Source organism: Calonectris borealis, chromosome 4 (assembly GCF_964195595.1).
Source record: "Calonectris borealis chromosome 4, bCalBor7.hap1.2, whole genome shotgun sequence".
In the NCBI taxonomy this organism is placed as follows: domain Eukaryota; kingdom Metazoa; phylum Chordata; class Aves; order Procellariiformes; family Procellariidae; genus Calonectris; species Calonectris borealis.
In genome coordinates this window covers 61,964,105-62,036,193 of record NC_134315.1, presented here as the reverse complement: position 1 = coordinate 62,036,193, position 72,089 = coordinate 61,964,105, and positions in this window count along the sequence as shown.

The window sequence follows — 72,089 nt, the reverse complement described above, 5'->3', positions numbered from 1 at the left end:
ACTGCATGTAATGTCTAGTAATTATACACATTTCCTTATGGTCATGGCGTATCTCCACTGTCTGTGTTAGGAATCCACTTGAGGTGTGATTCCGGCTTTCTACAGATGTGGGATGGTCTTTGCGTCCTGGCTAACTGTGGGATCTCCAGAGGCCAGTGAGCTGAAGGATACATGCAGTGTATTGCCTCCTGTCCCTTCCCAGTGTCATGGAGCAGATGAAAACCATACAGTAAACATAATTGTGTAGAAAGGCTGGCCAGTGCATCATGGGACAAGCCCAGTAGCGGGGAGGAGTATGGAGGATGAAGAGCAGGGAGAGCTGAGGACACATGAACAGGACCAAGAGCAGGTTTCCTGGGGCAGCGGTGAGGGATTTCCAGCAGAGACACTGTATGGGCAGGATGGTACATTGTGGAGCAGGTTTGGAGTTGGAAGGATCCAGTGCTGCTCAGCGGCTGTGTCAAGGCTGCAGTGAACTTTGTGCCTTTCTTGGCAAGTCAGAGAGTCCATTGGCAGGGTAAGGGGGCCTGTAATAAATATTGAATGGGTAGCAACCAGTGTAAGAGAGGCTAACAACATTATCTCCTGCAAGGAAACTTGAAGGGATTACTTCCTAAGGAGCAAAGGCAGGCAAGTTTCACATTCTTGCTCCTAGCTGTGTTTTCTTCTAAAGAGCTACAGACCTTAAGCAGGGGGCTAGCAGGGGTTAAGGTGTTCAGCAGGGATGTGCAGTGTGCTGATCAGAGCAGAAACATCCCTTTGGCATGCTTGGTTCAATGGCTAGGCTGAAAACATTGGAAAGACATTTAGAGATGAGGTCTGCAACCAGTCATGTTGCCTGGGTTTCTTCCCCCACTAAGACAAGCTTTTTTATTATTGCTAATTTTACAAAGGGTGCTAGCATCTGTATAAGCATCTGTATTTCCCCATCTATATAAGCAGAGAGCGTGGAAGAGTCAGGTCTGTGTCTGAAAGAGCATGCAGTCAGTACCTACCCAGAAAAAGACTGCTGGCTCTCAGAGTGGTTGAAAATTGAGAAGGTGCTTTGCTAAATGTTTCAGATGGAGGAGTTGAACCTTAGTCTGCTGAGGCCTCAGTTTTCCACAAGCAGCATCTCTCCTCTCTGCTATTTTTTTAAGTTATTTTTGAGCTGTTTTGTTAGCTGCAATTTTAAACTCATGACACAGAACTTTTCTGAGAAGGAAGCCTTGGAAGCTGTTTGAAGATGGGTATCGCAAACCTATAGGACCAATAATTGAAGTGGTTTCTTGAAAGTGGTGAAATCAAATTAGCAACCCAATTTGCCTAGGATTTTCAAGTGGGGGAAAAAAAAGCACTCCTATTTTTGTCTGTGATCACTGCCTTGAAGATAAATGACTTCGCTCCTTGCTGCAAGCCAGTGTACATAGTCTTAGACACTATACAACATTTTTTTGTTTTGTAATTGATTTTTTTATTAGAAATTTTCAGAACAATTTCAAACCCAAATATTTTCCCTCTGCCCTTTTATTTCGTACTTGCTCTCTGGCTGATTTGGCTGTCAGTATAGTGCACTGACAAATAAATCATTGTCAGGGCTCAGTTCCCCAGTGCACAAGAGTCATGTGTCCCAAACTATCCCTGCAGTCATGCAAAGGTCCTTACTTCATAGCTTTATCAAAGCTTGCTGACTTTGTAGCATCCCATAGTGAAGGCAAACGCATGACATGGAAGTCAGTATCTTCTGTACCCAAAAAAAGACTAGAAACAAAGGTGCCATACAAATACAATATTTAACACAGGCAACGTGACCTCTTTTGCAAGGCACATGGCCTGGTTAAGCACTTCAGAATGAGCTGGGTGACCAACATGTTAGGATGTTCTGTGTGACCTTGAGCGAGCAGATTCCTGTAATCCTAGCTCAGTTTCCATTCCTGTTTCATGACACAGTTGCTACATACTTGGAGTGAAGAGCAGGATCTTAGTATTGGGCTTTCCTACCTATCCGATTTCTTGCATAAAGTGCAAATAGTGCTAATAAGCCTCTCTTCCTGACAGTCTTGGGGCCAATTTCTGTGGCTCAGTGCTTGCCCTCAGAGCAATGGAAGGATACAGTATGTATTGCAACTCATAACTCTACTGACAGTCTTTGAGGGTTTTGCTAGAACCTCAGAAGATACTAGTTTATTGCTAAGTATTTTGCCTTTGCTCCTTTTCATAAACATTAACATTTCAGACCTCACACCCTGCAGAGGAAAGCTTAAAAATACAAACATGTTTGGTGAAAAGTAGACTAAAACCAGCAAAGCCTAAACTTCCACTTTAACTGATCATACGGTACAAAAGCAAATGACTATTTGGGAATTTTGTGTTATGCTATTTCAGCTTAAGCATGCTAGTGCTGATTTTATGGAGTTTGTGGGTTCCTGTGTGCTGTAATCATTTAACGTTTTTAACTTCTTGCTGTACTGCAGATATTTGTAGTGAGCAGAAGGCATCAGATGTAGGATAGTGAACTTTTGAACTGCTGCTAAAGCAAAATGTGCTAAACTGTAGAGTGAAAGGTGATGCCACAAGCAGCTTTGGAAATTCTCTTCATTTAGTTTTTCAAGCATAAGAAACAGGTGAGAGAGAACCTCTTTTTTTCAAGTTACTTTCCTCACTGAGGAAAATAGTAAATTCACTTTTCAAGACAAATTAGAAATCAGTCCTAGCCACTTACTCAAGGAAGGCCAAAGAACAAATACATGAGCATTAAAAGTGTAGAAAAGTATGATAATATGACTGTACGTTTGCAGAAAGTTAATAAAAATAAAGAGGGGACAGAGAGACACCAAAGACGTGAAGAGACAAGCAACCTTCAGAAAGTCCTTCTAACAGATACCATGTTTACATTGTTAAAAATGGGGAAACCAATCTTTGTCCACATGTTATCAGTAAATGAGAGTTTTAATAATAAATTATCTATGTGATTGCTATTTTCTTTCTCTTTGCAAGGAGAGCAGCTCTAAAAAGAAAAGAAATATTGCTGTAAGGAAGGTGTTTTACTAGTGGAAAGCAAATAGAAACAAGTCTGGATTTATTATTTTGGGGTTTTTTTGTGGGATGTTGGGGTTTTATGGTTGGTTTTTTTGGTTTGGGGTTTTTTTTGTAAGGGTAGGGAGAATTGTTGTCTCATGATGGAGTAGTCTGCATTTGGCATGCATCATGCAGCATCACAGTTACTGTGGCATTAGCAGATCAGGTAGCAGTGTGAGTTAGAGTAAAACTATAATCTCCTAATCCGAATCATTGATTGGGTTGCAATCAGTGGAGTCACAACTGATGTAAAACTGAGTGTGATCAGCAAAAAGGGAGTCAGTGGTGTACAACGTGATCATGTTTCTGTATCTTCTGTGACTGAACGCAGTATTCCAAAAAACAGATGGCTGATGAATGGTTGTGTCTCTACTGCAAGGTGCCTTTCATTGCCCTTCTCCTGATCATCCATGCTTGGGAATCTATGAGTATCTTGGCTTCCTTGCTGCCTGTTACCCAGGTCTCTCTTTGAGGGTGGTTCAGGATATATTCCTTAGAAGTAGAGCTCACATGCTACCTGTGAAAATTATTAGGAGAGCCATGGAAAGAATTGGGGTGGTAGCATGACTGGAAGATGACAACACTCATGTCAAACTTGGTTAAAGAAAAATGCCGCAAACTCAGAACAGAAGGATGTGGTTTAGGAGCACAAATCCCATTTTGCTGGTAGTGCTGCTTCTGTCCTACATTTTGGAAGTTTTGCTTAGAGGTACATAATTAGTTGCCTGAAAAGAGGTTTTAGGTGTCTGACCTGAGGTCCCGTAATTGACATTTTATGCTTAAGGGCACTTAAGAAAGGAAGTATGCGTTGAGATGTATTTCTTTTTAGGATGACTACCTGTGCCTGTTTGCCATCTTACTTCTGATTCTCATCCCCTTCCGATATTGAGCATGAGTCCCTTGCTTTCCTGTAGGGAGAGATAGATAAGCAGACATGTAAATGAACCTTCTGTAACTCTTGCACAGGATTTCATAGTCTGTCACAGAGGAGCAATCGTCTGTCACATTAATATGGTTCTTATTACAGTATTTATGTCAAAACCCCTGTCTTTCATCATTTTCATTAGCATGAAAAGTAAGGTTTTAACAACTATGGTAATAGGTAATAATGTAGCATTAGAACATAAATCTAGTGACGATACAGATACCCATGAAGTGACAGGGAGATGTTATAATTTGCTTCCAGCACTTATTTTGGGGACAGATTTGTGTAGGTGGCTTAATTTTTAGTAAGTATTCACTATAATTATCAGAACTAATAGGAATGTTCAGCAAAGAGGAAAAAGAAATCTTTGGATTGTAATTAAAGATGAGAACTGCAGTTACAGTTACAAATGACCAGCTTTCCAGTGGTGCTCGGCACACATTCCCTTCCTAATTCTGACTGACCTGTGTCTAAATGTTATAGTTACAGGAGGGTTCATTGCCAGAATCTATGACTTAGGTAAAGGAAGGATGCTTTAGAACCAGTGTGTGTTTACAGGCACAGGTGGGTTAAACTTTAACTAAAGTAAACCAGCTCCTTAAGTTAAATACTTCAGTTGTTAGAATATGCGTTATTACTGTCAGAACTGTGAAGCACTTTGCAAAGTCAGTGAAGCCCTCGCCTTAAATAACCGGAGGAGAAGTTCATCAGTCATGAAAATTTAGCTAAACAGCTGAGGTGAAGGCAACCATGATTGGACAGCATAGGACCATTCGGTGGAACTGTATAAGGTAGGGAAAATACAGAAAGGGACAATTTCCCTGTACAGTAAGGAAAGCAAAAGGACTTTAGTTATCCAAACTAGCACTTGAACACAATGTTACAGTTAATTTGCGATGTAATGGAGTGTTTAATGGCTTTCAGTGGTCAGGAAGTTGGTTTTAGAAAGAGTGCGGGTAACAGTTTTAAAGGCATCCGAGTGATTTACAGCATTTGTAGACTGCACACTATGTTGTAGTGCTGAGAAGCCCCACGCTAGCATCGTCTGCTTTGGTGCCAGAGCTGAATGCAAAGCTGAGGTCTCTTGGCAGTGCTGCTGCAGATCTAGAGAGCCCCGCGCCCCTCCACCCTGTGCACATATATTAGCAGGCTCAGGGCTATCTCGAGGACTGTACGCAGCCCTGCATTGCTTTCCACAAGAATAGCCCATTTGCTTTGGGCATGGTGATCGTTTTTACCCTGTAGCAGTGTCTCTCTGACTGAGCTCTGCGATCAAACACTGCATACTTGCACATCGAGTCATGCCACATGCCAGCAACCAACTTGTGCGTGATCAGGCAATGCTTCTTTCTGGGACTCGTCCTAGTTTTTGGATCCATCCAGTATAGGTGATGATAGGATTTTGCTTTCACTGCTGACCTAATGCTTTCAGAGGTCCGTTGCGACTTCCCACGTGGCTTGGGAGCACGCTCCATCACTGTTTTCTGCATCAGTTAGATTTTCCTGGTCATGGCTTCCACATACTAAAATATGTTGTGCCTCCTTGGGAAAGAAGCTGGCAGCATGAGGTCTGTCTGCATGAAGATGGTGAGACTCCATGAAGTGGGATGTGAATTTACCATGTGTGCACTTATGCACTCTCTTTCCCTGTGCAAATCCCTGCACCCGGCAGAAGGAGACTGCCTACCACCACGAGCATTTGGCCAGGAAGTTCAACTGTCCCGGGAGCTTAGGATCCATCTCAGTGCACTGAATTGTTCAAGCAGACCTCTAGTTAGTGACAAGGTGTATTTGTCAACTGCAGCCCTTTTTTCCTGCTCGTGAGTTAATCAGTCATTGTCACTTGCGTAACTGAGCCGATTGTTACCAGTGTTGATTTGTGATACAGAACTTTCTGTCTGGTAGAGATCAGAACAATCTGCAGATGAAGGTGAGTGCTCTCATCCCCATTCAACTATGGGAAAACAGCAATGAAAAACAATTTCTGAAAAGCAGCAGAGCTGATAGTTAGCCATTGGGAATAAAATCCTATCTCTTACCATCCATACGGATGCTTCATAAATTTCAAGTGTGCATAATGTGTAGTTTGAGATATGTTTTGATATATATCTTTTTGACAGACAAATCATAGCCTATCTTTTCCAGATAGGGTGAGCCTGATTCTTAAAATAAGATTTCCAGTGTGAATATTCATGTTCACAAAACCAAATTCTACTTATTTAAGTATTCTGCAGTAGCCGTAGGTTTAAGCACATACTCTTGCCTGGTAGCTTGCTCACTACAGCATTCACAAAAAGTTTGCAACCTGGAATTGGATACAGTCAAAGTAAATTCATGTGAAGTAGACAAATAATTGTCTGTGCAGTAGTTACCATCACTTTACCTCATTTTCAAAATCAGAGTTCAGTTCCACATGAATAACGAAGCATCTTTTGTTATCTCTATCATCTTCGTTTCAATGCAGTAGATAATTCATGAACATGGGAAGCACGCGGAGTCCAGGCTGTCAGCTGGTGCCAGTTGTTTGTGCCTGGGAAGAATCCGGCTCAGAGCCTGTCTCCCCCAAGAGTCTCTTCCCTTTGAAGCACACACAGAGCAAAACAAATGGCTGCATTATGTGACTAGAGGGGTCAAGAAGATTGCTGGTTATGCTGTCAAGCATTCAAAATATTGTTGTAGAGGCAATGACTTCTCCAAAGTCAATTCTGAAATGAACTGGCAGTTTCAAGTTACTCTGATTGATAGATTGAAGTTAAATACCTTTAGATTTGCAATGGGTTGATGCAGCCCCTACTCTCTAATTATGCTAGACCTTCCAGTAACCATGACTGGTTTCCTGGGTTAGAAAACTTCTTGCATCCGTTAACTCCTGCCCTTCTCCACATTCAGGAGACTCATACTTGGCAGTAAAACAGTAACCTTTGGGCAGTGTATGCCTGCATACACAAGTGTGCCAATCTGCTGAGATTTATACTTCCATTCCCCAGATGCATCTGCAGGGTGACACCTGCCTACTGATGGTGAAAGACAAGCAGGAATAAATGCTGCAGGCATTTTTATAAAAATGCTGGTGCCTCTGTATTTATGTAGCAGTGTGGCCTGATTATTCAGGAGCTCTGAGGCTTATCCCAAGATGATGATTTTTACATCAAAAGTAGATTAATGGAAGTCGACAGCCTCGTGTCCATCCAAACAGTGTGAAGTGATAATAAGTATAGAATTGCTAGTCAGTAGGGTCCCATGTCACATACTCAGACTAGATAAATGATGAATATGTAATGAAATTACATAGAATTGAGACAGATGGTTCTAGCTTTTGATAAATGCATATATCTTCACAATCAGATAATAATGCCAATGTGTGGAAGATCAATTGGGATATAACAACTTTGAAAACGAAAATCATTTCTCTGCTTTCACTTTAAGATGCGCATTTAAATCAGAATCAAGCTTAATTTAATTATAAATTTTTTTTCATCATGAAATTAAACAAGAAGAAGAAAAGAAACCCCAGGAAAAAATACAGGGACATTTTCATCTTACTTTGCTTTGAACTGTAGTTATTTATCCTACTGCATATAATGAAATACCATCACCAAAAAGAAAAGACAATTGTTTTCTCTCTAATAAACGTTAAAATAGATTGATGGTCCCCACTATAAAAAGGACTGAATGAAATTCTTGACACCTTTTCAGGAAGATGTCATTTTGTTCCTAAGAACTCCAGTTATGAGGAAGCTTATAATACGGTCCACCTGTTATTGATAGGAATGTTTAATATTTTACTGACTATTTAAGGTGCAAAGTCCTTGAGATAAATCAACCTCTCCTTCTCTCTCTTGATTTTACTATTTTACGTTAGGAACATCTTTCAGAGAATTGACATGATTGACTAGGGACATGGTGTAAACATTATCATTTAAAATAATGTCATTACCAAAAAGTAAAGAATTTTGAGAACAAAATAATTATGAAGCTCATTAAATTCGCAGTTCCTGCATATTGCAGATTAGTGAAAGAGTAATGGCAGCAACTCAGCACATAATTTTGCACAGTGGTTGTGTATTATGTGAATTACTGTCACTTCCTTAGAATTTAAAGTCCTTGCTTGTGTAGATAAATATATCTGTCCCTCATTTGCATGGGATTTAGGATATCTTCAGGTGAAGTGTAAGTAGCTTGTGGTTTTCTGCAGTCGATCAGCCAAACTTTAGGTACTACTTACAATGAAAAAAATACCAGCTGAGATCTGATGTGTTAGGTGCCGTACCAATACACAAAAAGGGTATTACAGGTATGGAGAGTTTATAATCTCTTGTCTTCAGATGAGATTCTTGAGTTGAGAGGGAGGAAATGGGGCACACAATGGAGAAGCAGCTTTCCTAAAATTGGTAAAAGTAGTTCTAGGTGGGAGTACTAGGGGTAGTCCTCTGTGCTTCATGGCTGTCTGCGATGCTCCTGTAGGAAAAGCTTCAGGCGAGGCGGTACCTTGTGTGGCTGCAGAGATACTGAATCAGCAGCTGGCTCAAGAGAAGGTAAATCAAGTTCAGCTGCAGTTTGGGGCTCAGCGCATAAATTGCCTTGATGTCTTCTAGAGAGAAGAGAGGATGACGCATGAGTTAATGCAGTGACCTTGCATGAGGGGTATGCAATTTATACTGCACTGAGGAACAAACAAATGAGGTTCAGAGCAGCAGACACTGAGTCTTTTTGCATATTCACTGGAAGAAAAAGTATGACATCCCTTTTGCAGTTAGCACTATCTAGGCTCAAGAGACAGGTGTTTCCTCAACTTTGTGTGTTTTTCCAAAGCCTCCCAAATGCAGCGGGAACCCTTCTTTTAATTTCAGCAGTCTTTGCGGGCAGTCTGAGCACTGCTGTGTATTGGCTCGCAGTGGAAGTGTGGTGAAAGCCCTGCCCCTCTCAAGCAGGAGGGCACTGATACTCCCAAGGAAAACCTTTGTTGGTGTAGTAAGAATTTCTGCCTCGCAGGCTGCTGGTTGCAGAGCCATCACAACAGGAGCGCATCTCCTCCCACAGTTTGCCACCTCCTCAGTCCTTCCAAAAATCACTTATGGCTTTCTCAAGCCGAGCTACCTAAAGCTGGAGGCTCCCTAATAACACTTAAACACCTTAGCACTCTCTGAGCGGGAATTCTTTGCATTTATCTTTCAAGTGGAAGGATCAGTAACTGTCTAAAGCATTTCTAGCGGTATCAGTAGTTGCCTTCAGTCTGCATTCATATGGAGTCATGGAGAATCTGGGATGAGATCTTAAAAGAGCCTATCCCTTTGTGATACTGCCCCAGGAGACCATTTTTCTGTGCATCATAACTGTGATAGTTTATTGATCAGAATGAGCCAACTTTCAAAGGAGAAGATAATACCATACATTTTACTTACGATATTTGTGCAGCTGCTAAACAACTGCACCACAGTGAGCAAACTCTTCGGCAGTGGCAGGTTGAGAGCGCTCTGTTCTCAAAGATGTCAGATCTCTCACTTTCTATTGATGTGTTTTAGAAACAAAACAGCATTTTCCATTAGAGCAAGTCCTCATCTGCCTTACAAGCCAGCAAGGATGGAGAATTCATGGTCCTTGGCCCAAGCGTGGCCTGCAATCCAATTTCATGTGGCTTGTAATGATTTAGTTTTCTACACTGCAGCAGATTAACACTATCAGGGGCATTAAAATGTGGTTGGCCAAAGGTGTTAGAAGGAACTCTTGGCTCTCAGTAAGCAAAAGGTTTGCCATTTCTGTGGTGTAACAAGGAGGAAAAATAAAAGGGAAAATCCTTAATTTGGTACTTCCACTAAAGTATAGAAAAGCATGAAGAGAAGTTGCTCTTCTGACCACGGATTATGGGTGCTATTAAAGATAGGCTATCCTATAGGTGGAATTCCCAGTAAACAGATCTTACGATTTATGTCTGTGTAGTGAGAGAGAACATCTGCAGGCGTTAACAGAAGGTCTCAAAGCACATCAGTGCTTACCACCTGTCTTTCGATGGCACACACATTGTCTCTGGCATTTCTCATGCTTCTGCACAACTAAGACAGATCCTTCCTCTCCCGCCACCCCCAATCACTGATACTACAATCATTTAGAGGAGGCAACAGGTCATGGAGCTGGGCAGACTTCTGTGGAAGCTGCTGCTGTGAGAATCCCAGAACTATGGGACTTACAGAGCCTGACCAAAAAAAAACCCCAAACTAACAAATGCCCAGGTTTACTTGGCTCATTTGAAAGTTAGGGAGAAGGGGAAAGGGCAGAACTCATTCTGGTCTGGAAAAGGTAGATAAGATGAGTTCAGGAGAACCATTAATGTGACGGTAAGTATCTGTCCAGGGCTTTGCTTTCCTTTGATACCATGAACATCTGTTAGCAAAGGCTAGCACTAGCAAACACTCATTAGCAGAAGGCAGACTGTTATCATTCTCTTTTTTTGTACCTACTTTCTAATATATGCATGCATGTCTGCAAGTATATATTGGCGTTAGTGAAGCTGCATTGTTTCATGGGTTTCTGCATCTCTTGGCAATGGAAAATGTGGTTTTTTCCTTTTCTTTCTCCATTCTGCCCCCCACTCCCCCCCGCCCCGCCTTAGCTCCAGCTTTAAAGCTGTTTAAATAAAATTCAAATAAAGGAATATACTAGAATTGGAAAGATAATTATAAGGCCAAAATCCCTCACACACCACTGGATTCTTTCCCTCCTGATGCGGACTCTGGATTTGTCTGTGAAAGCAAAGAAAAAGCTTTCTTTGGTGCATTGTCATTAAAACAGTTAGAGTCTGCAAATCCTGTGCAGTCAAGACAACAGCAGGATTATGTTTGAATCCTAAGAATGAGCAATGTGTTCTGCTTAATTACAGAAGTTACAGAGGAAAAGGATTTATAGACCGCCCCGTCCATCTCCCCTCCAGTGCAGGATTGTTCTCTCCAGAGTGCTTCTTAAGTCTTTTTCTGTGCAGTGTTACATGTGTTACATGTGTCACATGATGGATCATCCACTGCTTTACTGGGGGTCTTGCAGCAGTTCTTAACGTGTAAGGGTGTAGTAGAGCCTGCTAGTTTTAAAACAGCATTGGTTGCCAGCAGATCATGTTCTCAGTGTGGACTTTGGGAAATTGCTTTATCTTAGCATGTGCTCATCTGGGGCTATCAAAGCTGGATAAAAAGATGCGCAGGTGCCTTATCTCACTATCAAGGTGTTTTCCCTGAACTTAGTTTTCACCTTGGTTTTCTCAATTTCATTGGTGAGCTCATCCTCATTATTTTCTTCTGAGAATGCAAAAATAGTTGCCCTCATCACTCATGTTCATAACCTCTGGTTTCTTAGTCTTTCCCTACGGTTTTGTTAATGTGGTCTTTATCTGTAAAACAGTGTTTCTCTTTGATCACACTTCATCTGGTAGGAAATTGCCTGTTGAAATACTGTGTTTTGAGAAAGCACATTGCAGGAAGTTTTGGAATTCTTAAAAAAAACCAACACCAAAACCAAAACCCAAACTTTCCCCACCCCCTGCACCCCCCCCCGAAAACTGAAAACTTTTTCTCTTATTTAGAGTTGTGGGGTATTATGGGTAGTGTTTGGTGTTTTCTTTTTTCCCGAAGGTTTTTTTATAGATAAGAAGACTTTTTTCTCTGTCTGTATCTAATAGCTTGCACAGATTTTTGGGCCGTTGAATGCCTTCTCCCAGGTGTCAGCAGGACCCTTATTAACACATCCTAACTCCGTCTCCTCCTAGATGTGTCACTGCGAAGCACATGAGAAATTCTGGCCAATACTTTGTCCTGCAAACCCACTGTTATGTCTTTATCTAGGCTCTTGTTATTGTCCATCCAAGGTATGTTTCAGTATTGTTTCTTTCAAGTTTTTATTCTTTCACTAAGGATATGAGTGTTTGATTACTTTTCCCCAAGCACTCACCTCATGAAGTTGCTCAACATATTTCTGACAGTGGTGTTTTAGTGGCTTTCCCATCCCCAACCAAAAATTTTAATGAAACGCTATCAAGCTGTGGAAGTGTTTTTCTCGCAAGTCTTTTGGGTTTCCAGTTTTCAAAAACTGCAAACTCTTTCAGTTTTTTTATAATCCAGAAGGAAGAAAACTCCTAATTTAAGGAAAGCAAAACCAACCCCTCTCCCTAAAACGACCAACCTCCCCATGAGTAAAAAAAGTCTACACGCTTAATATATCACAAGAAAAATAGTTGACATTTTCTGAACAATTTCTGCGTCATTCCAACTGACTCAGATTTTGATCTTGTGTCTCTCCACTCCCTTCTCTCCCTGTAAAGATGAATATATTACATTTTTGCTGCCTGACATTCACATTGAATACTGTTTGTAAAATGTTATTAGCAAAATGCTTATTCTACTTTAAAATTGCTCCAAATGTATGAATAGCAACATCTACAATTTTGCTCCTTAAAAGCAAGCTTCTTATAAACTGAAGACTAAAACAGCAGAGGGTAGAAATTGTTATCCGTATATTACCGATGAAGCTAAAGGACTGAAGGCCAGTTACAGCTAACATACTGTTAATATATCCCTCCAGAAAGGAGCCTACTGAAAGAAGAAGCTCCATTGCCGTAATGGCACACTAGCAACACTACTAGCATCTCCCAGTGCTTCAGAGGGTGCAACAGAGAGCTCAGGGTTTGGCAACTAAGCAGATGCCATGTTAGCATGTAGTCTGTCAGAGAAGTGTGTTTCTCAACCTCTAAGATGCGGACCAGATCTACTAAGTTATTTAGTATTTCAAAAGCAGACTGGCCTTACCAGGCATTAAGAGATGCATCTCCTGCAAGTTGGGTGTGTTAATCATCTCAATTTTTAATAGGCTTCATGTGCCTATGCTTTTGGAAACACCCATGGCCTCTTTACACATTTAAAGGGCCCTTGCTGCTCTGGTTCATGCTGCTCACCTTTGCTTCCATCTTCTCAGGAATGCTGTTTCTTGGCCAAGCCAAGCATTGGCTCTAAAAATTAGCTGAATTGTAAGATGAAGATCCACATAACTTAAGATTAGCTCTCTGAAGTATGTGTTTTGTCTAACCCTGTGTGTCCTCTGTGGGACAAAAAAGAAAAAAAAAAAAGAAAGAGAGGCTCTTCCAGAAGGCAGTTCATCACAAGCTAGGACTGGATGAGATGTCTGTGTCTCCACTCTCTATTGAAGGAACCTAAGACAACTAATTTATACAAGAGCTAAACCTACCTCAGTCATTTTGTCCTGTGTACAGCTTCTGAATTGATCCCCAGGAATTCCCCGCGCTCAGTCCTGTGCTTGTAGCACTCTGGAATGATTTCAGGTAAGTGATGAAAACAAGAAAAGCCATAGACATCCTAAGAGAAATATGCTATTTTTCTGGAACCCTTATGTAAAATAGTGCTGCTTTGGTTACTGTGGAAGGTTGAACAGATACCCAGTTTAGGGTCTCTCTCTTTACGGTGGTACTTCATGCTATCTAGGAAGAGAGAAGACGTAATCATCCCTCTACATTGTATTTTCACGTCCCAGTAGAACAAAATCCTGGGACAATTCTTTATGACACCATTTGCCATGACAGGGGGAGTCTTTAAAATGATTAGAGAGACATTTGCTGCAGTGATCGGTCAATAAGCAGGGGGAGAAGCTAACTTTATCAGTAGCCTGAAGTATAATTCTAGAGTTGCACTCTGCCAGAGTGGAAGAAAATAAAGTGCTAGTATAACAATCCATGGAAGTAGTTGGGATCACAAAGCACGCCATCTTTTCTATAAACTGGATTAGCCAGAGGCAAAATGCTTTCATCAGTCGCTGATTGCCAGACCTTCATTTTTTTTTCTGTATTCAGAAAGCTTTAGGAAGTGGATAAAGAGAAACGTTCTGCTTTAAAGTGTTCAAATATCAGTTCCTGTGGGAACTCTCTGGGGATTAGAGTATTGTTTAGCAACTCCCTGATTAGGGGATTTGGAAACCTGAACTGCAGGACTGCAGTCATGCTAAAAAATAGTTACTGTTGACAAAGCAGTAGCAGTAGCTCTTGGGCCATGTTTCTTTGACTTTGTAAGAAGTCCAAGGCACCTTTAGAGAAATAGTATCTTGGATTTGGGACATAGGCAGGATCAGTGTTGAAAAGTTCATAGGGCTTTGTTCCCTTGCTGGAGCAAAGTGGTAAGTCTCTTCCCTGATCTTCTTATTACGTGCTTTCATCTTAGTGGAAACTTCTATCATAGTGGCTGTGCTAAGGCAGGAGTTGTTCCCCCAGCTGTGGTGTGCAGAGTCCTGTGGCGAGACAAAGTTACTGAGACCTTCCTTGACACATTTCAGTAATTTTCTCTGGAGCTCTTATTCTCTATCAATATATGTCAGCAAATAAGAGCCCAGAGAACTTGTTCCTTTGTGGCATCCACCCAAACCAAGGCAAAACTTGGTGGTAGTAGCTGAGCATCACTTTGTTGTTAAGGCATAGCACTACAGAAACTTGTAGGAGTTATGTTTTCAACACATAGGACTGGGAACCCTCAAGCTTTGCAACCTGAATGTGGTACCCCTCAGTATTGGGCTCTGATCGGCTTCCTTGATGCATGGGGGTGACAGCGCTTTCTGTAGCAGTTAGATCAAGATGAAACACGTCTTATCTCAGCAGCATAGATTCTGTATCTTATACAGCCACTTGCTGTATTTGGTATTGTAGGAAGGATATTTATTACAAGGTAAAGTCACAGGCTCTATTTTGGTATCCTCCTGAAGAGAATTCCTTTGCCAGTGCTTCCTTTGGCTCACCCAATATGCTCATCTTCACATGGGAAACTATTTGAAAAGTAGTGTTTTAATATGAGCGTAAAGCATTCCTCAGCCAGCTGATGCTCTTGGTACTGTGTCCTGGAGATATCAAGAAGGTATATGGAGACTGAAGATTGAGTTACTGCTAGTGATGGGAAGTGGTTTTAAATAAGTTTATTTAGTTAATGTAAAAACTACACCTTTGAAAATAACCTGTATATTGTGTCATGCCACACAGCAAAGCAGACACTCCCTTTTTTTTGTAATGTGTCACACATTTTTATGGTTTCTGTCACCTGTTTGCAAGCTTGGGAGATTGAAAAATAGGACAGCAAACATATTAGATGGGACTATGTTTCCTGAGAGCACCCCCTGTCTTTAATCTCATTTCAAATGTGGGCACTTCCACTACTTTATGAATGGTAGCTGCTTATATACATGGTAAATAGTGAGCGTTCTCACTGGTGTAAGTTGATCCAGCGCCACTGAAGAGGTTTAGTCCCATTGTGCGTAAGTTACAGGCGGTATGGTCATTCTGAGTAGAAGACATTCATCCAAATTGGTGACAACTCACAGCTTAAATTCCCTTGTAATTCCAGTCTGACCCAAGGAACTACTGACAACTTTTAAAAACTCGTTCTAACATTTTACATCTTTGAGTAGCTTAAATCATTGTTTGTTTTGTTTTAATGGTTTTCTTCTTTGTAGTTAAAACCCCTGAAAATAATGAACCCCTATCAGCTTGGCAGAAAAGCACCTTCTTTCTTCATCAAAACTCACAATAGTCAGAGCCTTGGGTCTTCTGTGAAGAGCACAATTTTTTTAAATCCTAGGCTGGATTCAGTAAGGCAAGTACAACTCCGTTCTTTAAAAACAAAACAAAGCAAAAAAAACCCCAACCCATAAACTGTCATGAATTTTCAAGTCTGGTATGTGACAGGTCTGCAGTTTCAGAATTGGGAGTTTTACACGTCTGGGAAGCCATGATCCCGTAGTGGCAGCCTTCCCAGCATGAAGTATTCCTGTCTTGTCAAAGAAGCTTTGAAAGGAACAAATGCTATTTCATCAGTATCTTGAAAAGCTCTGTGTTAGTTGCATTTTGTGTATACTTTAAATAACATACAGAAAGTGTGTTACATGATGGCCTAGCAATTAAAGGGCACAGTTGGCTGTCATCTCTGTAATATCGCCTTGCTGGTATCTGTCTAGCTGCCAGAAGTTTTTTGTGTTGCTGAGCACAGAATTTCCCCACAGGCAAAATCCCGTCCATCTTTTATTCCGTACCATGGACAGGACAAAGAGTTTGTTCCAAGTTGTGCTGTCCCTTTTTTAGGCGTCTTCCAAAAATTAGGCCAGAAGAGATGAGCTTCCTGCAGATGGTGCATGCGTTTATTCTGAAGACTGACGGCCAGTTTGCTGCCATTCAGCAATCTATGCTGTGGTGACATGGATTTTTGCCTCATGCAGATTTTTCTGGTGTTTCACTATATTTCCAAAGAAAAATAGTTTAGGAAAAAGAAAGCAAACTCAACACTGTTATGAGTTTGGATGTGTATAAAACCTTCATCTCTGTTACATGGTTGTATTTTGGTCTTATAGCTAGTCAAGAAACTGTATAGCTGTGTCCCAACTAACTGTTACCTGGTGTCTTAAAATGTCCAGGCAGATTGATTCTGTAAGTTGCAATTTCCATTCAACATGCCTTCCTCTTCTCATCTAGATTCAAATATGAGACAGAAAACTGCAGTCTTATATTACTTATTTCCTGAAAAGAAAACCCTCTGTTATTGGATAAGTAGTGTCTTGAGGTCCCATTCATTATTTGATGGATCTATGTACAGTTACTGTATGCCACTGGTTCTCAGTTCTATCTATTTTCTGATATTTGTTATTTTTGCATGTAAAGAGCTCAATAGAGAAGGCCTGCCTTGGATAAATGCAACAACAGTGGCTGTTATTAGACTCTCGCTCTTTCTCTCCTCCGTATTAATATTCAGCCCTTTTCAGGTAGCAGTATACTCTCTATATAGCTACAATTAATTGTGCACAAGAAATAACAACAAGAGGAAATATTGAGATGGTTGCTTCTTCATCATTGGGGAACCCTAGCCTTAAGGAAGCGCCTCAGTAGCATTTTTTAAGGTGTTATTTAGAACCTATTTATGAGTTTTCTCTCCTTTCAGAGGCCATGTACAGAGTATGAGCTCAAAGCAGGGGAGTATGCTACTAATGAACTATGAGAAGAGCCGTGGTGGAGCTTACAGGAACATCCCTGCCAGTGTGCGATGCTGTAGCATTGGGGACTAGGAGGTCTAAGCGAGTGCCACAGGGTGACTCCAGAACCCCTGGAATTTCACACTGCCAAGTAGATGTACCTGTCAATATTGACGCAACAGGAGAAATACATGTTGGCTTTTCTAAACCACCAGGCTAGGACTTGTCTTTACTTAGTGTTAATCTGAGGTCACTTATCCATCTCTTGCATGCAAAAATATCTGTGAGTGTCAATGACAGTCAGACCGCAGCTGGATGACCTGGAGAGATGTGGATGGAGCTTCAGAGCTGCTCAAGCTGCTTACTACCTTACCTCAAGTGATGGAAGGTTTCCCATTCCTAATGCTAGCCCCACTTTTGTTCCAAAACGCTACGTCCTTCAACTTCTCTGCACCTCACAGTGTTGGTTTTCAAACATTATGGAACTTGTACCTTTATGTAGGTGATTCATTCCTTCCCTATCACTTCTCTCCTGACATTTGAAATTGGATTTTGCAGAGGTACCACTTGCCTCTGATAAGAAATGTTTGTTTCTGGCAAGATGGATTTTCTGTCTTGCTCCTCTCTTGCTTTATCTGCCCCCCTTTGCATTGTTCTTGCTGTTCTTTGTCTTCATTTTTGTCTTCTTCCCTCTCCCCCTCCTTTTCTTGTCTACTTTTTCTCTACTTTTTCCTCCGTTCTTCATGTGTCCCTTCAGCCTCCTTTCACAGACGTTTCTGCTGATCAGCCCACTTGTCTGAATCCCTCAGCCTGGAGCTGATGCAGTGGCTATACAGATTGCAGAAAAGAAAGTCCAGCTCCCTCCTGCCAGCTCTGGCCTGTGTGTCACAGTCAGCTCTGGGCCTCTTTTCCAGAAGCATGTTGGTTTCATTGGCTTTTTCAGTAGGAATTCTTTTTTTCAGTCAAAAATTGGTTTGATTGGTTGGGACCAGCACACGTGGTTTAAGAGATACTGGTTCAAGTTGTTGCCTTCCGATTTCCAGAGGGGATTTATGTCCTGGTCATTATTTCTTGTTACAGTTTCATTTTGCATAAATAATTGAAGGCTAGTTGAAGGCGAACAAACTCTAGGCCAAACAAATTGTAGGTCAGGCATTCACCTGGAACAAGGAGACCACAGGGGCATTAATGAATTAGCTCTGGGCTAGCTGCCACTCTGTAGTCTTCCATTGTTCTATTTTCCAAATGAAATCTGTTTTCTATTGTACTCTTTCTTCTTTTCCTAAACTGCAGGAGAAATAAATGCCATGTTTGGGAATGGAGTGTTCCTTTCACCTATCCTCTGGGTGTAGGCATGAGTTTCTTGGGAAGGACCAGATATGGATTAGCCCAAGCTCCGGGGAACACTATGATCTTTGCTCTGTCCTATGTGAGTCTAGGGGAGTTACGCTTTTTCAGTGGAAATTCGAGGGTGTTAGGAGGGGGATTTCTACTGAAAGTGGAGTAAACCAGAGCTGGAGTCTGAAAAACCTGGATCGGTCTCACTTGAAGAAGGCATTAGAACAGAGTGGAGTAAAGCAGAGCTGGAGTCTGAAAAACCTGGATCGGTCTCACTTGAAGAAGGCATTAGAACAGCAGCCCAGATCATGAAACTGGGTAGGGCAGAGAGGAACGAAGAAATGGAGAAATGGAGCTGAAAGATGAGTGATGGGGAAAAGAGGGAGGGAGGGAGGGAGGGAGGGAGAGTAGTTGGGTATGCTGGCATAGCTACCGTGGCCAGCTGAGGAGACCCAGCAACGGAGCAGGCAAGACTCAGTATCAGGGAAGATGGAGATACTGAAGTGTGTAGGGGCTGGATCAGAGCACTGGAAGTGGAAATACATTGCTGTGGCACATGGGGCAGCAAAGAAGTGGGCCCGGGAAGGGCTGGAACTTGAAGTTGCATGCAGAGGCTGCTTGGCAACGCTTCAGGCTCTGCCTCAGTGGGACTGGGAATGATTTTCTATCCTGTGCACTTCAGGGCTTACAGGACGGGCTAAAGGAGGAGGAGAAAGACGGCCCGCTGAGATCCTGCAGCCCTTCTCACAGTGGGCTGCGTTGCTGCTCCAGCATCGTTGGCAGCCTGCCTTTGTTAGTTGAGTTTGTCAGGCTCACATCAGCACCTTTCAGAGCTGAAAGATATCTGAACTGTATGGCTCCTTTGTTTAGTAGGAATCACAAAGGCAAAACCAAGAGCAGCACTACTGATAAGCAACCCCCCGTTACCTTCCTCTTTAATATCATCTTTTCTTTTGTGTGTGTGCTTGACTGTGACTCTCAAAGGACAATTCATTAAAAAACTTTCTTAGAAAATGTAGCCACATGAAGTGACTTGTAATCTCACTACTGTCACTGTACTGTTCATTCAGGATGAGACACTTTTATCGAGTCTTTAATTTATCTCAAAGTTTTATTCCATCATTGCTCTATTTCCAATTCCATTTTTATAATAACAAGACTGTCTTTTATTTACATTGGAGAAGCCTTGAATTCATAAACTGTCAGAGTGATTTTAATGTAGAATAAGGCTTTATCACTGCACGTAAATATATTTAGCCTGAGATTCATTCTGAGTAACCTTTTGTGGGCTCAGAATAAATGTAATACTTTTTATGTGTACATACCACTAGATTTAAAATGAGATTTATGACATTCATTGCCGGTGTTAGAGAATGGGGGGAAATATGGGGAATATTTTCCCAGTGTTTAAGGCCGCACCACTTTGAAATAATAAATCATTCTCTCCTACCTCAAAGTAATTTTATAGATATGTTTAAAGAACACTGCGAGTTTGTCTATTGCATTTGTAAGTTTTATACTCAGCCAGAAAAAGACACTTTGGAAAATGTTTTTTATTCATTAATGTTTGTATTAAAATACAGTCTGTGGACCATGACCAGCATCAAAGCCTCGCCGTGTGCTCTGTGCTGAGCATTGCTAGGTAAGGGATAGTTCATAGCACATAGTTCCGGGCAGAAAACATTTTCTCATTCTTCTTCCCTGTTTTGCAAGCAGGATATTGTCTCATACAGACATTCAGCGTCCTATTTCAGTGTCTCATTACCAACTGAGAAGACAGGTTTCTGGGGGAGCTTAGCCAAGGTCACAAAGGAAGTTTACAGCAGAGCCAGGAACTAGACCCAGATTCCCACCAGGTCCAGCATGCACATTTACTTGGCTAAAACTTCCTTCAGCCTCTTGCCTGCTGCTGGATTTTTCCTTCAGTTTGTTCAGTTTTATTGGCAAAATTGTTTGGTCCCCTCCTCGAGCAAATATTGCTGATGCTACCCTTTCTCTTGGAAAAGTTTGGAGAAGTTGTGTCTGGCACTATTAGCTCTGCAGGAAACGTTCCAATCAATTTATCAATTGTGCTGTAAAATGAACTGTGCAACTGCTGTATTTTTATTAGAGAAGTGACACAGACAAATTTTGTCACAAGATTCGCTCGATAGCTGTTTCACCAGGAGCTAGGAGTGCCTTTCAAGCAAGAGCGCCTCTCAGTTATGGATATCCTGTCTTCTTTTTAGTTTTCTTGTCAGAAAAAATAGATGGTAACTACCAGTTTACGTGAAATTGTTAGTGGCTGAGACTTTCTGACCTGCATGGAAGAAGTACAGAAAGAGCTGAGAGAACAGTTAGCAAGCCTGTGCCTCCAAGTTGCTTTGGTACTTGTTTAAGGAAAAGGTGAGTTCTGGTGGAAAGTAACACTGCTAGGATGATATTGTGGGTACAGGAGTGAAAATAGCTGGTCACACCCGTTTTCTTTATATGAAGCATTGACAGCGTTCAGCCTGTGGTGTCCATCTCCTTGGGGATCTGTACCCAGTGTCTAAAGGTCTGCAAAAAGCAACAAAGAAGCAAATATTATGTGGTTAGGCTTAAAGTGAATGCACAGGTACTTACAGCTTCTGTGGAGAATGCCCGGTGGTGCACAGATTGGAGAATATTGGAAACTGCTGCACATGTACGCATCTGTCACTTTTGCACGCAAAATACAAAGGTGAGAGTTGCATCTCCTATATGCATTACATGCGCATGAGTGGATGTTTTGTATTTAGTACATCTGCATGAGCCAGTGCTTTCTGTGCACACTGCATGTGGCTGATGGGGTGGGTGGTTTCATGTGTGCTCCGTGTACTTGAACACACATTTTCTATAGACAATATCTGATCTTTTTCATTATTATGGAGTCAGGATTCCTGGGGAGACTATTACTGAGCTTTTCTGGGTCAGAACCCATCATGGTAAATATCAGTGGTGTTCCTCCAAAGTCAATGTACTGGCACTGATGTAAGGTTTGACCTCTTCTTACCTATATTATTTTGTGAATGTGTTTCTGTCACTAATGTACTCCACTAACTGCCTGCTAGATGTATTGGAATATGTTACCAATGAACTTATTTCATGGCTGCTTTTAGAAAATGCGTTTATCAGACTATTTTTGATTACCTTTGTTCTCTCCTTTCTGGCAGATTGTGCTTTTGATGTGTTTGTAATCATATATTATTCCTTCAAGGAAGGGTTTGGAATCTCCTTTCACTTCTAAGGCAAGCTGTCAGCTCTAGGGCTGTTACCAGTTTTGCACTCTTGCTTTGCATAGTTTCAATTTAAAGGGCAATTGCTTTCTTCTTTCTTTTTTTTTTTTTTTTTTTGGCTGTGGGGTTTTTTGGTTGTTTTTCCTTTTTTGGGTTTCCTTCCTTCCCAATAGCAGCAGGAGCTTTGTTCTATGATTAGTATCCTGATTGGCACATAATGGAATTGAGCCACAGTCCCTTAAGTGCAAGAGCTTGCTCATTACCCATTACATCTGGCTGTATTTCATAGTATTAAAAAGAGATTTTATTTTGCCTGGGTAAAAAGAGCCAGTAATGGAATTCATGCTAAAATATTTATTTTCTTACTCATCCTATCCAACATTAGCAGATGGCTGATAGGCACACAGTGCTTAAAACTTTGAATGAGATTTGTAATGTTATAAAAAAAAATCAAAATCTGGATAGCTTTTGATTCAGCCTTGATACAAAGTGGAAGATTTCTGGGTATTTTCTAGTTTGAATTCAAAGTGTAACTGGGACAAGCCCTAGGGACAACAAAGAACTGGAAAGGTTTTCTCTTTTTTTCCTGTATGCTGAAGCCAGTTGGGAGTGTAATGGTAATCTCGTCAGATCACTTGAATGTCACAGAATTTCATCCAGAGATTCCTCTCTTGCAGCATCTTTTGGGTTTGATTTGGCATAACTGGGAGTTCAGCTGTAGGCCACCGAGAGAGTTTCTTGACACTTGGGCACATATAGGCAGTGTATTTCAGTGGATTCTTGACATTAATAACTAAAAACACCAGTGTGAAAATGGTTTGCAAAGGAGTAGGGCCAGTTACTTCCCTAGAGCAGATTCAGAAACATTTTTACTATGAGAGACACTTAAGGCATGTGTAAGGACATCAGATGCATATCTTGGTTTATGCCCCAGCCCCAGCAGACTGCTTGGAGCACATTCAGAGCACAACAAAGCGTAAAAGTTGAAGCAGCTGCAGGAATAGGGGCATGCGACGACCTCTGCATGCTATCTCACTTGGTGACTAAACATTTTCCTCCTCTGGTGCCCGTGGTGGAATATTTTATGTAGTGTCGCCTCTCCCATTACCAAGCAGCTTTCGGAAAGGCTTTCTCTGAAGCTGTACACAGTAAGAGCCAGGCAATCTTGCTGTGGAGATGCAAGCAGAGAGAGCGGGACACTGTCCTCATCACTGTTACTCAGTGAGGTGTCCTGGCGCCACACAAAATAGTAAAACTCAAAAAAAACCCAAAACCCCCCCAAAAAAAAGAATCTCGCCAAAGTCTAAGCGTATCCTCCTCCGTGTGAATTCAGCCTAATTGTCCTGTTAATTCTGCCAGGAGATTGATTTTTATGCCCTAATTTTACTCTAAAGTACGGAGCTGGCATTTTTTCGACTTCTGACAGGTCCCAAATGGTGGTTACGCCGAACGGGAGGACAGTGGTGGAACCAGCTCCGGAGCAGAGTTTTTGCAGGCAGCTAAGGACATAACATAGGAGTAGAGAGTGGCTGTGTCAGATCAGTCCAAAAGCCTCTGTCACCCAGTACTGTCCCCACAGCAAGGGCCCTTTGCAGATGTTCAGGGAGGGAGTTTAGCAAACGTAACGTGTTTTGAGTGACCCGTCCCTTGGATAGATTCCCAGCTTCTGGCAGTCACTGGCTAAGGGGCTGCCTAGATCAGGGGTTGCAACCAGGCCGCTGTATTTAGTAGTACCTGGGAGACCTGGACTCCAGGAATTTGGCTAATCCATTATTTGATCCGCTTATTTTTCAGCTTGTGTAATATCCCATTGTGCTGTATGTTTCTTTTGAACTTGCTGCATCATCGTTTCCCTGGATGCCTTCATCTCACTGATGGGAAAATCAGCAAACAATAGTTTCATATTCATCTTCCCCCACTCATGATCTTATAGACGTCTGTTAAAATACCCCTCTGCCATCTTCTCTCCAAGCTCAGCTGTGTGTATGTGTAGAGGCTCTTCTTAAACAAAGCAGTCTTGATTATTTTTTATGTCCCTCTTTTCTAGTCTGTATCCTTCTTGAGATGGGGTGGTCAGAACAGTGCTTGAAGCCTTGATGCCGGTGCACCAGGAACGTAGATGGAGATATAATGAGAGCACGACCAGTGAGCACATCCCTAAATATTTTTCCATAGAAGGAACACAGACATCAGCAATAATCATCCCTGTTTTAAAAATAAATCCTCCCCGTGGTTACTTGCAGAGCTGATAGGTCATCTTGAGAGATTTACAATGATATGATTTTCTTATACCGTAGGTAAAGAAATCTTACATGTATGAAATGAAAGATACTCTGAACTTCCTTTAAATTCCCTGTACTCAGAATAAGAAGCCCAAAAAATATTAAATACTTGAGTGACTTATTAGGGACAGCATTTTTATCTGCCGTATCTTGATTTAAATTTAAAGTGTCATGTGGCGTTAAGCAAAATCTGAGTTGTATCTTGAAAGACAGCATAACTCACAAATAGTGTAGCCATAAGCCAGTTGATGGCTTACTTATAACCAGGCAAATCTAATATCCTGCTTAGCTGTAGGGTATTTGATTTTCTGTATATACTCCATACTCCTGTAATTGTTTGTTGTAGAGGATGGTGAATATGCTAGTTGCCATGAGCTCATTTCTTGCCTTAATGCAGTTAATATAGATGAATATATTTTTAAGGATTCTTTGAAATGTCGCTTATATTTTAACAGTTTTCTGAATATAATCTTCCCATGGCAGAGAGAATCTGTGGAGAAAATTACTACAGGCCAAAATATTTATTGAATTACAGACTATTTATCACTGAGTTTATTTTAAAAGATCCATATGAGGCTTCAGATTTTTTGGCAAGTCTCAGAAGGATATACAACTAGATATGAAATTTCTTGCAAAGTAAACTACCTCATAGCAAATGGCTTTATTGAAATTTGCTCAGAAAGATTTAAAGGTGAATGCCAGGAAAAATTATATTGTAACCATAGTCTGGCTTCTCTGTCAGGAGAGGAGACAAAAAGTGTATTTCAGAAGCAGTTGCAAGGATTAATACGGAAATTAACGTTACATCCATGTATATATATTTGAACTGAGTATGAAATGCTCACTCAATCAAGAAATAAAAAATTAACTGTGGAATTTTCAGTTATTTGACACGTATTTAAACAAAACACTGGATATTGTAGAAATAATTCCATGAAATAAAAATAATAGTAATTTTATAGTTTTAATACTTCTGAATAAAAAATCTGAAAATATTCTGATCAGTTCATGGACCTTTCATAAGTACCAGCATTTGCTGATATTAGAAACTAACTGTTTTGTGGTTTATTACCAGGGCAGGTTTTATAAATACCTTGAGGAATAAATCACCAAAACCATTTACTCATCTTCAAAGCAGCAGAACGAAATAATTGACAACAAAATAGAAAGGTGTACTTTAGACAACTTAATGATATAAAGTAAGTTGCAGAGAATGACTTTACCATTAAAATGCCTTGGGATTCTCAAAGTTCTGATATAAACTATCACTGTTTTGTTTTTAAATTATTTTTAAAAGAAAAGTGCTTGCAATTAAATGTAGTGTAAAGTCACATGCACGCACATGCACAAATAGGAAGCATTTAAAAAATTGAAGAGAATTTTGCCTTTCAGAGATTGCTTAACTTCCAGCTTTGCTTTTGAATGCACCGTAGTCCCTTATGTCAGGAGGACCATGTAGAAGGACCTTCCAGGTGAGTGTAAATCACTGTCTGCCTGTACCCTTAATCAGATGTAACACCTACTGGTTAATGATGTATATCAGTGGTGGAAAAAGTCCTACTGTATGCTTCATTTCTGTGCTAGAGAGAGAAAACTAGGAAAGCCTGGGGTTGGGAATTAGAAGAGGAACCCATGGCAGGTTTCTCCTTTCACTTTCCCTCTTTACGATAAAGCAGCTCCAAATAAAACAAGAGGCCACTCTACCCGTGAATGCCTATTCCTCGTGTAGAACATCCTTGCTGCTTGATTAATGGCACATTTCCCTGTGATTTATAACCATGCCTGCATTCAGGTGGCATCAGAATAGCAAGGAAAAAAAATGTGAGTCAGGTTTATTGGTAAGGAAACTATATAGCTGCTTGTTGGGTTTTGCTCAGATTCCCATAACCACTATTGGCATGAGAAGCAATATATGTCCAAAACACAAAAGGCCAAATGAAGGTTCAGCACTGGCCGGTATGAGCTACACTGCATGTCTGGCTTGAGTGTGAGTCCATGGCTTTCAGTCACCGGCACTCCGGCACTGCCCTTGCTGTGTCCTGCCGGTACAGCCTGGGCTTTGTGTCTTGTCTGGTGGGACTTGCGTCTTGTCCTTCTGCTCAGCACAGGTATTTTTAATTGGAAGCTAATGGGCCATAAAAGAGAGCATGGCAAAAGAGGAGAAAACAGCAGTGGGAAGTAAAGGAAAGAGGTAGATTTTGCTTTAGAAGGAAGGAACAGTTTTAAGTAGTATTTTGATCCCATTTTCGCCAAGGCTCATGGCAGAAGGACTGTAGCTGTGTCTGATCTCTCTCAAACCGCCTGATGATGGTTACTTTATTAAGGAGGCCCCACTTTTTTTTGAATGTCTGAGAAATCTTTCATATATTTATTTCTCCTGTGAGTGTAACTAGTTACCTAGAACACATTTTAAATCTGATAAAATGCCGAAAGCAGTTACCTTTATGCAGTTGCACTATCTGTCTTCCTAAAGGTGTCGCAGCCAGCATGGCAGAGGGCACGAGAAGCAGTCAAGGCTGACAGTGCCAGCTGCAACTGGAAATGTTGCCTGTGCTGCTCTGCAGCTGATTTCCAGTGGAGATTGGTATCAGCAATTGTGTATGGACGTGACTGACAGTTACAATGGCAGCTTTAACCTTTTGCTTTGTTTGGAGTTAGCTGTGTCCCCGCCAGCTCTCCATCATTTAGCAGACCTGAAGAGGTGTTTCAGGGGGTTTTCAAACGTGGCCTTAACAGGGCATTGATATTCTCCTACTGGATGCTCGCTGACATTTAGACACAAGAAAGAGGGATTTTACCAAGTGCTTGGGTGACCTGAGTCATGGCAGCCTCCATTGCTGCAGGGTGTCTGGGTGCACAGTCCCACTTGCCTGATTACCTACTCTGAAGAGGTCTGGCTTGCTGGGAAAAGAAAAATTGACATCCAGCTTCAAATAGGAGCTGGGGACTGAAATTGTGTTAAATCCAGTGAGGTGCCTAGTAACACCTGTAAGTGAACAGACACCTTTGAAATGTGCTCCATTGTACCTGTCCTTCAAGCCATCTGTCCTTAGTTTCATTCACCCATGGGACCATATCCTCTGTGAGGCATCTCCTGTTGTGTGCCTGAGCTCATTGTACAAGTAGTGGATTGGGGTATAAGGGCGCCCTCAGGATATCCCTTAAATGACTTTCTGTGACGTTTCCCTGCTACAGGAAGCAGGTTCTGTACTTATCACTGGTGTCCTCACTATCTGTAGAAAAAAGCTTGGAAACAGGTATGGGGAGCCCCTGTGCTTTGTCATCCACAGGCAGGTCCAACGGGGATTCAGGCGGCCTTAATGTGGCATTAGGTTTGGTATGCAACGTAGGACAGCTATTTGCACTGGCACTGGGAGTCCACAGCTTTCCAGAGATTTTGCAGGTGTAGAATTAGGTGCTTGTGTGGGAATTTCAGACTTGGAAAATCTAGAACTAATATTTTTGGGAACAGCTTTGGTTATGGTGTCTTTTAGTCAGAAGGAACTGAGCTGCTCATAATTTTCGTGGCTGAATTAAATGGAAGTTACGCCAGAATAAGAGAGGAGAGCAGGATTTGTTGTTTACTATTGCCAATGTTGTCATTGCTGGCCTCAATCATACTGGGCCATAAAATGTTTTGATGCTCCAGAGGTAAATGCAATACAGTAACCATTCTGACCTGTGTTTCTTCCTGTTTGAACATTACTCAGACCCTCAAAATTATTTTAACATCAAGTAAGTCTTCTTCACCTGTGAATTTATTGTATGAGAGAAGTTTGTTTATACAGAACTTTGTTTCTGATCTTCACATTTCAGTCTAGTTTGTTTATATTAATTTTCTTAAGAAGATACTTGAAATCTGCAAAGGAACAAAGAAGGACACATGCCAAAAGTTTGCCTTCAACCCTTTTTTTAGTTGGTATTAATTTTTGAGCCATTATTCAAGCAGCTGTCCAGGTCAGGAGAGTTCAAGCATGCTGCTTCTGTGCCACTTGCACTCCGAGACTGCAGTGAAGGAAGAGAAGTCTGCAAATTATTAAGCATTTGGCAGTGCTTTCTAGTTGTATTAGGTTATGACTGCATCAGTCGCATGATTAAGAGGAAGTGACAGGTAAGCAAAATGAGAACAAAAGGCTCATGCTGTTAGAAGCAAATGTCACCGTGTCATACATACTGTACACGTATACCAATGCTCTCTCTAAACATACATGCAAGAGACAGAAGACATGAGAGAGAATCTGTGTATTTGTCGCTACGTGTTCATGTGTACATTTGGACAGTTTGTGTTGTATACATTGATGCTTACCTCATGTATATGTGCCTGTTTCTGCATGTGGAAACCAATATACCTGTGGAATTGCGGCACAGGTAGTAACAGTATGCTGGAGATGGAGCATAGTGATGCCTTAGTACAGCCCACTGGTCTGTTTACTGGCTTGAAGTTTGCCGTACAGGCTTTTTTTTTTCCCCCCAATTAAATGGTTTTTGGAAAGGTATTTATCAAACTTCTAAAGGTTTTGCTTCTCGGTTTTCTTATAAGCTCCAAATGAATCCAAGTAAAATAGGAAGGTTAAATACTGAGAGTAGAAATTACTATATTTATAGCTTTGCTTTCTAAATGAGTATTCTTTATGTATGTTGTATCATTTTAGAACAACATTTTTTAAAGTTACAAGTTCTACAACTAAGTAAGAGAGCTTTCACAAATACACAGTGAGTGTGACAGTTTGATAGATGTTGGTCTATAAGACATGCAAAGGGATGGAAATACCTCAAGTTGGCAAGGCCACCTGTCACTCCTAAGAGTCAAGGAGTTATCTGGAGTAAGTTGGAGAGGCAGAAGCCTGACCATCCATTTTGGGGTGTGTGAAAGACGGTGAGATTGTATGAGGATCTGACCAAAGTAAGTGTCTCTTCCTTGTGCCAATCCGTGGCTGGGGAGAGCAGAGTGCTGCTCATCTGTTGTTTCAGAATCAGTCATGCCAAGCCTTCAGGCTGCTTTCAAAAAATCTCCACTTGGCTGAGAGCCACAGGGCATACTGCATATTTCAGAGACATGAGAGAGTGGTACAGAGGCAGAAGATGATGAGGTTTCTTGGAGACCCCACCATTACATTGCCAGGTGAGACCTAAGCTGAGTGTACAACAGGACAAGCTGGTGCTGTTGGTTTCCTGCTTGTGTCCTTCCTCCCATATCTTGGGATTTTAATTAACCAGCAGAAACTGAGGAGGACTTCCATACTGCCAGTCACTGAGCAGGGACATGACACTTGAAATCTTTGAGTATCACCTGCAGGTTTGGCTATTGCACGTTATTCTCTTGGCTCACATGGCAGTTCGTGTTCCAGCCCTCCAGTTATCCGTATCACTGTCAGTGTGATCCTGTGTTTGGGATTGGGAGGAGAGTTCACGTTATATTTTTAAAATATCAGAACTTACATATATATATGCACACATATACACCATATGTGAATGAAAGTGAAAACATGAAAAAGCAGAGATTGCAAGTTGAGCATTGAAAGTAAAACAATGTTCAGGAGATAAGATCACCTAAGTAACATTAATTCCCCTGTCTGTTTCCAACTAGTACTGTCATACACTGTTAATGGTTGCATTCACAGAGGAAGAAGGAGTGGGCTTTCATACTGGGGATTCACACAAGATGCTCTCATAAATCCTGAAGAAGAGTGGAATTTTGCATCCTTGAGATGCCCAAGTTAAGTACATTTAGAAAATATATAGGCTAGCTTGAGCCTGTCTCGTTGTATTTCCACAGGTATAAAATGAAAGTGCCATTCCGCTTTCCTGCTACCATATATAAAGGTTAAATCTATGTATATCATTCACTCGTAGGCCCTTTGGAAGGATGTTTCTTGTGCCGGTAACAGCAGTCAAAAGCTTTATGCTGCTGCTGCTGGATAGGGTATTTTCATTTCTGTATATTTATAGTAATAAAACCACAAAAAGACAGAGCCAGCACCTCCCATTTTGTGAGTACTTAATATGTGTGCAAACACACAAGAAAGAGCTGTTGCTTTTATCTCACTTCCAAAAAATTATCTTCTTAAAAGTGTTTTTTTTTTAATTTTCTAATCGTGTGGCCAGAAAATCAAGACTGATGAAGACTCAAGTGGCCAAGGAGAAAAATCTTCACTAATTTCCTTACCCTAAAAAGACACCATGGATGTCATGGATGTATTGGCATACTGCTTACAGATGGTTTGAAGCTGGCTTGAGTGCCTGACACCAAGGCACCAGAGCTGGTCAGCCGGGCTGTCAGGGATACGTTTCTGATTGCAATTGAAGTTAGTGGCTGAACTTCTCTTTATTTCGCTGGAGCCAGAATTCCGCACAGGTGTCTGACTCTGCAACTTCATACCTTGGGATGCTGTATTGATTAATATTGTACAAGGGATGCGTATCTTTTTTTCTAGCAAACATACCTGTACAAGTCAAATATTAATGCCTAGGGTATTCTGTAAATAGCATTCATAATCCTGGTCTGAAGCAACTTTCTGTGAAGCCATTTTCCACTCTGTTTCTTAGAGAAAAACAAATATGTAACAGAACTCTAAAACTCCTTTCCAATATTTCATTTGCCGGCTTTCGAGTGTCATCCTGGGAGCAATGAGACAAGAAAAGAGTCTTTTCTTCCTTCAAGGTCTGCAATGAACAGTGTAAAGCCACGCACAATGGATTTGGAAGAAGCTTTATATATTATGACAAGCGAGTGTATCTCCAGGGTGCTCTGCTGATGTGGAATGTAGTTCTAAGCCAAATCATCCATTAAGTCACTGAATGTGGTAAAATTTCTCAGGTTCCTAGAGATGAAAAGCAGATGAAGAGACACCCATGACTCAGTTCGTACGAATGCAATGAAGTAAGATTATCAGCCTAAATTGTCCCTATTAATCAACAGTGTAATCTTGCAATGATAGCCTCTGTGAATCTGCAGAGCTTTGTGACTGTGCTGGGTGGAAGGAGTCTGACTGACAGTTTTAGGGTCATGTACTCAATCTGGGTCTCAAACTGTTCCAGCTGAAAAAAGAAAAGTACTCCATGCTCTGGGGAGGTGTTCACAGGGTTAGGAAATGCATGATTATGGTGCTGTTTCTACACAGAGAGAGATTTTTTTTTTTCCCTCTCATTTTTCATCCTCTGCTATCTCACAGTGTCTCTTTTCTTACTAAGCCCTGAAACTCAGCCTCTCAAACTTTGCCATGCCACCCAAAGGAGGCGGTGGCTCTGTGGCTATATTATTTCTGTCACGTTGAAAATTATTTAGCATTGGCATACCTGCACTGATGTACGTCCATACATTCATACATCCATACTTTCACCTTGCCTTCCAATATTGATTAAAGAATAGCCTGATAAAGATTTTTAAAATGAGGAGAATGAACTGCCTTCTCACTGATAATCAGAGGCCAGTACTGCTGTCGGTACTTTACTTGCAATGCCTGCCATCCAAGGAATAGTAAATACCTTCTTTAATCTTTTTTTAATTTGCTGTCAGTTTGTGTGTACTTGTCTGGGTACTTTTCATACCTGTGATCTACTGCTTAGATTATGTCTTTGACTTCAGAGGTTGTATTTTGTTAATCAGCTTTCATAGGAGAGGGACACATTTCATAAAAAAAAGATTGCCAAGTTAATTAAGGATGAGAAACAAAATAAAAAGAAAGTGCAACAGCCTGACTAGGAGACAGAAAGCGTAGAGCAAAACCAGTATCAAATACTAGGAGAATATCTTAGCAAAAAATGCACTGCAGTAATCAGAATGGCTCATCATTAAAGCATGTCTATGGAAATTTTTAAAATAGCCAGTGCACTTAATAATTAAATAGATTTTCTACTGGGGAAAGGAATCTTTTCAGTGTGCATTTAGGTACGGTGCCTTCCAAGGAGGAGTCAGTAATTCCTGTGCTGGCAAAATTTGCTGTCTGGTTTTGGATAGTCTTAGAGAGAGGTGAAAGAGTGAAAAACAATAGAGTCTTTTTCAGTTAATAACGCCAGAAAATGGGAGACTGCTAAGCCCTGTGCCCAGACCTTAATCTTGGTAGAGAGGGAATACTTAGAGAGCTGAACCTCCAAAGATTGCAAGGTCACTTAGGCTTACGAATATACTAAAGAGTCCACGGTAGGAGCTGTAGAAAGGGGTAGCTGAAAAGCATGCGAGGGGAGGACTGGCGGTAATTCCAGTGTGTCTTATGTCACATTGCTGCAAGACACAATCTCCAGTAGTTAAATGCCCTGCAGATGCCATAACTTGCTTCAGCATATGACATCCAATTTTGCAAGGTCTGATGACAGGCACAGAATTAACTTGGGCTGCTGCTGTAGGCATGCCTGGGAGCTGCTTACCAGTTCCAGCTGCATGTCTAGATATTTGCCCCATCTTTTTTGAAAGAGAAATAGCTGACAGCATTGGCATTTGAAAGAGCACCGATAAATTCAGGTAGAAACTGAACAGCCATTTCAGTAGTTTCCCTTGTATCTGAAGTTAAATGTTACTATAGGTTTTTTTATTAAACTCAAGTCCCTGAAGACAGGGAAGAAATACATAAGATTTTTATGACATTCGTTAAGGTGTTCTTTAAAATAATACAAAACCAACAGAGTTAATTATGGGTGGACAATTGCGTGTTTCTGTGGTGGGATGTTTCTGTTGTGTGTAAAATTCTATAGGTGAATTTAGTTCTTTTGAAGTCTGTGATGTGACTGAGAAGTCCTGTGAAGTTACTTTGTTTTTGGTTTTACAGGGCTGTGCTGTAAAGGGTTATATCTAAGAGATACATGCTTTGGAGAAGATCCTATCCTCTGGTAGCTGTTCCTGTAAGTGCAATTACTTTTTTCTGTATATCACGCATATATAATTTGCTCTTACGATCTGATTTTTTAAAACAAAAAAGTCAAGCCTCTTATCCTAAAGAATAGTGCAAAGTAATCCAAAAGAAGACCTCGTAATACTTTTTGCATCCACTGTAATGAATCCTGATTAGGAACCTGTGTAGTGATGTTATCCTGATTGGCGGGAAATTGGTGAAGGAAATAACCAATTTTCAATCAACATAATTGGTTGCTGAGGAGGTCTGAAATCTAGAGAAATGGCATTGCATCTTCTGCAGCTGTGTTAAAAGATTTTTCTGGAACAGCAAATAAATTTTTGGTAAGAATTGCACGTTTCCAAAAATATTTACACTTAAGAGTAATTGTTTGTAGAAAAGTCACATGACAAGTGTTTTAAAAATCATTGATGTTGTACTCTTTTCAGTCATTATTAAAGCTCAGTAAGTCCAAGTTCTATAAAAGACATTTTAAAAAACCAGCAAGTTCAATCCCCCCACCCAACAAATAAGTTTCTTGATTGCCTTCCGTAGGTTTTGAGTATATTTTTTGTTTGTTTAATGGGGATTCAGTTCTGTAGTACAAATTCACAGTGGAGTGGTACCCAGAACCTTGTTCACCCCATCTTCATCTCAGTGTTAAGACATGCTATTTACATTACACCACCATTACACAGTCCCACGTATGGTTGACAATGGTGATGAGCAGAGGAAATGCAAATGGAAAAGCTATTCTGTCCCACAGAGTCTAATCTCTGTGGTGATACGCTCTAGTCTTGAGCTGGCTATAAATCCATTAAAGTCCTAGAAGTCAAAGTGTCTGTGCTGATTTACCCAGCTGGGAACTTTGACCCAACTTAGTAATTCATCATGCATTTTGAATGTGTGGCCTGATGTTTTCCCACTCTAACCTGACTCCACTCAATAGGTAAATAAATTAAGATATAGTAAATAAATTCCCATACAAAGCCTGTGTAGCTCTTAACTGTCTTTAGCTGGGTTTTAGGGATGTATAAGGAACAGAAATGGGACTATTTCTTTACTAAATGTGTCAGTCTGAACCAATTCTGCTCAAGTATTTTCTGCTTAATATCTGCCTGTGAATTGAAGGTAGCCCAAAGCCACCTCCTTGAACAAGGTATCTGCTTCACTGCAGTAAAGCTGGGCAGCACAGCTGAGCTTGTGGCACTACCTCCAGCTAAGACCTAGCCATATAATAACTGCACAGATTTGCCACTTCCCTGCCTCTGCATTGTGAAGTTGCAATTGGGTATGCAAGAGGAGAATGTTGCTGGATATACATGGTTGTATGCACATATCCTCATGCATTCTTCCACTTCAGATTTTCCTCCCTTAAATCAGCCAAGGCATGGAATGGCCATGCTGTGCCTGGGCATAAAACATTTTTGCTTTGCTGTGCTTCCCAAGCACTTCCCTTATCACCTTGAGCTGTCCGCTCAAGTGTAAAGAGAAGTTTCACTACCCACCTTCTAAAATTATAGTTTCCATCTATTAAAAGAAAGAGACTTAAAATCCTTTTGAGAGGATAAATAGCACAGAATGCTTTGATTCATATCTGTGTGCTGGAAATTTCACACATCAAGTAAAATACCATGAATACATCATTATTTTGACAGCTTTGTGAAAAAGGAGGCAAGAGGATCGCATTGCATGGATTTAATTTCTGCAGTTTTACAGCTTTGTGTTTTGCAAAAGAATTAAATCCTGCCATCAGAGCAGAGCAGGTGGTAAACTGAAGGGCAAAGTGGAGATACTATATAAAGGCCTGTCAAATCTCATACTTGGCGTGCAAGCCCCCACCAAGGGCTCCCCAGCCAGAGCTCCTGTGTCTCTCACCTTCTCAGAATAGTATCTTTTGTCTTTTTTTCAGGCTCGGCACTTCTCCAGCTGCAAGGAGGGTCACAGAAGAGGAGAGGCTAGATAGCTGGAACCGAGTTTCCCACCAAGACTGTTAGTGCAAAAGAAAACAGCTTCACTTTCCCTGCTGGAGAATAGTGGGATGCCCACCACCACTATGCCACCCAACATAAGGAATTTCATGGGCCAGCATTCACGTAACCTGAAAATCTGTCTGTAGATGCCAGGGCCAAATGCCGTGTTCATTTAGCATAAAACTGAATTTGAGTGAAAAACACAGTAGTGTCAGGGTGGCATGGACATGTAGCAGCATCCTAGCTGCAGTGAAGGACTATTTATGTTGAGGTAGGTGAGGGGAGACTGGGAAAAGGGCCCTTTGCTTCTCTGTAGTACCCTCCCTTGTCGTCATGTCTCCGTGACTGTTTGCAAAGCTTGCCCACCCAAACGTTTATGTAACATGTTTGTAGAAAACCATAACTTTTCAAGCATTGAGGACATTTAATACTCTTTTTATTTCCCTCTGAGTCATGGATTTGGGCCTCTTTTTGTAATCACAAAATGAGAAATATATTTCTAGAAAAAAAAGGGTTTTTTCCCTCTCCCATCCCATGACTCCAGGACCTGAGCCTTTACAAAAATAAAACGTATATGCATATATTTGGTTAGGATTTTTAACATAACTTTCTTCACCTTTTGCTCTCAGTTGCCTTAATTTCCTGTTCTCCTTGATCTGAGGCAGTTTAGGATTGTAGCAAGCATGTCCTTTCTTGTAGCGTAGAAACCTGACTTTGTTTAAGCTTTGACATTAACGTAAAAATGCCCGGTATGTCAGTGGTGGTATTTCAATATTTTTGCTCCTGTGGCCAGCAGAACACAAAAAATGCAAGGATAATGCAAAATCATAATTAAAACTAAAAGTTTACCGAAATTTTGTCAAAGCTCAGAAAACTTTTCAGTAAAGTTCACATTTTTATGGGCTTGTTATTTTGTACAAACCCATTTTCTTCTTTCCTGTCACATCTCAAGACCTTTTTGTAAGGAATCACCGTCTCTTTTCCCCCTAATTTAAATTCTGCTCTATCTGTTTGGAATATTAGGTATGCCTTAGCAGTGAAATTATTTTAATGATGTGGCTGAGTGCTCGTATATATTCAGGCAAGCAAACATAAAATGGTCATTCTTTATATTAAGGGTCTATCTATAGTTTAGAAAAGGTAATAAATGATAGATCGAAAGCATAGGTGGCTCTAGTAGTGGATGGTGTGTATTACAGAGGTTATTAGCTCATCAGTTGAAGGTGGTGTAGACGGCTGTAAGCCAAACTTGCAAGCAACCTGCACAATGGCTGGACTCCATAACAACTGATTAACTATGTATTAACATGCAGATTAACTCTTTATCAACTCTTTAAGAAATATATGTTTGGCACCCAAATAGCCAGCATGGCCATAAAAGGAGATGTAAAATTTCCTTATGAATGGCAGTATATCAGCTCTTATTTTTGTTTAAATGTGGAATATGATTTGCAAGGAATATGATTTGCAAACCTGAGATTTAAGTCCTGTTTTCAGAAGTAGCACTGTGCAGTGCTTGCCTCATTTCCAGTCATGATTAGGCCTCTAAATCTCTTAGGCAGTCTTGAATGTGTTGCTGTGCTTCTTAATTTTACCGTTAGGCAGAGCGTCCATTTTAAGCCCACATCTTTTCCTAGGATGTGTATGTCTAATCTACCAGCAAAGGTTGCTGGAAAGCAGCGAGGGGTGTAATGGGAGAGCCGGGGGGAGGCGGGGGCAAGGGCAAGGACCCTGCTTGTCCCAGAGAGGAGAGCATGGGCAGACCATGGAGGTATAGGCAAGAGCGGAAGGGAATTCCCTGAAGCTCCAGAGTGGGCATGGAGACACTGTTCAAAGTCTGAGGTCCCACTGAAAGGTGGGCTGTGTTTTTGTAACCACATTTCATTCTTACTCAGAGGTAAGAGTTGCCTCCATACTCAGTTATTCCGGACAAAGCTCTGTTGAACTGGCTGGGACAAAAGCATGTGGTTTTTGTTAAGGGAAAGTTTATTCTTGCATCTTTTGATCTGCCTCACTCAGCAGATTTTCCTTGCTCCTCTGCAGAGGTACCTGTCTCCAGTCTGGTGCAATATAGCTCAAAAGACTAGAAGTCCCTTCGGGTCATCTGGTGCATGTGCTTCCAAGAAAAGATGGGGGCAGCTCCATCTCTGATCTCTGCCCAGCTTGTAACCCTGTCACAAATGCAGCAATGTGGCTGAAAGCTCTGCAGAGGGCTAGCAGAGCTTGATGGGAGAGAGGGATTTTGCTATGTATATACTTCACTCTTACACCTTTTCTCAAGTGTTTGGCTGTTGGCTGATTGAAGACCTTGAACTGGATGCATGTATTCTGACCCAAGATGGGTACTTCTCAGGTTGAAAACAGCAGGTCTGCAGAGATTTTACCACTTGTTCCCAGTAGCTGCAGATTCCAGTAGCTCCTTCTTTCCATAGATGATCATCCTCTTCCTACACGCCAGGATAAGAGTAATGCTAATAACTGCATTATTATCACCCATAAATTTCCTTAGGAAACAGAGGAGGCTTAGGTACTGGTGACCATGGGAGGATTTGTGGTTTCTCATCCTGCAGCCAGCTGCTGCAATTTGGAAAAGTGGGCATGAAAAAATTGCCAAAAGTGAGGCAGGGAAGGAGCTTCCAGTGCCCAAGCAGAGCCATATTGCCTCAGCCACTCCTGAGAGTTGTCTGGGGAGCTGTTCTGAAGGTGGGGAGAGAGACTGCTGCTTTCTCTTGTGGCATAGTCCAGTGCTTTACTGCTAACAAGTTTTTTTTTCTTGTGAAATGCGAATGATTCTTGTTGTGACTTATGCCTGTTATTTTTATCCTATCCACCCTGGAAGTGGAGAACAGATTGCTCCCTTCCTTTTTTCTGCAACCTTTTATGTACTTGATTACTGCTGTTATATCTCCCCTTAGTCTTCTGTCTGCTTTTAGTAGTTGTCCTTGTTTCATGGCTTCATTTTTTCCAATCAGCAGGAAAATTCCCTTACGTAAAGTGGCTTTGGATCAGGCCCCTTGCTAAATAAAGCTCTGTATTGAAAACATCGTTTTCGTAGTTCACATGTTGTATATTGGGATGGCAGGCACGCGTTATTTAAAATCGTGCTTAACGGGCAAAAGTGTCATTTGGAACAAAGAAGGTTACATCCAGGCTGCTTAGAATCATCATTTCTCTTTAGCTCCCCAGCCCTATTTTTTCTATCAGTGTACCACTATTTATGGTTCTTCAGCAATCAACACTGTAATCTTTCTTAAATTATCATAAACTAACCTTCTATTGACCAGGGACAACAAAGCCAGCATAAGACTGCTGATGCAGAAGGCTACAGTGTTAAGACTTGGGTTTTTTGCTAACAGAGTTGTTTATCATCAGATGTTTCCAATAATGGCTCTAGAAAGCATTGATTATTTTTCTGCCTTTCCTTCAATTTATAAATTTAGTTTACCAGAGAGTGAGAAAGAACAAAGCTTAGGTATGGGATGGTCTAAATGAGTAGCTTTACTGGGTAGCTTTACTGATCTGTTTTGCCTAGGGTTCTCTCTCCTTCTTCATGTAGGCTTAAATTTGAAAAAAAAAACCTGAATAAATGCAAAACCAGTCCAGTTTCTTCATTTCTTTTGCTAATTTCTTCATAACACAGAGAAAAGGAATAAAATCACAGTTGTGTAAGTGTTAGCAGAGGAAATGACTGGGCTAGATATTTTGTGGCAGAAGAGTTTTAAGGATCCCTGTGGCTCATGACCAGTCGCCTTTCTTTTGGCATGGCTGTGTAGGAGAGGGGGGGTGCAGAGAGCTCTTTCACTCACGTAGTCTGCCAGGCGGTAGGGGCTTTGTGATCTCGGGAGTGTGATAAGACGTGCGGGTAGCCCTAGATGGGAACATCTTGAGCTAAAGGCAGAGAATGGGAGCTGGCTGTTTAAAAAGGACTGGGTAGGCACAAAGAGGTTCTGCAATAGTTGTGGCCTGACCTGTATTGATGTCTGAGGCAATCGCAGAAAGCATTGGGGAAGGCTGTGCCAAGGCTGCCTGTGTCTTGTTATGTCTTGCAATCTGGCATAACCCCTGCTCTCACTCAGAACATAGACATGAGACTGCAGAGCCCACGGCTTGGTGCTTAGGCTGGTTGGCAGAGCACTGTTACTGGATAAAATCTGTATTCCTGGTATTGCTTTACACAGGTTTCGCAGCCAAGAAAGACATACTTGTCTACCTTGTCCTGGCTGCTGCTGTCTGGCAGAGGTGGACCGACCAGGATGGAGGGGAGAGAGACCTTGCCAGGGGCATGGCTGGCTGGGAGAGGCTGCCAGCGAGCAAGGAGAGCACAGGGCAGCAAGGCATGCCCGCTGCCTGGAGCACACACTCAAGCCCGAAGGGGATGAGGAAAAAAGGGACCTGTGAGGTGTTTTTCCACGATGAGAGACCACTCAAAGTTGCTGCTCTGGAGCAATGCAGACTCTCACAGCTAAAATTCATGAGTCCCAAGATCAGTTTCCAGATTGATATGTTCTATTTTTCTTTTAGTACAAGCGTGGTTTTTTTTGTAGGGAATATCAATAGCCTATATATTATTTTGAGTGAGTACATATATAGGTATTTTCTGAACAGAACTACTACCTTTATTCCCAAAGGGTGAAAAGCATATTCTTCTTAGACAGCCGTCCTTGGGCCTGGAGAGCATGGTGGAGAACATGAGGCTGAGCAGGTTTATGAGACCAAGCTGTGCATGGTTACATGTTGTAAAGGCACCAGATAAAGAAGATTCTGAAAACTGGAGTAACAGTTACAAAAAATGGTTATTTAGGTTGGGATCCATGGTCCTTCTGTGAGAAGAGCTTAGCAATTCACATTCCCATTGTCTTTGGTGCTGGGAGTAGATTAATGTCTCCAGAACCAGGCTCAAGTTGCCTTGGGATAAGCAGAGGAGGAGAGTTTGCTAATCCCCTCCTGCCAGAGTTAGTTTTTTGCCTCTGGGTTTCTAGAAATTCTCATAAGCATACATCTCTGAGAAGAAGCTCTAGATGATATGGGTTGCCCAGCTGTGTGGAGTAGGTTCTCTTCAGAGCAGCTTCTGAACACAGGGTTTGATAGATATTTTAGCAATGTCTCTGACTTTCTTCCTGCTGGGTCATTCAGGAGGAGGAGAACGGTTTGATTTCTCTCTGTAGCAAAGGTGGGTTGCACAAAATCTGTGATGCACAAATGATAGTAGATAAGCAGGGAAGATTCCACATGTGAACTGTTAGTCAGGTTGCAGGTATTTTGCTGAAACTTCTCATTTCTCCATCTTCCGTCATCAACATTAATAAAGTATGTAGTAAAGTAGTTCAGCAAGTACTGGTATTGAAGTTCAGTATCATGCAGATGCCTGCCTTGCGGCTAATCACAAGCGCCGACTGGGAACATTTATAAAGATACCTGATGCTGTTGAGCCTCTGCAGTCCATTACGGTATCAGCACAATGCTGGCTGTATTGAGTCCAATTTAATTTTGTGTAACTTAGACTGACACTTCTCCCACTTCACTGGATTTGATTGCAGTTGATCAGAGGTTTAAAAAGCTAAAACAGGCTAAAAACATTAGGCTTGCCGTCTTTTCTACCTGGCTTGTCTTTACAGTCATCTAGCAGAGGACTATCTGCATGCTGATGGAAGTGGGAATCAGTCCTATTATATGTTAAAAACCTCAGAGATGTCGGAGTGTTTGGAAGTTATTAGCGTAAGTTTGCCTTGAACATTCACTTTCCTCCAGCCAGATTGAACCTGAAATGATTTGGCATGTGTTCCTGATCCTCTTTCATTGATGGATGCCACTTAGTGACATATTTGCATGATATTTTGAGCAGGATAAATGGATACCTGAGTCCTTTTAGAGGCTTTGACTTTGGATTTTTTGCAGAAATGTAGTCCTGCTGTTGTTCTTAGCTCATATCATGAACATTACACAGTATGTCATGAGGTCCTGGTGCTATTTATTCAGAATGCCCTTTGCTGTGGCCTGCAACTTCTCTCTGCCTGCCATGCAAGCACTGAGAGAGAGGGAGATGTGAAAACCTCCTCTTTGCACAAATTTCCGCCTAGGGTGTGAAAAACATGCTAAATGAGATCGTTAAAGAGGCACGCTCGCATGTGGGGAGACCAATATTGCTCCTTCTTAAACATGGAAGCTGTAATTATGTCTAGCTGGAGAGAGTCTTGCTGGGTCTCCTGCATGCCCACCTAAGCACCAAGCAGGATCTATCCCTAAATGAACTGATCTTTATCTGACTGTTTACGGCTCTTGTGCCATACGCGTTATTTATTTAATGAAACATCCCAGTAAAATAGAACAGCCATTCATAAGCCTGACAACAAACAATCATGAAAATTGCCTTTGAATTTCCCTAATTTGCTTGTAAGAGTCAGAACAATGGGAGAGAATAATTGCAGTTATTAAAAGAAATTACTGCAGGCAAAATATAACCCATTTTAAAACTCAAATCCAGGAAAACAGAAAGGGGAGCAAAAAGGAGAGCCACCTGGTAAGATGCCACATGCTCCCTACCTCCTTTTGCCTGTGTAATGAGAGACCTCACCTTGCTCTTTTCTCAAGCACTGTTATTTACGGGGAAAATCAAAGCATTTAGTATCAGCGTAGTCAAGCTGTGTGCGGCAGCGCCTCGCCTGGCAAAGCCATTGGAAAGCTGTTTTCTTCCAATCTTCATGCCAATGCAAAACTGTCCCTCTCTGGAAACTTAAGTGTATTGGAAACCAATATGAGGAAAACTCACTTTAGCATTAACTACTGTACAGAAGGGATTTTAACTCCATCCTGGGCATGAACTGGATTGCTTGTGAAACTAAGAGGCCTATAGGATTTTCAGAAGAACACAACTGGTTTTTAGTGTCACATCACCTCTAATGAGATTTGTTTTCTGTAGTCATTTAGAGCCATTTAGTTTTAAAGAATTTGGGTTCCTAAAGATGTATCTGTAGAGCCTTGGGGATTCCCATTAGTCCAGACCCAGTTGACTTTGCACAGGGAGAGAGGTGATGAACCACCGTCTGCCCTTGACCATACAGAAAACCTCGAAGCATCGGCAGAAACAAATAGGACTTTGACTTTTGTGTGACTAACTTCCTTGTAAAAGTAGGAGTCGAGCTCCTCAATCAGTTAAACACTGCAGCACTAAGCAAAGTGGTGCTTAAGTACTTCTAAAACTTGTGCCTCAGAAACCAGATGGCATTGTAAGAAGAATCTGTGCTTAATATAAACCGCATGCTTTTGTCCCGGCCAATTTAATAGAGCTTTGTCCGGTATAACTGAGCACGGGGGTAGCTCTCGTCTCTGAGTACAAATGAAATGCATTTGGCTCTCCCACTACTTTATAAGGAGATAACAGAACAAAGGATTGCTGCAATTTGAGGGCATGAACCTTCATTTTCTCTCCAGTCCACCTAAATAGAAAAGAATTTCTTGTTGGCCTGTGATCTTGCCTTCTGCAAGTCAAAGCCCTTTGAGTTCCCGCTGCAAGTAATGGCAGTTTACTCGCATTTTTTCAGCTGCATGTGATACCCCAAATTGGCTGCCTTGTTGTAATGAAAAGCAGCCTGCCAACACGGAGGTCCTTCCAAAGAAGCCAGGCTATTGTAAGAGGAGAGAGAGTATCATCTGTGGTAATATTCCTGCATCGCTGTTTCACTTCATGCTTCACCACAGGAGCAAAACAAGGCAGCGGAGACCACTGTCAAGTGTTTACAGAATGTGGCTTTTTGACAAAAATGATTGTCAGGCAGTGACTATATCAAAACGTTAGCAGGAGATAGTGGGTTTTCTTGGTTTTTTGCCCAGGCAGCTGGCAGTCTTAATTGCTCTGAAGAAAAAGAAACAGAAATTCCTTTTCTTCTCTTGGTATTTGGGGATGTAAATCATGCAGTGTTTTAACTCCATGCCTCCCTGACTAATCTTCCCTTATCAAAGAAATGGTGGATGAAAATTCCTCTTAGTTGCCTTGCTGTAGACGTTGAGTAGATCCACTAAATGTCTCTGTTTTGCATTGATTTTATGTGAGTAGAATTTAACCTATATTTAACACCCAGTACCTGAAGTAATTTTCACAGGTAAGCACAGAATATTAAATAGTCAGTTGGATCAGTGTTACGCAAGGGAAGCTGAGAATCCATATTCATTGCAATTCCACCCGCTGTTTACCTTGATACACTGAGGTTTTTTCTTCTGGCTGTGGAACGAAATGCTGTTTTGCCATCTGAAGGGATCTCAGCAAAAGGGCAGTAGTTCAACATGAACTGGATTGCATTGCAAAAACTTTCCAGGATTTAAAATCTCAGAGGGGTTAAATGTGTCAACTTAACTGAATTATAAATATTGCAAGCCATTCCTTCCTTTCTGCTTGCCTCCTGCCAGAGTGCTGCAGTTCCCTGTGCAGAAGTGTCACAGGTTGGTGATGCTGCAAATATACGTGTGTTTGTAATGTTGTTACTGTATAAGAAATGCTTATCCTAAACCCAGACCATGGCAGGAAAGAGCCTCCTAATTGAATTCTTCATTTTTATAGTCTCCATTCCGTTTTATGTGTTAAGTTTGGGCCAGCGTGCAGGAGGGAGCAGGAATAGATGGTCCTAATGAGCAGGCGGCTGAGCACCTTCCCAGAGCACGCCCTGCAGTGAAGCTAATTTGGGCTACATTCTCCTTAACTGTTCTACACCTTCAGGATGAGTCCTCACCTCGGACGTTGCTATTCAGTGATCTAAAATGCAAAATTACAGTATCTACCAATTACCATAGGGATACTGTTCTCATCTTGGTGCTTGAAGATCTAAAAACATTTTCTGGGAAACTAAATGCCCAAACAGGTTCTCTGTTATCAAAGACCAAAAAGTCTTTTGGTTTTATGAACATAAATCTAGAGGATTTAATCAGACTTCCCTGACATTACATTTTTCCAGCTCCATGTCCATGCTACAAGCTTGCTTTGTGTGTTAGTTTACTCTCCTTTGAAAGTGAAGTTACCCTGCAGTCAGTGAATATATTGTGCTTGGTAATATTTAGAAATTTGCTTTCTATTCCCATTAAGTGATAAAAACCTCAAACTGAGAAACCAGGTTTATTGTAGAGTTTCTTGTCTTGTTAAAGGAACTGAAAAATGGGGAATGGTAAGGAAGAGAAAGTGGGGTGGGCTAGTGAAATTCAAGCTTTTTGTAGGTTACACTGCGTGGCTCCAAAGAGATTTTTTTGTAAAGGTAGGTTTGCCACCTGGACGGCCTTTTCTGCAGAAATGCAGCCGGAGTTGAACACCCAACCCCATTTCTTCCCTGACACAAGTGCATATAGGTGCTTTACCACGTGTATACTTCTTGTGTTTTCTAGAATGATGCCAAAGACACTTATAGGAATATACTCCATGATTTTAAACAGTTTTTGTAAATTCAAATAAATTCCTCCATAAATACTGGGGAATGTTAGTCCAAGCCTACGGCAATCTAAGGCTGATTTAGGAATACTGCAGTTTTCTTAGTGCTCATTTTAGCTTGCTAAAGTATCTCGTTGGCTTAGATCTTTTCATTGTGTTTTGGTCTCATGAGTGATTTTTATGATATTTAATAATTTCCTTAAATATGTTGGCAGAGGTGATTTGACACAGCGAATGGGCTGAACAAATCACCAACAAAACGTTCCTCTTTTCTCTATAATTCCTGTAGCTATGCAGAAAGAAATGGAGGGATGAAGGTGTATTAATCCAAACAACTGTATTTCAGTCTGTAACTTCTATCCTCTCTCCTTTGTACTCTGGAGCGGTATTTCTAGAGTTATTGGAGAAAATCATGTTAAGAGTGAACAAAAGTATATAAAGGAAGAATAATCTCAGAGGCAAAGATTCTTCTGTCATCCTTTCTATTTTTATAGGAACCTTTGCTGATTTCCTTGCCAGATGAAGGCAGACTTTCTGTTCTCTCTCATCTTCTTTTTAATTCGATCAGACAGCTTCACTGTGGGGTCATGCACATGGGAACGCTGGACTGTGGACTCACACCTTATTTGCAGTGGTTTTCCTGAATACACTAGCTCCTAGCTGATCCAGAGCTATTATACGGAGCTTCAAGCCACAGGTAGATTTGCTATGAAGCTGTTCAGTGAATGTCTTTCTGCAGAGTGTGAATGTTCTTGTGTATGTAAAGCGATAGGTGCTAAAGGGTTGTGGCTGTTAAAATATGCTTGCTGTTGTACATGGGTAGAAGGCAAAGCAGTGGCAGCTCAAACACAAGAGTAGGATATTTTTAGTTTCAGGAAGAGCAGTGCACAGTGTGTGCAACTTGTTAAAACAAAGGACAGCAGTTTGAAATGCGTAAAGGGATAGTTTATAGAAATCTGTAGAAGGTACAGGATACAAATCAGTCAAAATGTTTCCTGGTGACGTTGAATTTAGGGACTGCTTTGGAACAGAACAGCAAGCTTTGGACACCTTGGAAATTCTTATCTTACATTTTATAGAAGTGGTCGCTTCTATAAAAAAAACTAACAAATATTTCACAGCAAATAAAAGCAGTAAACGAAGCAAATGTGGCCCTCTTTATCTCCCCATACTAATGGATTCACCAGACTCTCTTCAAAACTGCAGTGTAATGCGGGTTACTGCTTCCACTGCACCTCAGCCACTAGGAGTTACAGCTCTTGACCTTTAAATGTTAGGAATAATAAAATACATTATTAGCAAGTAGTCAATTCACAAATAAATGCCCCTCTGGTAAATCCAAAAAGTAATGTTTTGAAATACTGCCACCTTCTGATAAGTTTGGGATGGAGAACTGAGTTATAAGGAATTTGTCAAAGTTTTTGTCAACAGTAATAATTCAGTTCCTGATTTTATAATGTTAGAGCCATGTTGCACCATCTGTTTTGCAAGGCCAACTTTCACTCTATGTGAGGCTATGTATACAGTAGTATAAAGAGATGAAGAAAATGCAGTATGATTCCTTACAAGTGATGGGAGAGACAGCAGCAAACTTAAGTAAGGAAAAGCACGTCGGTACATTAAATGTGAGTTTAAGGATTTACAAGCACAGAGTCTATGTTTTAAGTTATGCAAGTGTTAAATGCATTACAGAATTGCGGCTAAGACGTTGGTATGACCTGCAGGATGATCTTGGCCAGAGGAGAGGTATGCGTGCTTTGAGTCTTAGAGAAGCAGACTTCCCTACTCCTCCGTAACACCTGTCTCTGACATGAATGTGTCCATGAAGAGTTAATTTCTTTTACCATTTTTACTTTGCGAACATTCAGTTGATACTTGTCTGCATACCACCTTTGTGTATATTTTAATTATCCAGATGGTGTTTTATGTGTCCAGCCCCATATCATTACTATATTACTTAAACTTGGCAGTGGTACTTAAAAATAACTTTCCCCAAGCTGGCTTTTTCTTGCAAAGTTCATCCAATTTCAGCGTTCCAAATGTCCTTTGTGCTGTGGCAATATATATTGTGTACCTAAATGGCTCGCATATCATTTAAATTCCCTTGATAGGGAAAGTCTGCTTGGCAAAGAAAATAAGTGTTTAAAAGAACCAGAAATTTAATACAAAATCTAAGTTAATGTGACCTTAAAGTTATCATTTCAAACTCTCAGAATTTAGGCAATCCAAATGTTCTTAAATTTCCTTTGATTCTCTTGAATTTACCCAGGTTTTTTGTTGGGCTCCAGTGAGATTGGGATGCCTGTGTCACACTCCTGCCTGTGGGGTTGTTATGGACCAGGCAGATGCTAAGGGCCTGGCTGCACCACATTTTCCCCAAAGGGTACAAATGAGGTGTGCTTATATTGTAGGCACAGTGTTTTTTCCCCAGTAAAATGGGTATTTTGAGATGGTGGCTGAGAAAGGAGATTCCTCCTTGAAGTGTTATTTGGGATAGTAACAGGACTTCCAACAGCAAAGGGAGAGTGTGACTCATTTTGAAGCCACCACATTGCTTTCTTGAGAATTCATCCCATATCATAACTCTCGTCCTACTTGGAGTACCATGAGCAGCACCTATGGGGCACATAGCAGGAGCACGCAGACTGGAGCATACCCATTGTCCAGGCAGTGAGGCAGTATCAGGGCTTGGGCAGGGAAAGCACATTGGCTGCCCGTGGGGATTGAGGCCCTTCCCATGGTCAGTGTAAGTGTTTGTACATTTTATGTACTTTCTCATATTAATCAGCTGCTCAGATTTCCCACTCATTGCATGGCCTTTGTTTTGGCTTGATTTTTTTAACTTTCAGTTTTCCACCTTGGTAATATTTTAACTCATTAGCTGATTTCAACCTAATTTTAGGGAAGAGGAGTCTTGAGTGTGCTGAATTTCTGCCAACTTTCTGAAAATATGCAGTCAAGTAAAGGACTCAAACCCGTATCAGCGCCCCACTAAAGGGAAAGACTGAAATTTGAGCTCAACTGTATAATTGTACACCAGGGAATCCATGTGCGAGAGAGATGTACCGAATGAAAGTACTCAGAAACCAAACTTCAAAAACTCTTCTGCTTGTGTAATTACTTGCACATTGGCTTTGATAACTCCAAAGCAGGTAAAGCGGTTTGTGTTTAGCCGAAGGAGCTGAGTCCCGCAGCAGGACTTGTACTGCAACGGGCTAGTAATGGCAGATGAATGTCAAGCTCTGTTACGCACAAGGAGCGCCCTGGAGATGAAGCCTGTTATGACCAGTAACGTGCCATTTGTGTCATTACAAACTGAAAGTAAGAACCATTTTCTCATCAGAAAGGTGAATAGGCTTGACTCCTGAACACTTAACACATGGAGCTGTGCTGTCATCCCAAGATGCTTATCTTCCTGGCTAGTTTCTAAATATGGGTTTCTTGTTTCAGTTTAATACAGAAAAATCTCTTATGTTGAACAGTAAAAACTTCATCTCTTGAGTTTCAAATAAGGGACTGTCCCATAGCAGAGTTTTAGAGCTTCACAGACTCTGCTAGATGTAAATGAAAAACCACACAGCAAGATTTGATAGCAGTCTCCAAGTGTTTTTAATACAGATCTTAGCCATATGTACAGTGTGCCACTTCTCCTGTTGTATATTGAGCTCAAGAGAAGGCAAGTAACATAACTGCCTTCAGCAAAATTGTCAAACAAGGAAACCTTTTAAAACTACATAGAGGGGGAATGTAATGAGAGCCCTGGAAGGAAGAGGCTAAGAGAAGAAAAATTGGCAGGAAACATTAACATATACTTTTAACCAGTCTTTTCACAGAAAGAAGAATGACCCAGAGGTTTGACTGTTGTAGTTCTTTTTTCAGTGAAAGGATTTTGTATGTGCTGCTGTGTAGGAGAGAAATGCTTATTTCCCCTGTGTTATTTTACATTTCAGTTTGGAAGAGCAAGAGGAAGCTTTATTTAGCCTGTTGAGTCTAACCCCACAGTAACACAGCGTATAAAACTTTGAAGAAGTGAAAGGCATACTCACATTTCAGATAGGTTTCAGGATAACTCCTTGGCTGTTATAACCGTATGTCATACTACACATAAATTATTAGAAATTATTTGCTACAGTCTGCATTCATATTACCTCCCAGGGACCTTTCAGACTGGATTTATGGAGAGAGATGTTTCCTCAACGTTTCTTTCTAAAGAAACTGCAGATCATAGGACAAACCAAGTTTTGATGAAATAGGGACTCCGGATTTGAATTGCTGACTGATACCTAAGAGTTAGAGAGTGCACCCTGTGGGGGCAATTAGGGATAACTATCCACAAGGATAGCTGTATCTTGCAGCAATTCCCGCTGGAAGTGGAAGGACTATTGTTTGCTTTATGATAGAGGCAGATGCCGCTGAGTAGCAGCCACTTAGCTGGTTCCTCTCCTGCAGGAGTATTGTGGAGACACGGCACAGGAGTGAGAAGAGCCTTAAAGATCTTCCATCCAGGTGAGCTGAAAGCTGTGAATCAAAATTGTCTTTAGGTAAGGGCAGGTGATGGTCTCCTGGGCCTTACTGGTTTAATATAAACCTGCAAAATACCAGTATCAGAGTGTTTGTGGTGGTTGTAGTTGTATGCATCAAGGCTCTGTGCTGCATTGTGGTTGTTTCCAGCTTTCATTTACTTGTTCTGGAAGGTGTTCTTCATCCCCTTTTTCGCTGCAGCCCTTGTCTGCTTGTGCTGTAAGGCAGCACGGCACATCAAGCAGCTCACAGATCATACGCAACAGAAAACCTTTGTCCATGAGATGTACGTAACTTGCTCTGAACATTGTAGATTTTACCATCGCTTTTCCTTTCTTTTCAAAGTTGTCCTTGCCCATTGAGGAAAAGTCCTGCGTGAATCTAGAAATGCCATCCATCCTGTGTCTTCTCACCCGGATCCTAAGATCTCATCTGCCCCAGATGGGCATGGGTGATCAGTTCTGACTCCATATACCTCAAGACTGTTGGCAGCCTGAATCCCAGGTAACCCTGTGAATACAGGGAGTGGAAGACAGCAATGAGCAGAGCTTTAGCCCATTGCCTGGCTTATATTACTGGAGCCAGTCAGGATAAGCCTGGCTCTTCGTAAAACCCTGCTGTGCACTGCTTTGTGCTTCTAGTTGTATTATAATAACCTGGCCCTGTGTGATGAGGGAAGGAGTCTGATAGGAAAAGCTTTTACTATGGAGATGTGTGAATAGAGGAATTCCATAATTAACAATAATGACCAGCACAGGTGACATTTCTTTGTAGTTAATAGCTGCTGGTGTGAAAGGCCCTGAGGCAGAGCCTCAAGCTGCTAAGCTAGCAAGTGAATTGCTAGGCTATTTGACCTGCAGTTCATTCCTAATATAAATGGTGAGGCTTTGAAAAGCCTGAGCAAAACGTTCATAGGGACGACTTCTTGGGCTGTGTGGGAATGCCAGCAATTTTGTATTTGGGTTTGAAAGCAGATTTCTCATGTTGGCAGCCGGGTTTGCACCAATTCTTTGGGAAGATGCAGAACTGTAACCATCACTTGCACCTTCTAGAGGGAAAGCAAAGAAAGTCTTATGCACCTGCAAAAGTGTAAACAATTATGGCCAAATTCTGCAGTAGGAAGATTATCGAGATTTCCACCCTTAGGGCCATGAAGGTTGACCCATGGTAAGTGGGTGAACTGAAAAAACAGTGGTGCTGAAAGAGGTGATGGCACCTGGGCTATCCCTTCTTGCAGTGTCTCCATGTCTTTTCCAACTCTTCTGACAAAAAAGGGATGGTAAAAGGTAGATGGTTCTGAGTGATTTTGCAGGCAGGAGAATGGGGCTTGTGACCAGGAGCAGGAGATAGGGCAGCTGTTTGCCAGCCAGACACTACGATGGTGTTCCCTGGATGTGGCTTTTATTGGTGGTTCAGAAATGGGTCATACTCTGTACATCTGGTCTTGCCAAAGCAAACAAACTGCCTCTAGCAGTGTGGTACCACCCTGATCTATCAGTGTGGAATGCAGCAGGCAGGTAAGGCTGAGGCTATGCCAGGGAGGCTCACTTATCACAGGCTGAGCTGGGTAACCTTATTTGATGCAAACTGGTTTTAGATTGAGTACATGGTTTCTGCAAGTCCTGATCACTTCATAAATTCAGCTTTGGCCAACTTATTTGGCCAACTTATTCTAGTGGCCCCTAAATGCTCAGGCAAGCAAAAACCAATGCTTTGTTTTCAAAGGACTGATTAAAATACTCCACTGTGCTGAACTTTGAGTAGAGGTTATTCCCAAAGCTTTTTTTCCGATTACCAGCTCACCGTAAAATCCATTATTGCCCACTTCTAATCCTGACTATCAAAATCATTTGTCTTCACAGATTGCCAAGTGAATAGCTACAGATGCTGTTTATTGTGCTGAACACAGTGAGATACACTAACAAATCTACTGTAACAAGAAGTAACCCAGTACAGTAAGAGAAGACTTTGTGCTCTGAAACAAATATCTTTAGACTTCAGTCTGAAATACAACCTACTGTTGTGTTTTCTGCACGGCTAGCAATTTTATTGTATGACACAACAAATCTCAGTGCAAAATAGCTGGGGTTTATTCTCCACTAAAAAATGGGACCTGCTGCAGTGTAATATATGGGAGTTGGTCTGAAGGAGTGGACTCTCCCCTGCGATTGGGTTTTCATGAAGCTCTGCAGACAGAGCTTTTGATACTGTCTTATTCTCCACAGAGTCATCAGGTTTACAAAGCTAAGCCATACCATTAATACTGTATGGGTGCTGCCCTAAAACAAAAGCCATGGGACAAGTTCTTAGCTGGTATGAAGAACTGCAACACCAGGCATGACATTTAAAATAGTTCTTTCCTGTCTCAAAGATTCATCCCACTTTGACTTCATATTAGATCCCTCATTTCAAGATGCCAACGGCCTCCCCTCAGCCGGCCCTTTTTCCCTCTGCTCTCCCATCTCATCAGAACATCTTACTTAGTCTCTGCCTAGTTTTCTTCATAAATTCTGCTATCTCATTTCAATTGTTGACTCTTAGCACCTTGCTGAAATTCTGGTGGATTTTTCTACTGGGCGCATAGCACATCTCTGTCACCCAGACCGTTTCTGTACGAAGTGCAAAGTCCCAGCTTCCACCACATGAAGAGCTACAACTAAGTAAAGAAAACAGACTTTCTAAGCCTAGTTTTTGTTTGATTAAGAATGCAAAGCTACTGAAATAACTGTCTGCCTGTTCCTTTTTGTCGTGGTTTAACCCCAGCCAGCAACTAAACCTCACGCAGCCGCTCACTCACCCCCCGCCTCCGGTGGGATGGGGGAGAGAATCAGGAGGGCACAAGTAGGAAAGCTCCCGGGTTGAGATAAAAACAGTTTAATAATTGAAATAAAATGAAGTAGAACAGTAATAATAACAATGAGAACAATAACAGTATACAAAGCAGGCAATGCACAATGCAACTGCTCACCGACCGCTGACCGTGTGTCACAAACGGAGGGCGAGCCCCCCCTGGTTTTTATACTGAGCATGATGTCACATAGTATAGAATACCTCATTGGCCAGCTGGGTCAACCACCCTGGCTATGCTCCCCCCCCCGCCCCAGCTTCCCCTGCACTTGGCAGGGCATGGGAGGCTGGGGAAAAAAAAAAAAAACAAACAACTCCCCGGTGCAAGCACCACCCAGCAACAACCAAAGCATCAATGGGCCATCAACGCTCCTCTCATACCAAACCCAAAACACAGCACACCCCCCAAGCTACTGGTAAGAAAGTGAACTCTGTCTCAGCCAGAACCAGAACACTTTTATACCCCCTCCAACCACTCTGCAGTAACTTCTGAGTCTATTGACCAATTTCACCCAGAGCTGACATAGAGGACAGAGGTCTTAAAGAGACTTAGTTACTGCAATATCAATAAAAATCTCTCTCCTTTACCTGGTTATCTATAGCAAAGATTGCTATATGAATCTGCCTGTTACCACACACTAGAGAACTCACAGGAAGGGGGCCACAGTCCCCATCTCGGGAAAGCTTTTGGATATTAGACAGCAGAGGTTCCAAAAAAGAGACAAAACCCCATACCAAGACCAGAGTGGGTCTCCTTCTCTAAGTTTCATTGTGGGCAAAATAACAGTTTTCCCTCCTCCTACGGGCTTTTTCAGTAGTGATTTTTTTGAGGAAAATACCTGATGTAGCATAATTTGGTTCAAGTGATAAAACACTGACAAATTTATAAGCTGCTGAAAGCAAGATCTCATAATAGTCTGTTGGGCAACTTTACTTGGTGATCTTCTTGGGGTTGGCTAATAAATGGGTTAATAAACGTCAGTCTCCCTAATTCCAGATTGTGCAGCCATGTCGCTGGGAAGAGACTCTGCTGTTTCAGAGTTAGGCTGCTGGAGGAGCATGGGGGGGTTCTGCACTGCACCACCATTCTGGGAAGGAAGAGGAGCTAAAAAGAAGCCATGATTTTTTTGTAGGTTTTTAAATGTGCTGCTATTAGGGGAAAAACAAACAAACAAGAAGCCAAGTGCAATTGCTTTTTTTGCAGCAGTTGCAAGTGCTCTTTATGTTAGTCATCTCTTGCATTCTCTCACTTCTTTCACCTGTGTGGCTTTCACTGTGCCTCTGTTCAGGATTCTGTGTTTTACAGAAGTCTCAGCTATAAACCTCTCTAGTGGAACCCCGTGTGCTTAACAGTTGACATATTAGTTTGTTTCTATGGAGTGAGTATTAAAATTAATGTAAAAGAGTAAACCCCAAAGATTAAATTAAAATAACAAAACAGATATTACTTACTGAAAGGAAATGAATTGACAGAATTAAACCATAGACCATGAATAAGATTTTCCATGGAGCTCAGCTCCTATAAAGCAACTATATAAACAGAGGCACTGAAAGGCTCAGCCTCTCTCCACTCCTATGCTTTTCTGTGGGAGCAACTGGGCATAGCTAGTTTCTAGATCTGGCCCTTTTGCACCTTTTTAATTGCACATGCGTTATTCATCACTAATTGACGAGACGCAGCCAGTGGGACATAGCACAGGTGTTGTTGCATGCGACATGCAATAACTTTGCTGTGATGAGGTGGGATGATTGGAGTATGTCCCCTCCAGAAACCAGCGTTGATGGGGAAATCGGCCCATCAACATTGGTACAGTCTTAACCTTGAACAACTCTATCCCTGGTGCTGACTCTGAAAGTTTTAGCAAGACCTGTAGTCTCCTTGCAAGGTATATATGTGAGTGTTTTTCTGAAAATGAATGGATTTATAGTTCCTCTTTAAGCATCTCTTTCAACTGAGACCCTTGATAGTTTCCAGTATGATCAGTATTATGTTAATGCACTGCAGGTACAGTTCAGCTCCATGCTGCAAAAGCAAAATGATGTCCTAATTGTACTGGGAACTGTAAACTAATTCCCAGGTGTTGCAACTTTGTTCCTTCCTACTTACGGGGAAGAGAAAGGACAGGCCTCTCTTCTGCTCCTCACAGAACAGCAGTCACAGCATGTGGGACTGTTTGATTGTAATGTGGGAGAGGCAGGTGGGCTAACAGTTTAGAAGGAGTTCTAGGTGGATGCTTGAACCTGCAGGTGAAGCAAACTGACCCCAAGACGAGATGGTGTGTGAAGGGCTAGAAAATAATTAAGCCTAGCAGGGTGAGTTGCTCTCAAACCTGCAAATGAAGGGGAAGTATTTTAATAGGGCAATCCCATGGAGAGAAAGGCTGTCTGAAGGTGAAGATATTCCTGTATTCAGGTTTTGCCAGTTCCATTCTTTTTTATGGCACTGGGCAGGCCCTTTCTTCATTGTGGCCGTATTTGTAAAATGACAACTTGGAAAAGACAACTAATACCTGTATGCAGCCCTGTCGTTAGCCCCCTGCCTCATCTGTTCTTGTTCTGTTCTCTTTCACGCAGGTCTGATCTGTAATCCAGCACTGTTCCCTGTCCCGGAGGTTAGGTTCCTGGTGCCATGAGGTGGTGAGTGTGCCAAGGAGCTGGTGTGGACCAGGTGGACATCACTTGGCAGGCATGTGCATGTATGTGGCGCTGCCATGAAGAGCTCAGGCTCTTGGGATGTTTGAACTGGATAAGAGCAATGTGTAAGGAAGTGCAAGGTCCCCTATTTCCTGTTTGTATGGCAGAAATTGTTAATTTGAGCTAGTGGCTTGGGAGGAGAAAAAAGCACATTTTATTACCTGGTCTATATTAGGTGGGCGTGGAAAAGAGGTGAATGTCTGTCATCATGCAGGACTGAGAAGTGCAGGTGCTGAGGCAGCCTGTTCATCCCCAGTCTCTCCATTCTGCCTGCTTCCCAAAGTGTATTTGCATTGTCACTGTAGCAAATGGGTGTAAAAGAAAATGGGGGCTAATATCCTATAATCCCCCTTATCTCATTCACAAAAAGTTAATATCAGCAATAAGTCAACCCCAGGTCATCTCATGAAGTGGGTAGGTTTGTGTACCTTAAAGAAAGAAAGTGCCATCTGAAGTCTGACGCTGAGCTTTAAGAAAGCAACATATTTAAACACTTGGATAAATAACTACCTTATCCTGTAGTATCGGCATCAGCGATGACCTGGTATCTGATCTCTGCTTGGTCTGGGGTTTTTTTTTGTTTGTTTGCTTGCTTGCTAAATTTGCCAGAAATGTCTCTGAGAGCTGATATGAATGACTGATGGTGGGTCTTATCTTATGCTAGAGAGAGCACTTCTGTTCTGATGGTGCTGAATCCCTAGTTCCAGTTACTTGAACAGTTTGGCTGATGCCTCCTGTGTTTGGAGAGTAATAATCAGCTGTGGAAAAAAATGACTATTCCTGTGCAGCTACTGCAGGCTGTAACATTCTCCGACAGTGACGTCACCCAATCACATGCTTAGTGTGTCCCCGGAAAGCTGAATTTTCAAAGGTGATATTTTTTCCATTAATGGCTGTCGCACAGCAATGAGTTTGATTCCAGGTAGGCACATTATATCAAGCTTACCTTATTATAGATTGTGGTGGGAAACACACTCTGTGAAGATGCGACTTACTAAATTATCTATGTGGATGGGTAGGTGGTAACTTTCAGCATACTGCATATCTGACCTAGTTGTGAATATAGCCAGTTTAAGGGCTGATGTGTTTAGCGTAATAGCTAATCTGTCTCATTTAGCAGGCAATATGTCTGAGCTTATATGTGATATATCTGACTTGGTGAGTGGCATGTGTGACTCGGCAGTTGAATAACATTACTCATTCTGGAATATATCTTCTTCAATGGAGCATATATATATACACACACGGACACATTTATATTTTTTGTTAGCAGATGATCGAGCACACACCAGAATGAATCAATCCTACTTAGTATGCAGAAGTGCCTTTTTTTTTTTTTTCACCCTGTACATCATTCCTCTCACTTGACCATTATTTTACATATCAGCAGCTGGGATGCAGTCAAAGTCTAATGGAAACCTCTGACTTCCAAGTGCTTTGGATCAGGCCCTGTAAGCCAGTCCACCCATTCAGCAGGCAAAACTGAATGTAGGAAAAATCCGTTATGTATCTTCCTCCCCTGTGGTCCCATAAGGTGTCCCAAAGCAGCATTTCTCTCCTCTCTTTGCCAGAAAGCCGTGTTGTATTTACCTTTGACTATGATGAGGTGGGAAACTCACAGCCTTGAGGCTGATACAGCCTACAATTTTACTTCTTCCACAGTCTGTTCTGGTTTGTTGGGTGTTGTTCTATTTTGTTTTGTTTTTTATTAAATGCATTAGTGCTGGATAAAAAAAGTAGTGCATCTAAGTGTGTGACCGGCAAAAGCTGTTCACAGGCTTTCTGGACTCTCAGCACAGGGAAGGTTCCCAGCCCCTCAAAGAAGTAATTGTAGCTGTTCTCTGACCACTGCATGCTCTACCATCCCTGCTGTAACTTAGTCTTCTACACAGTTGGTGATCAGTACAGAGTCTTTCAACAGCCCATGCTCTGCAGGATCACATATTTTTTTCTCAAAAGGGCAAGATATTTTGCAAGGTTTGGAAGGCTGTGCAGTGCTGCAGGCTAGCTAGTGCTCAGTACCATGGGGGTGTGAGGGGGGGGCAGGGTTCAGCATCTCCAGGACTGCACTTGAGACCAAGGAATAGCAAGAATATCAAAATGTGGCTCAGAAGGAAAGCAGGGCTGCCTCCCAAGTTGAGCTGGCATTCCTAGAGGAATGATAGGAGGGCGAATGCTTATCTGTTGAGTTAGCAGAATGCCTAGTGGGAAGGGAAACTGATCATCTGATTAGCATTGGCACGTTATCCTTCAGCAGCAGGTTGCCTCAGGCAATGGGCACGGAGCTGTTCATCCCGCACAGGTTTCATGTTTTTCTGCTCTGTTTAGCTTCTGCTTTGATTTGCTTCACTTATTTCTCATTTGGTGGAAGACAGAATCAATAAATCTTGAATACAAGTTGCTCAATGGAGGGCTGCGCTATTTTTATTCTTTGTGGGCATGTGTAGCTGTACACCTGTCCGCCTGTGTTATTAGCATGTTTGCTTTTAATGTTGTGCTGGTTTTGATATCTGGGAACACTCTCACTGCTGCTGGCAATTTTCTTGTTTTTATTTTTTAAGAGATGAGTCCCCACTATGCAAATCTCCAACTGTGCGTGCTGTTGTTGAAGCCACATGAGTAACACCACAAGCTCAGAGCCTGCTGGTCAAAATGCTGTGGGTGGCAGAGCCATTAGTACAACACGGAGAATCCCGGGCATTGGTTTACATTACTCAGCCACTGTGCTCCACGTTCCATGCTTTTTTCTCATGTGATAAATCTAGTAGGCTTTTTTCTGATTACCACATTAAAAAATCTCTTGAAAGGACAAGTGAAATGTTGCCTGAAACAGCGGTTTGCCTGTTCACTCTTGCTTGCAAAACCCTTCATTGTGGCTGCTAAGAAATGTTTAGTTCTGTTTAGCATGCAACCATTCACAAATAAAAGATACCTGTGCTTTCTCTATTAGTTTTGGATGAAGCTAGGAATGGGAAACTCACCTCCACCTTTCTTGAGTGTCCTGGTCTAGAATCCACTGTCTGGTGAGCAAATAGCACAAGTGAGATAATGTTGGTTGTTGGCCTTTTGTCTAAAACCTGTTCCTGAGTATTTGAAGCAAATCAGAGCACTTCCTCACAGGGGAAAGCATGTGTCAGGAAGAGTAATGCACAGGCTGTTTATCTACCTGTCTTGGACTGTTCACTGTGGGATGGGGATGATTTCTGATACTGTTGATTCTCCAGCATTTACGGAAGTGGCAGCAGAGAGAGCCCTCTTGAGTTCAAAGCCTTTCTAAAATTTGGGCATAATATAGGTTGGAAGTGGTCTCTGGAGGTCTCTAGTCCGACCCTTTGCTCAGAGAAGATCTTATAAAAGCAGGTTGCTTGGGTCTTGTCCAGTTGAGTTTTGAGTTTTTCCAAGAATGAATATCCCACAGCCTCTCTGGACCCTTCGGCCAATGTTTGATCACGCTTAACTGAGGATATCTCCTCTGTGTTGCAGGATTAGTAGCAGAGGAAGCAAAAAATAGTTACCAGATACTGGCAGCTCTCTGACACTTCTACTGTCACTGCTGAAACAGTCCAAGCTTCTTCAGGACTGAAGGCAAATAAATATATATCCTCATGTGTTCAATGAGATCAGAGATGCCAACACTGGCTATGTTGGAATACAACATCCTGTAAACAACCTGGTAGGTACTTAACTAAAATAGACGCCAGCTTTTCAAATGGTTGCAAAAGAATTTAGTGGGGGCTGAGCACACAGGGGAAGCTTGCTGTGTCCTTGTAACTCTCCCCTGAGCTACTGTTGTTGTCCACTTTGAATTCACATGTTTATTCCGAGTTTTATGGAACAATGGAAAAAATCACATGAAAATAGGAGTCAGATACCTTTGACAGCTCAGTCGAATAGGAACCTACCAGCATGTGTTATGCTAAAACAGTCACTAGCAATAGGGTTCTAGGTTATTTATTTTATAGTATCTGCAAACAAACTGTGGATTGCATCATCTAAAGGTAGGATTCGAAGAAACTATGATATTGTTTTCAAAGATTTCATTAATCGGGATGATGTGTATCTTTTAATGTTTCTGTATTGCCCTTTCATTAAAATAATCAAAGTAAAACTGTGTACAACTTCAATCCCTCCCCCCAGCAATAATTGACTTAAACCATCATTTTGAAGAGATTAGTGGTGTGGGTTGCCTGGTTTGAGAAACTGCAAATGAGCCTAATTTCCAGAGAAAAGTTGATCATACGCCTTCTGTAAACCGTGTCCATATAAGTTGAAGTATTGAATTCTATGACTTTGATTTCCCTTTATACCAGCAAATCTTTTAAATGGGAAATGAATTATTTCTTTTAATCTGACCAAATATTGCAGTTCAGTTACAACTGTTGTCTACAGAGGTAAGCTGTAGTACTATAGACATTTGTCATGTGAGAGTTTGCTGCAGCACAGAATTAGTGCTGAAAATGTTCATGCCCACCCTCTTTTTTATCGTTGATGTGAGTCAAACTTACTGTAATTAATTTGCATGTGGAAAACTGCCTCTCTGCCAAGAGATAAAGAAGATGATTTTGAGTTGCCACAATTATGTCATAAAATGTGTTTATCCAGAAGCCTGCCTCTTCCAAAGTTGATGTCTTCGTAGTGCATATTCAGTGTATGCCCCTTTTGTGGTTTCCACACTGTAGCTGCAACAACAAGCTGAAAACATCATTGCAAGGCTGTCAAATGTGCTGTGTGCATAACTGGTGATAATCTAACTATTCTTCAGCTTCACATATCAAACCGCTGGGAACTGATACTTCAGCGCTTGTTATTGGCAACAGTAGGTGGAATTGAGTAATATGGTTTGAGTGTCAAAGGCCTGTGGTGCTGACAGGAATATTAACTATAAATCAAACACAGCACAATGGCGCTGCCAGGCTAGAGCGTAAGGCAGGATCTTGCAAACCAGGCTGGGCCTGCTTAGACCTTACTCATGGGAATACTTCCATTGGCTAACAGAAGTAAAGATCGGTAGGCTGGGGCTCTAGCAGTGATCCGTTTAACTTGAAACTGGGAAGAAGCGATAGAGACCGAACAAGTGACGTGTGAGATGGCTGTGTGCTCTGCTGAGTGCATTCCCAGTTGTCTTGCAGCCCTGCCACGCTGCAGAGGCTGGTGAAGAGCAGGGGATATCTCATCCCAGGTTAGGCATCGTCGCTGCTGCTCCCATCTGGCTTCTGTTGTAAAATCTTTCAGCGTGATAGCTGGGCTTGCACTTGCTGTATTACGTGGAGTTTGCAGGGCTGACATTTAAAGTGGCCTTGATTTAGAGCCAGCTTGAGACATTCTTTCTTGCAGCAAATAGTTCCCTGTTGCAGAAAGTGCCCCACTGCCTGCATTTTGGTGGCTCCTAGCACCCACGGTGAACTGAGCAGGGGAAGGTGTCTGACTCCAACCTCTGTGTTAGCAAATGAACCAAAACACTGGGAACTGTTGGTGAGAGGATTGCGAGGAAATGTCTGGGTACCTCATGCAGTCAACTTGCTTGACTGTTAACTTTATTTAATGGCTTATGGTCCTTCTAGATGCCACTGTCATATCCTGTTGCCTTTAGTGACTCTTCCAGAACAGTTGCTCTGGTGACAGGCTTGGCCAACTCTCTTTCCATAATTAGGTCCTAGATTATTGCAAGTTGTACATGCACTTGAAGGTCTGCGCATTTGGTTTATTCACTGTGTTAAACAGAATGATGCAAAAGGAGCAAACAGTGCTGAGTTGTGGCGCAGAAAGCTGATTCTAACTAACTCTACCTGGAAAACCTTTGGGGAAGGGCACTGCAAAATTTTTTTGCAATTATGTGGAGTTTCTCCTCAGGGAGCCAGCTAACAATATCCAGAACAACCCAGCAAGCAAGAAGCATAAAGCCAGGAGCTAAGCAGAATACAGAGATTTCATTATAAATTAGTGTTGGAAATTAGAGCCAGGCTGTGAAATAACCACAATTAAAATTCAGAGAGCAAAGAAGAAAAAGCTTACCTAGTGACCTCCGCTTGCTGCACAGGATTAGAAAAGAAGCTGTGCTACTTTGGTATTCTAGCATAACTTGCACATTACTGAAATTTTTAAGAAATTAAAGGAAAACCAGGGGACTGATTCTTAACTGATGAAAATCAGCATAACCCAGCTGATACCAAGGCAGCAAAACTGATCTACAAGAGCTAAACTTCTGCCTCTAAACCAACAGCTCCCCACTCACTATGCCAATGTAGATGGAGAAAATGAAGCAGCTTTTTTCTGGCAAGTCTATGTCCTGATCCTGAACTATATGTCTCTACTCAATGGATATGATCTGTTTAGGAGTAAAGACAATGATTTCAAAGTTAACTCCAGGGGGAGAGAAATAGATCCATAATAAATCAGATCAGTACAAGGTGATTTTTTTGGTGATTGTTTGTTGAATTGCCTTCAATCAATTTATTTTACTGATATGAAACCAAATTGTTCCCAGTTCAGGTTTCTTATGAAAATTAAAAACCTAAAATGCCAAACCAATAGGAAAATTAATACCAGGAATCTAACATAAGAGCTCCCTGGAAACAAATTCAAAGGCAGCCAAATAAAACAAGAGATTAAAATATACAAAATACTGCAATTTAAAAGAAAATCACTGAATTATTGAAACTCCATAGAAGACATGTCACAGCAGTGCTTCTAATCAGCCTGATTAAAAAAACACACTATCCTTTCCCCCCCCCCCCCCCTTTGATGTCAAGAAGTGTATTGTAAACTTAAAATGATGTATATAGTTCAATCAGATTGATCTGGAAGTACAAAGATACTGTAATTTTCTGAGCATTTATGCTTTCTCCTATGTGGTGGAAAGTATGTTGCATGTACACACAGTGTAATCCTTTTAAGACTCTGTTGTAGGACTGCAAACAGAAAATAGTCTTCTGCAGAGTGAAAAAATAAGCAGCCTCTGTAGAACAGATCTGTGCTGACCTTCATTGTGCTGTGTCCATACCCAATGCAATCAATGCAGTAAGCATCTCACTTGCAGGAGTGCTTTGTTCTCCCCGATTGATTATTTTGTTATAAATTTACATACGGCCTTTGCGAGCTGCCTGATAATTGCAACATCAGCTGGCAGATTGGAGCTCGAGGGCAGCCTCTGGACCCTTGCTCTCTGAGCGAGAATGACGTTCTCGCTACTGAAGAGGCACACAGGACTGGTGGTGGCAATTTCGGTAAATGATGTACCACCCGGTAGCCCTCACTGGGCGAATGTGTTTGGGCAGAGCTGCCTCCGCGGGATGCTGATATCACTGTGGTGTTCTGTACGTAGGGGCCCAAGGAGAGTGAGGGGCAATGCAGTTCATGTGCTGCCAGAGGGTCTCTGTCAGTACCGGTTCTTGTGAAGAGAAGCTCATATTTCAGTAGGCAAAAGTGTTGTTATTTCCCTAGTGGGACAGAGACCAGGTTTTCCGTGCATTACGTGTTACAGAACATGGAAAGAGATGCTTTTTGCCCTGGCAGGGAATTCTCACCCATACTTCTGGCCAGCCAACCTATTTTAACAACTTCTGCCACTGGTAGTGAGTAGTGGTTGTAGGCTGTGCTGGGGCAAGTACCTTTTGAAATTACTTGCCTATTGTGAGTGTTAGGCATACCAGAGCTTGGAACCCCTGTCCTAAAAATTCTTCATTTAAGTAAATGAGATGGAAAAAATCCCATCATTCTCCTTTTACAGAAGAAAAATCAAGTTGTAGACCAAAGGAATACTTTAAGGCCCAGTGAAGTAAATGGAAAGGTAGCATTAAGTTGTGGCAGGCTTTAACAAGTTGCTTAGGGATTTTGTGCCTTTGCAAAGGGCTGATCTCGGCACTGCCAAGAAGAGATTCAGAGCTCTGCCTCTAGTACAGACAAAGCTGAATTTAGGAACTAAATCATTATTTGTGATTTTTTTTTAGGCAGAATTTATTTAGATTTTTTATTTCCCCAAAAGCACCATAGAAAGAACGAGACACTGTGATTCTGCATCTTTTTGTGGAAATTTTTGGTTTATTTTGGCATTTCTGTAGAGCGGTGGCCTGTTCAACAGACTGCAGAATGGACTTTGCTTGCTCAAGGCCTGTAGCAGGGAATAAATCCAACCGGCATAATTGGAGCTACATCTATTTACACCAGCCGAAAGATGTGACCCCTGATCTTTGATTACTGTGGTGGAGCAGAGTGCTGCAAGGCAGGGATTTTTCATCGGTCCTTTATCTACTTGAATTGCCTGGCCAGCTACAAGTTACAGAGGCTGTAAACAAGGGGAAATTGGGATGGCAAACCGATCAATTACAGAATATTGAAAAGATCAAGGAAGTGGCAGCAATGCTGCTAAAGCCAATATGGAAAAGCCTTTCTCATCCAATAACCTCGTTCTTGTGACAAAGATTATAACAAGATGGAAAATGGCACAACATGAATGCATTCTGGTGGCAGTGATTGCTGTGAGAATTGGGACTGGTTCGTACTTCACCCACTCTGTCTAACTTTCCTAGATGCTGTATCCCAGGCAACCCAGGCAGAAGGTGTTATATTTATTATGTCCCCGTCTCTTTTTATCTCTTGGAGTGAAACCCGACACTAAATTCTCTCTCCAGCTTCCATTCTTCTAAACAAGCAGGAAAATGTGACAGCGTTACCTTCACTCAATCTCCTAATTAGCCCAGCAGAATATATTTCTTTCTTCTCTATCTGAGAAGGTCTGTGCCATGGGTCTCTAAAGCACATTTTCTGCGTCATCTTGTACAAGGGGCTGCCCTGTGCTTTTGGAGATGGGCTTGGTTTCATTTCCACTACACAGCAGGTTTAAGGCCTTCAAAGAAGCGAGGTCTGGAGACCATACATAAAGCTTGAGAGATGGCATCATACCTGTCTGGAAAGGGTAACACTTACTCTGTACAGGGTCTGCTAGATAGCTAAAGGCCCTGTAGTTAAAAAATACATATAAATAAAAGAAATTTCAGCACATTGCAACATTTGTACCTTCAGCTTGTGAAATCCTGTTTCTTTTTTCCGTATTGAAAAGGCTTCTTTGAGCCATTGAAAATGCTCTTTATATCTCAGAGGTTGTTAGCAGCAGGAGGTGTGGAGGGAGAATCCAGCTTTGGCAGTCACGGGATCGAACTTGCCAGGTCAGATCTGTATTATTTTTGATACGTTAGTGCATGTTAAGGTCATCTGGGTAAGATCAGAGCTGGTAACTGACAATAAAGAGGTGACAGCTTCTAACAGTTGCCTTTGAATAGAGCTTGTGGTACAGCTCTTCTCTCTCTGTGCGAAGTTTAACATGTCAGCATAAACCACTGCTGTTGTGGTGACAGTTTCACCTGAAAGATGGTTTTAGAGTTTGCCACCATAAAACGTTCTGCTGCCACCTCCCAGATGACTGCATGTGCAAGCGCCACAAAACACACAGTCAGTTAAGGAATGATGTAGTTTTTGTCTTCTCTTAATGGGCCACTCGCCTTGTGCTCAGCTCCAGTGTAAATCGTGCGTCCTGGCAGGGTTGGCTAGAGGATGCAAGTCCTGGTAGGGTCACAGTGAAGGCTTCTCTCTCTTGCAGGCTGTTTCTTGCCCTGAGGTATGTTACACCTAGTGAAGTCAAGTTTGTTTTATTTCAGCAATCACTGGCTACGTGATGCTGTGGCCTGTAATTGGGAATGTCAAAAAGGAACGATGAAGTGTCAGCAGCAGTCTGAAATGGCTCCATCTTTGAGCTGGCAGCACTGGTTCCTGGTCTTCAGGGCAGGAATGTGACACCCAGGTGAAGTCACAACCTGTAAGTGCTTACACTAGCTTGTGAACTGCTCGCTGTCTTGAATCTTTGGTCACTGCTCAATTCCAGTGGACTGGAGTGGGTAGGAAATGCTACACCCTGGGACTGCAGCCTGTGCTCCTGGCCTGGAGGAGCTTAGCTGCTGCGGACTGAGGATCACATGCAAGCGGATAGGCCAAAAGAGGATCCACACGTTCACAAAGGCAGAGGAACCCTGCTCTAATCCATTAGTGTCACAAGATGTAAAGCATAAGTGAGCATAGCAGTTTTCAACACAAAATTTGAATTGCCTTGTGTTTTGCCTTCTGTTCTACTTAGCTGAATTCCTCCATACTCCTTAAAAAAACAAGGGTCAGGACTTAGAGTGATAGGTGCTTCTTGGTCTTCACATATGCCCAGAGAGCTGCAGAGGCCTCTTGCTGCAAAGCTAGGGAAGTCCTCATTAAGCAGCTAGGGAAGAAAGAAATTCCTGTCCTGGTGATGAGGGAGAAATGCCTCCCTCTGTGTGATGTTCTGCTTTTCTTCAGCCTTACCAGCATCAGGTTGGTCTGTCCCCCTCACTGTGGGTGATCCGGTTGCAGAAGAATAGTTCAAAAGTCGCAGCTGCTGTTTGACAGTCCTTTGAATGTTCATCTATCCCTTTTTGGTTATTCTGCAGATAGGCCAAGACAACAGCTTGTTAGTGTTTAAATGAGCCCATCCATATTTTTGCATGAAATTCTCAGTCATTTAAGTCTTGTGTCTGGTCACTGTAATGTTATGATCTGCTCTCTAATTCAAGGCTTTGCTTTTAAGCCTAACTAGAGCGTAACACTATTATGTGGTCATTGCCTCTCAAAGGAGGGATAATTCTGAACCTAATCTGCCATTTCTGGCTGGGGTTTTTTTTTTCAGTGTTGCTACTAGAGGGTGAGGTACAGGAGGATTCTGCATCATTTAAGTGAAAATGAGGGATATCAGAAGAAAATTGGGGGGGATGGTCAGGTCCTGTCTTGCTGGAAATGCATACCACCCTAGCCAGGGAAGGGTATGCACTAGTTAACTTGTCTGGGGATGCAAACTGTAAGTCCCCTGTAAATATAGACTCTGATCTAAATGCTGTTGGCTCCAGCTGACCCAATACCACCTGATGCTGTTGACTCCCCGCCTGCCAGCTAAAAATTACAACTTTCAGTTGTCTTTGGCTCTAATCTTTCTGCTCCTGCGTTCAGGTGGCACAGGGCTTTTGCATCTCCCTCTAGGGCAGGCAGACAGGCTGCCTGAGCATGTGGTCGCTGTGCTTGCAGGCAAGGGGGACTTCAGGTCCTCAGTGCAGTGCAGCTCCGGGAAGCCAAAAGTGTGTGACTCTGGGATTTTGCTTTTTCCACTTTTATTTTCTTGGGGGCAGTGGAGGTTGTTTGCCACTCTTGTTTGCATTAGAGCTTATGGGTGCTTTATGTCAACTAACAATATGTATGTCATGAAATTGCCAGCTGATGTGCAAGCCAAAGTGCTGTAGCGATTGTTGGGTTGTATTTTTGTAACTGACTTGGATCCAAGGTTTGCAAATTTTAAATAAACCCACATTGGTGGAGATCCACACACAGACGAGTTCCTGCCACCGTTCTGCTAAGTGACTGACTCTTCCCCTCTTGATCTCCTCGGAGTTAACTCAACTATGGCTTCAGGGCAGAAAAAGACAGTCCAAAATGAGCTGAAGAAAACTCGCCAGAATATCCTCCCTCCTCTCCATTACCTTAAAAAAAAAAAAAGAAACTTCTGTTTATTCTGACGGGCTTCTGTTGCTCTGAAGCTGTATCTCCTAATAGGTTTCTTAGAGAAGCATTTTTCTCTATGCAAGTAATTTAAGACTTACATGCCCTCAAGCTATTTTTTAATTAAAAGAAAAATAGAGAATTCTTGGCCCGAGTAGGGGGCTTATGCTGTTGATTGACTACAGTAAGGAATTTCGTAGGAATTTTGATTTCTGCGCTGCCAGATACTAAATCAGCCCTTTAAGTATAACCCTGACCTGAGGCTGGGATTTTTAAAATTAGTTTCTTAATAAGAAAGGGAAGAAATAAATTCAACTTTGAATAAGCATAATGCAATTTCCCTTCACACAAATTACTACTTTATTATAGCACAGATATTCACATTTATCTGTCTAAATACTTAAGTCGCATGCTGCTTCATTTTGCTGGACTCAGCTCAGTCCTGCCTAAGAGGGAACCCATTGCTAGAGCAGCTTAATTCATACATGCTCACCCCGCTGCCATAACCCACCAAACGCACGTGGCACACCAGCTCCCCTCCTTTCCTTGTGGCTGAGCTGGTACTGTCTCCATAGTAGCAATCATCAGGAGCCGTGACAGTGCCATTCAGATGGATTTTTCAAGAATTTGGAGTAATTCTTCTTCGGTTTCCCAAAGTATTAGGTTTAGGACGAGAGGAAATGGCCTCAAGTTGCGCCAAGGGAGGTTTAGACTGGACATTAGGAAAAATTTCTTTACTGAAAGAGCGGTCAGGCCTTGGAACAGGCTGCCCAGGGAAGTGGTGGAGTCACCCTCCCTGGAAGTATTTAAAAGACGTGTACATGAGGCCCTTAGGGACATGGTTTAGTGGGCATGGTAGTGTTGGGTTGACAGTTGGACTCGACGATCTTAGAGGTCTTTTCCAACCTTAATGAGTCTATGATTCTATGTTTTCTCAGACATGAGAGAAACATGAACGAGATGATAGCCTAATTTATGCAGCCAAGAGAAACCTATCCACATGCTGAACCAAATATGAGGGATTTGGTGCATGCAGTACAGCACAGCACACTCTTCCCCTGCTGTGTGGTGTCTTCACCACAGCAATGCCTGTAAGGGCGCTGAGTTAGGGACTCTGTGGTCAGAGCGTTCCTGTACAAGCGGCTTGTGTTGGTGGTTCCCATGGGCATGGGGGGCATCTTCTGTTCGCCATCCCTGGCCTTTTCATTTCAAGGAGAGATGGTCTGGTTTCTGCCCTCTTCTAACAAAATACTCTCATTAGGCTTACTAGGGAAATGAGGGCAAATCTAAAGGGTTGCCATCAAGCAAGAAGTCTCAGTCAGGTTGTGTGACTTTACCTCCCTACCCTTGCTGGCAGCATATGTATAGGTGCCAACCCACTAGTGTGAGACTGGCTGCTGTGGGCGAGAGTCTGATAGCAGCGGAGGGGCTTGGGTAATGCAGCAGTGCATGTCCAGTGGGAGCAGGGACTTTAGGTAAATAAACCAGTCAGGAAACAGTTAATGGTAGAGCTGCCACCTACATGGTATTTGAGAGCTGTTTTCTCAGAATGGGCTGACCTTGCACCAGTGACTGAGGTAGAGAAAGGCCTGAAATCATCATTGTTTCATTTGTCTGTTTTCCCATATCTTCCTTTTTTGTTTGGTTTTTTTTTTGTTAAGGCTGACTTTCGTAGATGAGAACAGGCTAAGTATGTTCAAAGCAACTCAGCAGCTGGTGAAGATAAAGCCAGAAAACATCTAGCAGAGGTATTTTTGCAGATTGAAATGAAGGATGAGAGCCACATTTGGATAAAAAAAAGAATTAACCTTGAACCTCTCCTCAAAGTCTGATTTAAACATGAATCTCATTTGAATTAAAAAAAAAAAAGGCAAAAAATATAATTCACTGAGCTCTTTTATGCAGCGTCTGCAGTTCTTGGTTTGGGGAAGCAATGAGCTAAAGACAGCCAGAGTGCAAGAGAGTGGTGCTGAGTACTGACATCACCTGCATAGGGGACAGAAGCAGAGAGGCCGTTAACTTTTCCTCCAGGTTTGTGCCTTGTCCCCTGTCTGGTGTGCCAGATTGATCATCAGGTGGATTGTTGCCCCCTTGAAAGTGCTGATAGAGATTATCCTTGCAGTAGAGAGGGATACCTGTGAAGGCACCAGAGACAGGCTCCTTACATACAGGGTTAGATTAACCCCCCATCTCTGTTGAAGATTTTGTGAGGTCCTGACAAGGAATAATATTCCCTGTTAATCCCTGGTTTAGCTAGAGCATCTCAGCATGAAGCTGCTTTGCACAGGGAAGTGTTGCTTGGTGAATACCCCGCTTCACACAAGAAGTAGGTGATGAGGGAATGGAGGATTGAGGAGGAAAAATATCATAAGGTTCAGTCCTCATAGATGGCCAAGCAAAGAAAAGTGCAGTAACTGATTGCAAATCAAGCAGGAGCACGTAAATGAATCCAACTTCAAGGCAGGAACCTACAAAAATCTACCACTAGCCCTTTGCCTCTTCATCAGTCCATTTTTCTGATGCTTGAAACACTTTTTTTTCCACTACTCTGTACTCCCACCTCTTTCAAATAACTAGAGGGGAAACTAGGGGTAAGAGAGGAATGAGTTTTGCAGTAAGCTCTGAACACGTCTAGAATGATGCTAGTATACATGAGCTGGTGAATCTCCATGTCTGGTTTTACCTTCCTGAAGTTGTATATTCCTCTTTTTCTGTGCTGGAAACGTTACCTGAAATACATTTTCAGTGATTAGTGACTAGTGATTATCCTTTGGAGAGAGGTGGCAGCTCTCCTCCGGAGTCCCTGCCTATGGTGTGAGATGGACAGATCAACTGGGATTCTTGACCAACAGGGTAGAGTGGGATCTCAGGGGAGAAGAAGAAGGAACTTCTTTTGAAGCACTGCAGTAGCAAAGCCCTAGAGAGATCTTCTGTTAGGGGCATTTGGGTTTTTTTTCAGTGGAAAACTGTGCTTTTTCCTATTTAATCAAAAGCCTAGTTTGCCTCAGCAGTTTTGACGGAAAATTTTCACGTAGGTCTTTGTTGTAAAATACCAACATGTCAGAATTATCCCTTTATCTCAGCAGATGTGCTTTCCAGAAGGGGAACATCTCAGGTGATGAAAAACACAGCAGCTTTGACTCAGTCAGACAGATTTTTGATGATAGAGAATTTTGTCTAAACAGACTCTTTTCATTAAAACTGAAATGCTTTGTGGACAGGTTTTGGTTTTGCTCAAGTTTTTACTGCTAATTTTTCATTACATAGTTACGTGCAGTGCTTCGTTGTACCTTATGTAGCGATAGTATGTGTAGTGGTACGGGATCAAGTCTCTGCTTTGCCCTGATTTAAACTAGTCTGTCTTGAAATGATTCAGATGAAACTAAGTCATGATATGAAGGACTCCTGTTTCTGAGGCTGCCAGAGGTATTAGATCGTTTGCATCTCCAATCTGGAATTAGGAAGTGGTGTTTGACCTAGAAAGAGAAATTTTGGCCTGATTCTGATTTTGCAGAGTCCTTTGTGAGACTGGTTCTTCCCTCCTGAGGACTAGAGAAGCCTAGAAAGCTACCCCAGAACACATGTGTAATTCTGCCACCAACCCCAGTGGGGAAAGTCTTGCTTCTTGCTGACACCAAGAATCTTTTTAAAAAAAAATCTTAAGATACAAAAGCAAAACTCTTAAGTGGTGTGAAAATTTGTAAGCTAGCGTATTTAAAAAAAACAAAACCCAAGAAGGTGTGGGAGAGGTGGAGAGCCTTGCCCAGGGTCCCGTGCAATGTGTGGTGTGTGAGCCAGCTGCCATGCTTGGGTTTCTGAAGGGGCACTCAGTGCTATGCCATGGAGCCTGGTGCAAGGGCAGCCGTGGCAGTATCGATCAGGGAAGATCAATGGCATTATGCTGCAGCCTGGCAAGTGACATACCCTTAGGTTCCCTGAGCAGCACGGTCACATCAATGATGTGCCATGCTGCAATTAATAAGCTTGGGCTTCCAGCAGAGCTAAGCAACATGGTCCAGCGTAGTGCTGTCCTGCCTTTTCCTGCTGTTGGTCCAAGAGTTGAGTCTGCATTTGACATGGTGTTCCCTGGTATGGTTCTAGACATGCCGTAAGTTCCACCTAGTGATGTAGCCACTGGACCATGCAGTCTCTCCTACTAATGGTATTGAGATGAAATGCCCTTAAAACATATCCTACTCGCCCCTCCTGTCTGCTAAAACTACCTGGCATGGCATTCCCTGCCAGAGTTCAAACTGCTCTGAAAGGAAAACAAAGTATTTTTAAAGAAAGTCTTTAAATTTACTTGCTGGCTGGATTTAAGTTGATTTAAAATCCGTGTTAGTTTTTCTAATCTGCTAGGTTGGGCTGGCTGAATGTAGTGACTCTGCACCCTTCAAAATCTTCAGTTGCTATAGATGGTACATATTAGATGTTCAGCATGGGAGTTTTCATTTTCTTTTGAGGAACCATGGCCATTTCACCCAAATTTGGCCGTGGAGGGACACATCCAGGTAGTCTGTAGGTGCATCTGCTTGCAGGCTCTGGAAAATGTCTGTCTGGTGCGTGTCCTTGTAATCCTCAGTATTCAGTTGGTACTGGGACCAGTGGCACCTCCCTGATCAGCAACAGATGCGTTTTGCAACATGTTTGTTTCTCACCTGCTGGCTTCTAAAGAGCCCCAGGGACATCACAAACGGAAAATGTATATACAGCAGTGGCTCTTCTTAAGGTATATCTGTATTTAGATCACATCCAGCATGGACAAAATATTAGTGAGCAGTGACCCAGCCTTTTGCAATGGGATATGACATACTGGTAAAAATCGGCTTCCTGGGAGCCACTGGAAACATGTTCTCTCTTCTTTTTCCCCAGCCATGTTCTCCTAGCTCTGCTCTCTGCTGATGATCAAACCGCCTATGCAAAGGAGATTGAAAAGGGGATTTACTTTGATTAGACCAAAACCTTTCCTAGCATTTTCAGTCATAAGCATGGTAGCTTTAAGAGCAGGAAAAGAAGATAAATATGAGTCACAGACTGACAAGAAACTCAATCAGAAAAGAGTAAAAAGTTCTGTTGGAAGCAATGCTGTAAGTTACGTCCCTTTCTAGTGGTCTCTGATAATCTGCTCAGTCTGAGGAAGGTAACTTTCTGCAAATCTCTGAAAAATGCCAAATGAAGGATTTCAAGGGCATGAAATCAAAGCTGGGATAGAATTGAATCCATATTCCACCCAGTTAAGGCTGGAGAACTTCCCATTGGATTTCCTCTTTCTGTGACCTCACAGCCTTCGATGATCTCCTGCCAATCCCGAACCAAAAGGAAGAGAGGTTGTGAGCTGGTCTTTTTAATACAGGGGAATAAAGCCAATTTTATAGATCATAAATAGGTGGGGAAGGAGCCAAGCACAGTTTTGTACAGCTTACCCAATGGAAGCTGTTGATTCATCACTCATTTAGGAATATCACTTATGCCTATCACCTTATTACTCTGCTATGCAGAATTCAAACTAAAAGCAGAGAACATATGCAACAGTCATGACAGACTCTGGCTTGATATTACTCACTATGTCCTTCATTAACAGCATCGTGAAATATTGCTAATTAATATTATTAATATATAATTAATTATTAATAATGATAATTGGTGGATGAAAAACTGAATATGAGCCGGCAATGTGCACTCACAGCCCAGAAACCCAAACGCATCCTGGGCTGCATCAAAAGAAGTGTGGCTAGCAGGTCGAGGGAGGGGATTCTCCCCTTCTACTTGACTCTCGTGAAACCCCACGTGGAGTACTGTGTTCAGCTCTAGGGCCCCCAGCATAAGAACGACATGGACCTGTTAGAGCAGGTCCAGAGGAGGGCCACAAAGATAATTGGGGGCTGGAGCACCTCCCCTCTGAGGACAGGCTGAGAGAGTTGGGGTTGCTTAGCCTAGAGAAGAGAAGGCTCTAGGGAGACCTCATAGTGGCCTTCTAGTACATAAAGGGGGCCTACAGGAAAGATGGGGAAGGTCTTTTTATCAGGGAGTGTAGTGATAGGACGAGGGGTAACAATTTTATCCTGAAAGAGGGTAGATTTGAATTAGATACTAGGAAAAAAATCCTTTACTGTGAGAGTGGTGAGGCACTGGAACAGGTTGCCCAGAGAAGTTGTGGATGCCCCCACCCTGGAAGTGTTCAAGGCCAAGTTGGGTGGGGCTTTGAGCAACCTGGTCTAATGCAACGTATCCCTGCCCATGGCAGGGGGTTTGGAACTAGATGATCTTTAAGGTCCCTTCCAACCCAAACCATTCTATGATAATTCTCCTTAGCATTCTTTTCCCACTTGGGCAGGTAGCCAGCAGCCCCAGCAAAGTCCTCTTGGCTGTCCAAAGCATTTCAAATTCAGATCAAAGAAGTAGAGAAGGGATGTTTGGAAAGAGCAGCTGTTTGAGCAAA